The sequence below is a fragment of the Dipodomys spectabilis genome, unplaced genomic scaffold (assembly GCF_019054845.1).
Source record: "Dipodomys spectabilis isolate Male_0828 unplaced genomic scaffold, ASM1905484v1 ptg000163l, whole genome shotgun sequence".
NCBI classification, from domain to species: Eukaryota; Metazoa; Chordata; class Mammalia; order Rodentia; family Heteromyidae; genus Dipodomys; species Dipodomys spectabilis.
The window spans coordinates 4,722,400-4,794,488 of NW_024870840.1; positions in this window are offsets into that span (position 1 = coordinate 4,722,400).

Sequence of the window (72,089 nt, forward strand, 5' to 3'; positions counted from 1 at the left end):
ACTATCATCCACCATGTTGTCAACATGGTGACATTTAGACACAATATCCTTATTTCACACTGACGTAACAGTTTTAGTCTTGCTCTTATCTTGTTCTTCATTGAGTGTCGTTTGTATTGTGCTTAAGCAATTAAAGTTGAATGTTTAAATAAATTAATAATTAAATTCTGAACTATTTATAAAGTCAACTTACTAGAGTTATTTTGTTTAAATTGTAAACAATAAACCTGTAGTGTCAAGCATGTCCTCAAGAAAATAAAAATGAGAAACATTTAATGGGAAAAAAAAAAGATAGTAACAAAATAAAGAGAGAACACATTTCTTTGGTAACTTTCTACAATGGCTATATTTCATCAGGTTCACACTGTTGTGTACATATTATAACTGCAAAATGCCAACATGCCCTGGGAGGGCATCCTGAGAGTAATAGATTATCTTTAGCTATTGTTTCCCATAGAGTGTGTCCCATGAGAAATAAGTCATGTACTTTAACATTTAAAAGGTAAAGCAATTAGTCTTTCTTTCAGGTGCAAACATTCTCAAAATAGTACATTCCAAATTGGTAAGTCAGAGGGGAGTCCTAAATTTGGTCAAGTATAATTCAGAGCATGCAAAGACATATGACTCTCTACCCAGGCCATGTTGCTCTTTCATTATTTTGCTGTGACTTTCCAAGTTTTTTCACACACATTTGTGACCTTGATTTTAGCTATTTGCAACTCTCTCATAAATTTTAATAGTGAATTGATTGGGATGAGAAAAAAAAATAGTTGAACATGTTCTAAATGTCCAACCACTTCTCTTGGCTATATTTTTTAAGATATAAACAATAGTTTGTTTTCAGTACTTTCAACTCTCACTTATAGGATATTCCATCCATATGTTTCTATTTATGTATCACCAAAATATTGATAAAAGGGAACTTGACAAACAGCTGTTTAATCTCTCAGTAATATAGTAAGTCTTTGAATGGTCTATTTTTTGTGTTTAAAATTTTCCAAACAATACATAGGCAGATGACTCAGCACTTTGAAATGGGTAGAGTCATACATTATTGTTTCTTAAAATCACCATGCAGTGCATAGGTGATTTGAATACTGACATTTCTATATTTAAAGGAATAATTTCTTTCCTTTTTTTTCTTTTTTCTTTTGTTTTTGTTTTGTTGTTGTTGTTTTGTTTTTCCTTGCCTGTCATGGGGCTTGAACTTAGGGCCCGGGCACTGTCTCCAAGACTCTTTGTGCTCAAGGCTAGCATTCTACCACTTGAGCCACAGTGCCACTTCCATATTTTTCTGAGTAGTTTTTTGGAGATTAGAATTTCATAGTTGTCTGGAGAAAGATGGCAAAGGAGAAGCTGGGGACTAAACAAACTCTCACATAGAAACCCGTTTTAGTGTTCCAATGAAAAGTCCAAGGCTAGAGAGTCACCCAAGTGTGCCATCCTAATACACAGAGTTTGGCCAGAGAGGAAAAAAAATCAGTAGCCATTCAACAGGTCAAAGGAACCTGACCTTTGGGGCTCAGTTCCACCCAGGGGAAAGTTGCCCTTCCCAGGAAGAGACGGCTCTGCCCATGGAGGAGTGACTTTCTTCACTGGATAAACAAAGCCAGAGGCTGCCCCTAGCCACTGCAGCACAGGCAGGAGATCTAGCTTCTGGAGGGGAAAAAAAACCCAACAACTGGAAACTCAATATACATAAATCTTGAGAATGGCTCAAGGCTGGGCTGTGTGAGTGTCTCAGGACCTAGCCCCTCAGGGAAAAGCTGCTGATTGCTGACAGGCCTCAACCCTACCCACAATCTAGCCCCATCACAGCAACTCTAAGCTATCTCCCTCTTTCGTGATTCTCAAAACAGATTGCCCTCCCACTGAACTAAAGTCCCTGGTAAGGCAGAGATTGATTCTGCTTGCTCAAATAAACTGATTTAAGAAACCAATCAAGCCACAGGAAAACCAAACACCACAAGCAAACCAGAGACTCCAGCAAGAGACTGGTTAGGAAACAGGGGAGACACAAGATTACCCCTCCCCCCAGAAAATTGATTCCAAAAAATTTAAAAATTATTTTCTTTTTTAAATCATTTTTATAGGTTTTTTTTTAATACTCTTTTTGCTCTTTTCCCTTTTGGTCCTTTTTTTTTTCTTAACTTCTGTTCTGTTCATCCCCAGATATATACATCTTTGATTATTAGACCTCATCTTTCATTGTGTGCATAATTACTTCAGATATCTATTACTCTATTCACAAACTCTCAGCCTTAACTCCCTTAATTGTAGTATTATTTATTTATATGTATTTATTTTAAGTTTCATTTTTAATTTTTAAAAAGTTTTCCTTTTTCCATATCTCCCTTTTCCTTTCCTTCTAACCTTTCCCTCTCATTGTAGTTAGGTCTTGGGTATATTCCCTCAGTCCCTTTGCCTTCCCACATTCCTCTAATCTTATTTTCTCCTCACAATTCTCCCTAAACTTATTAATTTCTGGTCTGCTGATTCCTTCTTTGACTTTCTTAGTCCATTGATCCCTAGTTGTTTGTAGTTGAACTAGATTGTATCTGTTGAACTAGATTGTATCTGTTCTCATTTTGACTGTGTCAAACAATCCGTGCAACTACAGGGCTATAGTTGATGCTTGCCTTAAAATAGAGTGGAATTGGTTTTGCTTTCATACCTGAAGAGGGAGAAGAAGCTGGAGAAGCACAAGAAAATTGGCAATCCAGGTATCTTAACTCACACTCATGATAATCAGGCAACAGAGCAGTTAATGAATAATCCAGAGTAGAGTTTCTGAAATGCTCTACAAACACTATTGGCAAACATGCTGAATGAAAAGATTGAAAACCTACAAAGGACTCTGTGTGAACATGATAGGGAAATTCGTGAGCATGATGAAGTGCACCAAAGATTAATACAGGAATTTTGTGAGCATGGAGGTGGCTAATCAAAGAATGATTAGGAATTGAGTGAGTGGGATGAGAATAAAGATTAATAGAGGCACTCATGGAATCCCCAAACAGAAAGCTGGAGGAATCCATGGAGGATACAAAGGGAATGCTGAATGAAGCACAATGGAGGGAAGAGGATACCAATGAAACTATAACCAATCAACTAAGAGATTTGAGAATGAACACTGAAAACCAAATTAAGGAAGTAAAGAAATCCATACAAGATTTAAAACAAAGCTTCAACAAAGAATTTAAAGCCATCAAAGTTGACCAATTAGAAGGAATGGAAATAAAAAACAAAGTAGAAAGTCTTGACAATAGGTTAGACCATGCAGAAGATCGATTCTCTAGGATTGAAGACAGCCTAGATATTATAGAGAAAGAACATACAAGTATTCAAGACAAATTCAAGAAATATGATAGATCCATTCAACATTTAGAAGACACTGTCAGAAGGCCTAATTTAAGGCTAGTGGGTGTTGAGGAGGGTCTAAAGACAGAAGTTAAAGGCCTATGAAACTTATTCAACAGGATCCTAGAAGAGAATTTCTGAAACATACAAAAACATAGGCTTATTCAGATACATTTAGAACTCATTAGAACCTCAAATAGACCACGCTAGAACTAGACATCCCACACTAAAACTGCACATCTGACTGACACATTGTAATCCACTAAGGATCAATTGAAACCAAAGGATCCCTAAAGCTGTCAGGTAGAAAAGATCAATAACCAAAAAGAAAAACCAATCTGAATAACATCAGATTTCTCAACAGAGACAATAAAAGCAATAAGAGCTTGATGTATGCCACACCCTAAAGCCAAACAACTATCAACCAAGAATACTGTACCCAGATAAACTCTCCTTCATAATGGAAGGAAAAATAAAAATCTTCCACAGCAAAGAAAAATTGAAGAAATATATCTCCACTAAACTAGATACAAAAGATACTTGAAGATGTCCTACACAGGGCTGGGGTGGATCAGTGATAGAATGCTTGCCTTGCATACATGAAACCCTGGGTTCGATTCCTCAGCATCACATAAGCAGAAAATACTGGAAGTGGCATTGTGGCTCAAATGGTAGAGCGCTAGCCTTGAGGTGAAGAGCTGAGGGACAGTGCCCAGGACCAGAATTCAGGCCCCATGATCGACAAAAAATGAAAACAGCAACAACAAAAAGATGTCCTACACCTAGGAAACCAACAAGAGCATGATAAAGGCCAAGAAACATCCCCCAAACAGAGAATCCAAGAAGCATAGGACAGCCTCCAAGAAGATGGATAACATGGTATGAACTACCAAACACCTCTCAGCTGTCAGTCATAACAACTCTCAATATTAATGTACTTAACTCTCCAATTAAGCAACAGAGATTGTCTAGCTGGATCAAAAAGGAAGATCCTTCATCTGCTGTCTTCAAGAGGAACACCTTGCCCACAAATATAAACATTCTGAAAGTGAAAGGCTGGAATAAAATCTACCAAGCAAACAGCCCCCATGAACAAGTGGGAATTTCAATCCTAATATCAGATAAAATAGACTTCAAATTAAAATTAGCAAGAAGACATAAAAAAAGTCATTAAATACTATTAAGGGGTCTCTCCTTCAGGAATATATTACAATTCTAAACATTCACCAAATAGCGGAGCACCCAAATTTATGCAAGAAACACTACATTCCCTCAAATCCCACATAGATCCAAAGACATTAATTGTTGGGGATTTTAACATACCACTATCACTGCTGGATAGATCAACCCAGTGAAAATTGAACAGAGAAAACTCGGATATAAACAACTGAATAGATCAACTAGAGTTAACAGATATCGACTAAATATTTCACCCAGCAGCATTAGAATGCACATTCTTCTCAGCAGCACACAGAACATTCTCCAAAATAGACCACATTTTAGGTCACAAAGCAAATTTGTCTAAAATCAGAAACATTGGAATTATGCTGTGCATTCTTTCAGACCACAAGGGAATAAAATTAGAATTCAACACCAAAAACCACCAAAGAAAATCCTGTAACAAATGGAGGCTGAAAAACACATTGTTGAACCACCAGTGGGTCATGGAAGAGATTAGAAAGGAAAGTCAAATGTTCATGATATTTAACAAAAATGAGCACACAAATTATCAGCCGCTCTGGGACACAGCAAAGGCAGTACTCAGAGGCAAGTTTATAGCTCTGAGTTCCTACATCAACAAATTGGAGTGATCTGAAGCCAACAATTTAATGAGGTACCTGAAGCTCCTTGAAAAACAGCAGCAAGGGGCTGGGAAGATGGCTCAGTGGTAGAGTGCTTGCCTTGCATGCATGAGGCCCTGGGTTCGATTCCTCAGCACCACATAAAGCAAAAAGAAAAAAGCCAGAAGTGGCGCTGTGGCTCAAGTGGTAGAGCGCTAGCCTTGAGCTGAAGAGCTGAGGGACAGGGCCCAGGCCCAGAGTTCAGGCCCCATGACCAGACCCAAAAAAAAAAAACAAAAAAAAAAACCAGCAGCAAGCTAAACCTCAATCCAGTAGATGAAAATAAATAATTAAAATGAAATCCAAATTAAATGAATTAGTGTCCAAAAACAACCATAGAAAAAATAAAAAGTTGGTTCTTTGAAAAAATTAACAAAATTGACAGACTCTTAGCAAATTTTATCAGAAAAGAACACACCCTAATAAACATACTCAGATATGAGAATAGAAACATCACCACAGAAACAACCAAGATTTAGAACATAAGGGATTACTTGTCAAGCCTTTATGCTAATAAGTTTGAGCATCTGAAAGAAGTGGATGAATTTCTAGCAAATATTGACATGCACAGGGTAAACCATGATGATTTAAACCAACTTAACAGCAAACATCGAAATCAAAACAGCAGTAAGAGACCTTCCACCCAAGAAAAGCCCAGGCCTGGATGGATTTACAGCTGAATTCTACAAGGCCTCAATGTTTCTCCAACTCTTAAATGAAATTGAAAGTGAAAGTTCACTACTAAACTCTTTCTATGAACTCATCCCCAAACCAGACGGAGACTCATCAAAGAAAGAGAACTATAGACCCATTTCTTTGATGAATATAGATGCAAAACTTCTCAACAAAATTTTGGCCCATTGACTTCAACAACTCATCCAAAAAAATCATACACCATGATCAAAGAAGATTCAAATCAGGCATGCAAATCGGCTCAATATACACAAATAAATTAATATTCATTACAACAACACAAGGATAAAAACCACATGACTATCTCAGTAGATGCAGAACAAGCATTTGACAAGATCTAACACCCCTTTATGATGAAAGCTCTGGAGAAATAGGAATCCATGGAACGTTCCTCAATATAAATGCTGTGTATGACAAACCTACAGCCAGCATCATACTTAATGGAGAAAAGCTAAAGCTGTTTCCTCTAAATTCAGGAATGAGAGAAGGATGTCCACTCTCTCCACTTCTCTTCAATTTAGTATTAGAATGGCTAGCTAGAAAATAAGACAAGATGCGAACACAAAGGGGATACAAATAGGGAAAGATGAAGTAAAACTCTCCCTCTCTGTGGATTGACATGATCTTGTATTTGAAGAACCCCATGGCCTCCACTCCCAAGTTACTCAAGCTGATCTGAAACTTTGGCAAAGTAGCAGGGTATAAAATAAACCCTCAAAAATCAATGGCTTTACTGCATGCCAACAATGAGAAGAGTGCAGCTGAAATCAGGAAAGCAATTCCTTTTGTAATAGCTCCACAAAAAATAAAATACCTAGGAGTTAACTAAAGAAGTGAAGGACCTCTATGATGAAAACTTTAAAAACCTGAAAAAGGAAATTAAAGCAGAACTAAGGAAGTGGAAAAACCTCCCATGCTCTTGGATTAGGATGATTAGCATCATAAAAATGGCAATACTGCCAAAGGCTATCTACAAATTCAGTGTGATAGCCATCAATATCCCAACTCATTCTTCAAGGAAATAGAAGGAGCAATCCAAAAATTCACATGGAACAATAAAAGACCCCGAATAGCAAAACAATCCTTAGCAGAAAGAACAGTAATGGAGGACTATCAATACCAAATCTCAAACTCTACTACAAAGCCATAGTAATCAAAACAGCCTGGTACTGACACAAGAACAGACCTGAGGACCAGTGGAATAGAATTGAAAACCCAGAAATGAACCCACAGACCTATAGTCACCTAACCTTCAATAAGGGAACTGAAAAAATAGAATGGAAGAAAGACAGCCTCTCTAGTAAATGGAGCTGGCAAAATAGGTTAATCACCTGTAGAAAACTAAAGCTAGATCCTTATCTATCCCTCTGCACCAAATCAATTCCAAAGTCAAAGCAGACACTCTGAAAACATTACAGGAAGGAGTAGGAGAAACTCTAGGCTCCTTGGCACAGGCTGAAATTTTTTTTAATAAAGACCCAGAAACACAACAAATCAAAGGAAGGTTGGACAAATGGGATTGCATGAAGTAACAGAGCTTCTGCATGGCAAAGGACATAGCTAGCAAGATCAGTAGAAAGCCCAGGGATTGGGAGAAAACCTTTACTGGCCATACAACAGACAGTGCCTCATAACTAAAATATACAAAGAACTCAAAAAATTAAATCCTCCAACAACAAATCTTCAAAGAAACAACTGCCTGATAAATAAGTGGGCTAAAGACTTAAAGAGAGACTTCTCTGAAGAGGAAATAAGAATGGTGAATAGACACATGAAGAAATGCTCAACTTCTCTAGCCATAAATGCAAATTAAGACAACATTGAGATTCCACCTCACCCCAGTTAGAATGGCTATAATCAAGAAATCTAATAACAACAGATGCTGGAGGGGATGTGGCTGGAAGGGAACCCTACTGCATTGTTGGTGGGAGTGTAAACTTGTTCAACCACTTTGGGAAGCAGTATGGAGGTTCCTCAAAAGACTCCACATAGAGCTCCCCTATGACCCATCAATCCCACTTTTGGGCATTTACCCAAATGATCACAAACAAGACCATAGTAAAACTACCAGCCCAACTATGTTTATTGCAGCATTATTCACCATAGCTAAGATATAGAACCAACCCAAATGAATGGATGAAGAAAATAGAATTCTATGTCTGCATCAGAAAGAATAATACCACCCCATTTGTTAGGAAATGGGAAGACTTGGAAAAAATTATACTAAGTGAAGTAAGCCAGTCCAAAGAAACATAGGTCCCATGGCTTCCCTTATTTGCAATAACTAGTATATGTCTAGGACAAACATAAAAGGTCAAAAGCTATATACATATGAACATATAAGATGATGCTAACCTAAATGAACCCCAAGATAGGGGCGCAGGAAGTTTTATCTTTGTTGCTGTTGTTTTTAATATACTTACACTCTACTATGTGACTTTTTTGTTTCCTTAGTATATTCTTCCCCGTTTTCACTGTATTTGATTCTGATGCCCTGCATCTTGTATTTACATTTTTCTAATTTGGGGAGGGGAAGGGAAATAACAAAATGCTGAAATAAGGATACAGGATGATTCATTGTAACATGAGATGCACACACAAGACACTATGTTGAAAATGAACTTTACAACTTGGCAGGGAGGAGTTGGGGAGGTGGGGCAGGAAGGATTGTAGGGAAAAACAAAGGAGTGAGTAACAATGCTTGATAGGAAATGTACTCATTACCTCACTCATGTAACTGGAACCCCTCTGTACAGTATCTTTAGAATAGAAATATATAATTTTAAAAAAGTTCCATAGACTTTCCTGCCTGTGCTGTCTTTGAGCTGTTATCTGCAAATCTCAGCCTCTTGAGTAGCTATGATTACATGATTACAGGTGTGAGCCACCAGTGCCTGGCTTAAAGGAATAATTTTGAGGGTGATTTCATATGGAAAATTTTATGTTAAGCGAACCACATTCTTTACTCTCATCCAAATAACATTGTCATGTATTTAATATTTTATTAGGATAATCTTTGCTTCAAGAATTGGAAACTACTTTCAAATGGAAAGTAGTTTAAGTACTGGAAGTAGCTTACGTCATTTAAGTAGGTTGAACAGAACAACAGGGATTGTGTTATCTCACATAACAGAAATGAAGATAAAATCAGCTATGGTTGTTAAGAGATTCTATTTTTGGAGCTAGGCAAGATGGCAAAGACTTAGGAGGCAGAGATGGAAGGATTGCAGTCTGAAGTCAACAGAGCAAAACTTAGTTTGACTCTATCTCAAAAACCAAGCTGGATTTATTGGCATAAATGCATAATCCCAGGGACTTGAAGAATTAGGAGTATTCTGTTTCAAGGTCAGCCTGGCAAAAGTGTGAGACCCCTTCTGAGAAACAAAGTTAAAAATGAAGAAAGTTCTACAGGTTTACCTCAAATGGTAGAGCACTAGCCTGCGTCTATGAAATTCATTGTTGATGTCAAGTATATTATTTCATTTGTTTTCTCAGATTTGCTGTTCTCCTTTCTCAGACTGATAACAATGTGGCACTGCTGATTCCTTGAGCCTACCAATGAGAAAAAATGTTTTCTTAACATATACTCTATCACAGCAAACTTCCCCTCAAATCTTTAACAGTAGTAATTACTTGGGTTGCATGCTCTTTTGTGAAAGTAAGAATTGGGAAGGAAAAGAGATCACCTTTAGACCAAATGACTTGTACTGTATTGAAGATACAGCAGGCTTTCTGTAGGCTTATAACTGATTAATGAAGTAAATAAAGGTAAGTACATCTTCAAATAATTCATATTAACTATTCAAGACCTTTTTTTAAAGCCAGATGCTTCATTATGTTAACGAAGTTATTGTTTCCATGTGTGTTTCTTTCTGTGTGCTGGAGTGCATCATCTGGGTTGCACATAAATGTCTTCACATGTAAATTCAGATTAGATACATTTTGTAAAGGATTGATGGAGACACTCAAATTTAATAGTTATAAGTTTAGACCTTAAATCTGATTTAAACTAAATATAGGAAATTAGGAAACATATGAACTAATGGAGGAAATGAATTCTTACCATTCTTTAACAGAAGGATTTATCTTCTGTCTGTATCCATCTTCAGCTTTGGTGGTTTACTTGCATTTCCTGATAATATCAACGTGGGCAATGACCTGTCTGATCCCATTTTCTTCTCACCCATGTGCTTGGCTAACTTAAAGGAAAATTCAAAATATATTATTATTTTAAAATGTGGTCTCTTTGGATTTTATTGGAGCTCTTAGAATACTTTGAATATAAGAATAGTAGTTTGTTTCTTCTAAAATAAAATATATATGAGGTTCATCTCAGTTCTATAATAGAGACTAGTGTGCAAAAAGGAGAGAAAAATATAGAACTTTAAAAGCTGAACAACTACCCCATATATAAAATATAAACATTTGGATAAGTCATTTTTTCTCTCTTTCAAATGTAAAAATTCACAATTATATTCAAGTATATCTGTTTAAAATAAGAATAAACATCATATGTTTTTTACTTCTCTCAATTTAATACGATCTGGAAAAGCTTTCAAGACATTTTTGGAAATCCTTTTAGTAGATGATTTATGCTTTATATTTAAAAAACATAGATTTCTGCTCAGTTGGTTTAAGTAAATTTAAAAAATTCTTCCTAAGAAATGGGGGAAAGTGCTATTGTAAAATTTGTAGTATTAACTCAGTTTCCAAAAAGAATCCAGTATGAATAACATATCATGATATCTGATAATCATACTCATTATGACAGAAAAAGTGTGTGCTTCATAGATCATTAACTTCTATTGTAATTTAAAATAAAAGTAAGGTAAATTTTGCAGTTGTATCTTAGTTTGGGGGGGAGGGGTTGGCCATTTCTTTTAGTATGTGTGTTTGCATGTGTTTGTCTTTATACTTACATGTGTGTTTTACGCAGGAGTATAACAATGGAGACTATAACAATGTAATTATAGTTTATCTAGATTTATTCATATTTAGTTCTTCTCTACTGTTAAATAATAATAATACAAGTAAGTTTTTGAGGACCTGAGCATAGTATCTAGGCATGGTGGGAATGTAGATACAAGAGCAGTATATCATGTTAATGGTGTTGTACAATCATTGAGAAGAAAAAATTATATTTCACTCTACTTTTATTAAAGAGAATCTCCACTATTTTCATCATCTCTTCTCAAAGGTTAAGTCTTAGTTGACAAGCTTGAACATCACAAGCTATGTGATTTCTCTAATATCTTCAATGTAAATTTTATAGAACCTTTTGTGTCAAGCACACAAAGCTACATAGGTATAGAATGACATATTTTATAACCTATCAATGTTTTATAAGTCAACAAAACAAGTTACTAGCTATTGACTTTACCTTTCCTTATACCTTAATGTTTTTCTTGTCGTTGCTCATACCCATTAGGTCTTGCCTGCTATTGATTCACTAACTGGAATATCTTTTAAATTCATCAGTCTTCTCTCCTCCCTACTCTGCCTCACTTCATTACTTATTTAGACTCAAAGAATAATCTTATCTCTGCTTCTGTTTTCTTCTTGGTCATTCATTTCTCATTTGTAATTTCTTAATGCACCTACCTTCTGAGTACTTTCTTCTGTCTTACCAGGAATTCATTGTAAAGCCAATAGTTGGAATAATCTACATAATTTCATCTTCTCATCATCTTTCATTGACCTACAAACTTTATGTCCTACATTTTAGCTGTATCAAACTCTTGATTTATTCCTACATGCTCCTTATTTTCCTGCCATTGTATCTGTTTCTCCTCTATTTTCACTTTACAAAATTCTTTCACAATCTTACATGCTCACTTTAAAGTTACTTCTCAAATAGTTCTTTCTAGCATGGAATAATAGAAACCAATCGGAAACAAGCAGCAGGACGTCTGGGATTTGATTTCAGGGCTGTGCTTCTATTGGATTTAGTCAGATTCTTCATATGTACCATCATCAACTTTAAAGACAAAAGCAGTGTAACACTAAATAAATGTTACTTGTAACAGTAAATAAATACATGTTAATTCAGTTTCATTCTCTGTTGTTGTGGTCTATTCAGAACAAACTAGTTTCTCTAAGGGGTTTAAATAGTTTTCCTTCTTTTTTTGGTCATTGTTATATATGTTTTATGGTCAGTTATTATTTTTATGTCATCAGACTGATTGTGAGGAAAATTTATACCTCATAGTTGTTTAACTTTTCAAACAACAAAGAGCAGTACTTAGTAAATTCTCATTCCATTAAATATAGTTGTAAATTAAATAGTACTAAATGGCTTGTCGAATCAAAATGTCTGGACATATACCATGATATATGTTGTCAGTATATTCAGTGATAATCTTATATTCATTTATCTTTGGATTACAGTGTTTAAATTTCTATGAATTATAATATCTTAAGGCACAAATACTTAGGGCAGTAATATTAAGCTTCTTTTCTCCAAATATCAAATCTTTAAAGTTAAGCATTACAATTTTTATTCTTAAATTAATTGAGATATTAAAAAGTATCTAAGTTGGTAGTATTTAAATTTTATATAGCCTGTAACATAAAGGTAATGGAAAAATCTCATTAAACAAGCTATTTCCTAATAACACAGATTGATTGATTAAAAGTAAAACATATTTACTTCTCTTTACTTGCTAAGTTTTGACATAATTTCTGTACTTTGCTCTATGTATTACTATAATTATAATTGCCCATACTTTTATTTGATTTAATGAAATTGTATATTGCTTGAGTTTATAATTAATTCAGCTTAAAATCATCTCTAACAAAATGTAATATACCATTCAAATATAAACATTTCCCAACATAAGTGAAATTATAGAGTGGCAATAACTATGATTGTTTCTCTTATTAGAGCAAAATAACACAAACCTCAAGAAATGGCACCGCAAATTGCTATTTCTTTTTCCCTTTAGCCCTTCGGGGGACAAATCAAATTCATGAACTAGACTAATTTTACAGTGGGCAGGATCTATCATTTTTAACTGCATGATTGGATTTGGCTGAACATCTACAGTCATATTAGATGCAATTATAACAATAATAAATGCTCTCAGAACTGAAGTTGTGCACATTATTGAATAGTGCTCTAAATTACAACACTGATGATGTTAGTCTTTTATAACATAATCTGCCTTTTCTGATTTTTTGCTCAGATATGAACACCACCAGCAAGATTTTTAAATCAGTTGCAATATAGATTATTCTAACAAATATAGATTATTGTAACATACGCACAGTAAACTTATACTATAGCTTTTTTGGGGTTGGCGGGGGGGGGGGGGGGGGGGGGGGGGGGGGGGGGGGGGGGGGGTCCGGTCGTGGGGCCTGAACTCTGGGCCTGGGTGCTGTTCCTCAGCTCTTCAGCTCAAAGCTAGCACTCTACCTCTTGAGCCACAGCACCACTTCTGGCCTTTTTCTTTTTGCTTATGTGGTGCTGTGGAATGGAACCCAGGGCCTCAGGCATGCAAGGCAAGCGCTCTACCACTGAGCCACCTTCCCAGCCCCGACTATAGCTTATTTTTAAGCTGTCACCAGTGCTCTTCTTTCTTTAGTGTGGGCTGGGTTTGTGAATAGAGAAACTCAACAGCATAGAGAGAAAAACAAAATAAAAGAAAAATGCAGAATTGCTTGACAAGCGCCAGATTTCTGGTGTCATAATCCTATTAGTCATCCCTATAACCTTATATTGGCTCCATCATTTTTAGTTTTAGAATCTTGCTATCCATGTTCCTACAGTTATAATTGCCCATATTTTAAATGACTATCCATCTACTATACACCTATTATGTGAAAAACATTGTAACTAGACTAGAATTCTGTCTTAATGTCTACCCTACATTTATCAGAGATTAAAAGAAAAGCCTGTTGGTTGATAGAGATTCCAGGAAATGTTCATTGAAAAAACTTGTAGAGAAGCAAATGAGAACATCTCAATATAGTTTTTCCTCAATCATTTTTCCTATTGTATGTTTTTTTTCTTTCAGTTTCATTCTGCTTCTGGGAGATTTTATAAGGCTAAGATAGTAATAATTTTATTTTGCATATCTCCCCATGTTGTGTGCAAATTTGAAGAGACTTCTTGAGGAGCCCAGATTTTCCACAATAATTCAGTGTAAGTGTATGAGTATGATGATTCTCCAAGTCGAGGTTAGTGCCTCCAACACCTAAAATAATTATGCATCCCCTCAGATAAACAACAAATTAGCACATACATTGGGTGACATACTACAATTATTTTTGAATCAGTTAAGTATTTATCAGGTACCTACTCTAGGGAAGATATTCCCTTAGAAAATATAACTTTCAATATTAATATTGAGGGCACTTAAGAACTCCACACAGTCTTAATGGGAAGATAGGTTAAAAAAAGATTTGAGTGAGGCAGACTGATTCTAAAATAAAGCTGCAATTGATAAGTAATGAAAGCACAACTAGAAAGTAATCAATTTGTGACACTCCATCATGAGTTGAATTTTAAAGGAAAGAGCTATTCTGCCCTTATTCTAAATTTATGTGGCTATGGTTGCTTGCTAGGATTTCCGATTGCTGGGCAATGTGATGTTTAGAATGTAGGATTGATATTTTCTACTGTTGTGCGGAAAAATACATAAGCTCTCAGCTGAAAGTCTTGAAAGAAGTTTTCACAGGGAATAATAAATGAATATGACTGTGCATGGCTCATTATTTTTAATTTTTGCACGTGGTGAAATATTTGTCCCATTAAAATATGTACTGAAATGAGTGTATACTAGTGAGAGCTGGTGGAAGGATTTTGAGAAGGGGAAAGTCAGCAGAGGGAGGCAAGAACACACTGAGAAAAGAAGCACTACCTTTGTCAGGACCCAGAAAATTAGTGTTACCAGTTACTTTCCACATGTAATAAGGCAACTGAAAGGAAAGATAAACCCAAAAGGCTCTAGGATTTAGGTTTATTTTCTCATGGTATTGCATTTATTTAATCAACATCAAGATTATAATGAAAATTTTATTGATGCTCGATATTTAAATAGAATTGGTTAAATTATTTATGATGAATTTAAAATGGAATTACATTTTGTGTTGTTAATTTTTTGTTGGATACATAAGCCAAGGTATCTGGGAAGTAGAAATATTCTGAGTAGCACGTCTGTATGTTGAGTAAAAACAGAGTGAAGTAAAGTCACATTCTGTGACTCTTTTATTGCTTAAGTACTTTTTAAAATCAGAGATTGATTTTTCACTCTAGTATATATTCAAACTATCTCTTTTTTAAATCAAATTAACTATGATTTCATCTGTAGGGAGATACTTGCCCAGTTATATAAATTAATTGTGCTGAATAAAAGAAGATAAAGCAGTAAAGATACCTCAGTAATTTGTGTCCAAGATTAGTGAGCAATGAACTGACTTTCTGGATCTAATAACATTAGGCTTTTGTAACATAAGATGCATAATATTTATGAGATAGATATTGGTATGCTTACAGGTGAAGAAATTAAGTGCAATGCATTTTAATTTACATACCTTTACATAAAAGGTTTAATTTTTGACATCAAATTTTGTTTTGTATCATAAAAAGTTGATGTGTTAAACTTCCAAAAAGAATTAAGCTGTAAATTTAATTAAAATTTATCTCTAGTGATTTCTAAACATCACCAGCATATTGCAATGTTTCAATAAACAAAAGAAATATTTGCATAGGTTTTATATAGGCAGAGGATTTTGTCTTTTTGGAGACTGTATTGAGATCTTCTCTTACATTAATGCAAAACAGTCTGTGTTCAAAGAGAGACCTACAAATATAAACACTGTTGAACATCTAAGACACAGGAGATCATGGGATAGAGATATCAGAGAAGATATTGGGAGATTAAAGGAAGATTATTTGATTTAGAGTGTGTATTGATGGAGGAAATAGATATTTTATGCAAAATTTATCAATAATGAGAAATTAAATATATAGAAATACAGATGAGAGAGATATTTTAAAAGAAAAGATATTTTGACTTGAAAGATTGTCAGAAGTTTAAGTGGACATACATTTGTAGGGAAATTCTGAACTTAGGCAGTCTTTGAGCTCTAGACTTAACAGCTATAAGACCAAGAGAGAGAAAATTGATTCTTTTTCCAGGCAAAACTTTAGAGTATTTGACAGAGGTCTACTTATTCCCATACAGGGATATCCATTGCTCATGAATGAGAGGTTTTGTATTTCTTACCCCACACCCCAAAAAAATGTCAGAAGGAAGGGACATGCTGTTCATGTGTCAATGGCTCAAATAGGCCAAATCCACCAGTTGTGTGTTTCTTGGGTTTGCTTTCTGATGGTGGCTGATGATGTCTTCAAATTCAAGACTGGAGGATATTGGGATGAGAAACATCATCTCATTTACTAGAAAAACAAACCTATTTCCAGAAAACTCACAAAGAATATTTATGTTTAGGTTGTATTTTCCTGAAAAGTACCATATGGCTCCCTCATAAATTGGGGATCATGGGAAGTACAATCAAGAAAAAGAATTCCAAGTGCTGAGTTATTCAGTAAAGGATACAGCAAATACAACATGTAGAGAATCTGTCCCCATCCCCCAGTGTAGGCCAATCAGATTGTGTTCTGTCAGATCCAGAGGTCCAGTATTACTCTCTAGACTGCTGGGGTAAAGTGAAGATCAAGTCTCACATCTGTCCTCTGATCTCCACAGTCTCACCTCATGATTTAAACAGCTATACAACCAAGCGCTCACACCCTTACCCATGTGATACAGAAGTGAAAAGCGTAAGTTTTGAAGTAAAATTTAGATATGTGATTCTTAAAAAAAAAACATCTTTCACAAGTGGAGTGTATTCTGTAGAGATAGAATTCTCGCTTAAAAAATTGCTTCTCTTTAATATAGCAAAGAATGGATTTGTTCTTTAGGGCCACAGTTTCACAAGTATTGTCATATCAAAAGAACATTTGCAACATTATGTAATTTTTAACAACACAAAGAATAGTCTTTACCACAGCTGAGATTGCACCTTTATGTCTTGTCTATTGGCACCAGAACTTTTAATGAGTTGAACATGACTCTTGTTTGTTTGTTTCTGTCATGGTTTTAAAAAGAGTGTAAATTTCTAGGAGAGCACTAGTTTATGATATGTAATAAAATTTAAATATACACATATGTTAAAGTTGAACAATTTTACTTTTAAAAATTAGGATCCTTTATACTTCCATACCCTCTATGTGGTATCTATTTACTTTCAAAGTTTGGCACTAATTCAACAATTTAATGAGACGTCCAAGAATTTTAAACATTAGAGCATAACAAGGTATTTCAAGATGAATCTTATGATACAGACTCTGAGTAAAATTTACAGATTTACGTGCTCATATGAAGCGAGCAGGATCGAAAAAAGCATGTTAGAGGTAGATGTTAAAATAAAATAGCACAAATGGGGATATTGGCTTGAAGATAGGAAGAAAGGAAGGAAAAGAGAATTGATTGAACATATGTAGAGACAGATGCAGGGCTTGGATTAATTGCAGGTAGAAGAATTTTCTTCCTTTCAAGTCATCGAGGATGTGCAGAGACTTGAATACAAGTAGCCTCAAAACAGGGCTATGAGCAGAGTATATCGATAATGAAAACTTTGAAAATATGGCAGCACCTCGAAGAGAAATCAGTGTGTGTTCACTTTGAAATATATAATTAAGATGACTTCCAATGTTTTGTCCAGTTTGAGTTTGCTCAGAGTAAATGAATAAGTGTATTTATTTCAGCAAAGTTGACAGGTTATTGACTGTTATTTTTCTCTAACATTTGTCTTGTTCCCGTTTGCTCTTCATTTGGCTTTGATGACATAACATTTAAAGTTTTTGATGTGTTTCAAGTTTCTGAGCCTCCATGTTTTATTTTTTTTCTTTTTCATTCAAATCGGATGATCGCTAATGATGTATCTTTAGTTTTACCAAGTTTTCTCTCATCTGCATTCTGCCTTTATGCCCATCTGGTGAATTGCTTTTGCCCAAATTTACTATCTTTGCATGCTTTGCTTGCTTAAGTTTTCTTCCTTTAGTTTCTAGCTCCTTTAAAGTCTTTCTGATAATGCCAACATCTGGGTCATCTCAGCGCTTCTTTCTGTTGATTATCTTTTATAATTTTTGGAATGAGTCATATTTTCCTACTTCATATGGGAAGAAACTTGAGATTTTAAACATTGCTTTGTGGAAACTTTGCATTCAATGCTAGTCCTCTGAAGTTTGCTTATATTTTTATTTCAGCAGGCAATTAAGTTGGATGGAGGCAAATTGCAAAACTTGTCATTAGTGCATTAGCTTTAAACTTTATTCAGGCCTTTTATCTTTAGCTGCATTTTTTTGATTTTCGTCTGTCTATCTAGTTCAAGTTAAGCCAGTGACTTAGGCCTCTGAGCATAGAGGCTGTCCTTCGGATCTCTGAGCTGACACTTTCCAGTACCTATGGCCTTCTTCTTTGTTCTGTATTTTTCTCAGGATAGAAAGACAGCAGCATGGCTGGGAAGGTGGCTCAGTGGTAGAGCGCTTGCCTTGCATGCCTGAAGCCCTGGGTTCGATTCCTCAGTACCACATAAGCAAAAAGAAAAAAGCCAGAAGTGGTGCTGTGGCTCAAGTGGTAGAGCGCTAGCCTTGAGCTGAAGAGCTGAGGGACAGCGCCCAGGCCCAGAGTTCAGGCCCCACGACCGGACCCCTCCCCCCCAAAAAAAGAAAGACAGCAGCATATTGGTGCTTTATACCCTGAAAATATAGTAACTATAACTCATTTCAGAGACATCATTTACAAAATATGTAACTGACCACAGGTTCCTTCTAAGTGTCCACTCCCACTAAAGATATGCTTTCCTTTATTTTAATGAAAGTGTAAACTTCTAAAGGTCTTTATTGGCAGTCATTTTCTTGTACAATTCAACATGTATCCTGTGTATAATAGCACTTCCATTTCTAACCTAACTCAGGAGTTAATTATATGGAAAAATAAAAAATTCAATGATCATTTGATGCTTTTTAAATATTAGGTAAAGGGAAAATAAATACTTCAGTATGACTAGAAATCCATGATATATTGCTGAGCAAAAATATCCATCTTAATAAATAAAACATGTAGATTCAGTAATTTAAAACAGCATCTGCCTATACGTACACACTGATACTTTAAGACATATGATGTTTACTTACACTATTATCTCATAGACCACCAGATGATTCCTCCTCTCTAATTCTCCCTCTACTCCTGTGACAGGTTCTCCCTGTTTCCACCCCTCCCTCTAGTCTTTTCAGTCTCTTACCACAACTCTTGTACTCTCAACTTCTATTAGTCCAACTTTAGACTCCACACATGAGCTATCATCTACTCTTTTATATTAAAAAAGAAAGAGAATAAGAAATTAGTTGCCTGAGAATAACTATTTCAAGTTAAACTAGTTCATTTATTTTATCAGTCTAAAGTGCACTTGTCAGCGATGTCCTCCAATTATAGTACATTCTAGTTCTTTACTAATCCATGTCTCTGGTTACAAAAGCACAAACTAACACTGATTAACATCAGCATAAAGATATTTATAATTGGACATCTGACAGCTCCGGCAAAAAATAGCTGCTTAACACATCTCATGAAGTGTGCATAGCAAAAATGTCTATGAGCCCAGACAGGCCAAACAAACCCCAAAAAACCCAAACCCTCAGGCTTGTATAGAGTATCAGTGATAATGATGATGCCTAACAATACTGGCTGGTTTTACTATCACTAGACATTTTGTCTCTGTTCTGTATGAACTCTCAATTCCATGGCCACTCTTGCTAATTGGCCACATATACTGGGCTACTTCATTGGAATGAAGTCTAAGTATTCTCTGTATGTGTGATACCTGCTTTAGGTCTGAAAATACAGGTGTATATTCAGTTGGCAAAACCTATAAACTGTGCTTAGATTCTTCATACTAGCTTCTCATGAAGAATTTCCTAATTAAAATTCTAATTTTCTAATTAACATTCAAGAAGTTAAAGATTAATTTCTCAATCAAGTGATATGATTTGCAATAATTTATCATAATCAGCCTAATAGGGTGCTTAAATATGTCACACGTATCTATAGTTGCAGCATACATTTATTTGAGCCCTTCCCAAAGAAAACTATTATAGATAAGATTAGTCTTCTTTTTAAAATTGTGTGGAAAGCTCCTGTTGTTAAAATGTCAGGTGATATTAATATTGAAAAGCATTTATAAATGATATTTCAGGTAATTTTTATATTTTATATTAAATTTATATTTATCATTTTATTAAGTATTATACCTTACATGTTTTATATTACAAAATATTGTAAGAGCTATGGGATCCCCACTAATCCTAGCAACTCAGGAGTTATTGAAGCCAGTCAAGGCAGAAAAATCTGAGACTCCATCTCCTATTCACCAGAGAAAAGTCAGGCTATTATATAAGCCATTGAAATAATATCAAAGAGGAAATTGAAGACTTCCTAGAATATAATGAAGATAAACACACAACCTGTTTATGTGAAATACAGAGAAATCAATTCTAAGAGGAAAATTTATGGCGATAAGTGACTGCATTAAAAATCAGAGGGAACTCAAACAATGTATTGATAGATTGCAATATCTTAGAAAAATAAAAATGAGCCAAACTCCAAGTTATTGGATGGAAAGAAATAGAAGCATAAATTAATGAAGTGAACACTACAAAACAACACAAAAGATCAATGAATCAGTCATAAAAAGTCTCCCCACAATGAAGAACTCAGGACCAGATCGATTTATGGATGAATTCCACTAGACTTTCAATGAAGAGCATTAATGTTCTTCAAACTAACCTATATAATAGGAAGGGAAACTTAGAAACATTCTATGAAGTTACTATTGCCTTCATGTCAAAATCTGAATGAAGAAATAGAAACAAAAGTGAATATTAATTTCACAAATTTGAAGATGAATATAGATGTAAAAACTAATAATTTTTCTATATACCAGTAATGTGACTGCCCATGAAGTAGTGAGAAAGACAATTATACTTTAAATAGCCTAAAACATCTAGGAATAAACTTAATCAAAAAAAAAATAAAACACTTCTACAATAAAAGTTAAGATGGAAGAAACTGGAAACAATGGAAGAAAATGTTAGAAGATGGAAAGAACTCCAATGTTCTGTATGAGGATGGAATATTGTTAAAATAGCTATATTTCCAAGAGTGATATTACAGATGCAAGCTCCATCAAAATCTAATGACAGTATTCACATTAATGAGCCTAAAACAATCCTTGAATTTATATGGACCTATGAAATACGTTCAATTGCCAGTGCAATCTTGCATAAAGAGCAATGTTAGAGCTATCACTATACCCAGTTTCAAATTATAATACAGAGATAAAATAGAAACAAACAAAAATGAGCATTTTATCATATTTAGCATATTTTTATCATCTATTTCATTCCATTGGTCTAAATGTATTTTTATTTTTTATTTTATTTTATTTTATTTTTTTGTGTCCAGTCGTGGAGCCTGAACTCTGGGCCTGGGCGCTGTCCCTCAGCTCTTCAGCTCAAGGCTAGCACTCTACCACTTGAGCCACAGCACCACTTCCAGCTTTTTTCTTTTTGCTTATGTGGTGCTGAGGAATCAAACTCAGGGGCTCAGGCATACAAGGCAAGCGCTCTACCACTGAGCCACTTTCCCAGCCCCTAAATGTATTTTTAAAATAAAATGCATTTAGACCAATGGATACATACAGCTATATGATTCTCAACAGAGGTACTAAAAGCACATATTAGAGAAAAGATGTTTTCTAACAAATTATGTTGGGGAAATTGGATATCTGTGTGCACAGAATACTTAAGATTAGATCATTTTATGTCACCGCATACAAAAGTTAACTCATCATGTTTCAAGACCTGAAAATTAAAAATTATTAGAGGATACCATAGAGGACATATTCCAATCATTTTAAAATATAGACATAGACTTTCTGTATGCCTGCAGAAACAAAAACAAAAAATTAACGAATAACACTTTGATCAAATTAAAAAGCAACTGTACCACAAGGTAAACAATTAACGATGACACTGCCTACAGGATGGTAGAATCATTTTGCCAGCTCTCATCTGAATGTCCAAGTGAACTGAACATACAGTCCTCAATTCTATCCAGTATATAAAGGTATGTACAATAATACTGAGATTCCATCTCATCCAAAACAAGAAAGCAATCACAAATGAAACAAAAGCTCCAAATACTGTCTAGAATGTAGAGAAAATGAACCTTTGGAGAGAAATGAGTATGTCAAATAAGAATGTCAAATAAGTAAACATAGAAACTATCGTACATTTCATGGATATCACTCTTGAATCCATGCCCAAGGACTTCAAAGTTAACAGACCATAGAGCTACCTACATAATGAGAATATGCAGGTATCCTTGTGGCTATTCATAATAGCCATGTTACACCATCAGCCTAGGTGTCTTATCAGTGAGTGAATGGTTACAAGTGTGATACACACACACATTCACACATTTACAGTATTTTTCAACTGTAAATGATGGTGAAACCATGCCATTAGCATGTAAATGACTGAATTAGAGTTCAACAAATTAAGCAAAATAAATCAGATTCAGAAAGATAAATATTGCATAATTTCTCTAGCATGTGGAGTGAACATTTAACACAATCAATGAAAGTAGAACAAATATTATTTGCAAAGAGAAAAACACAAGGAAAATGGGGGAAAAGGGATATAGCCTGCCAATATAATAAGCAAGAGAAGACTAGGTTAAAAATAGCAATATATAAATAAGTGAAAATGTCATAATGAACCCAATCATTTTATTATCATTTATTATTTTGTATATTAATAATATGCACTAAGAAAAAATTTAAATCATTAGAATCTCTGTTATATGATGACCACTTGCTGAAGTGTGATGTTCTAATATTGGTTAGATAACATAGTCATTATGATATGGTACAAAAGCAAAGAATTAGAATCAGATAGTTCTAAGGTTCAATTTTCTCCATGCAAAAAAGAAAAATATTAACATGACATATTTTGATAGTGCAGTATGTTAATGTATGTGAAAGCATAGTAACACAATGTAAGTGATTAAAAATATACTTATTTTCTCTTTCACCAAATTAGTTAGCTCAAAAATTTATTTAAGGGGCTGGGAAGGTGGCTCAGTGGTAGAGTGCTTGCCTTGCATGCATGAGGCCCTGGGTTCAATTCCTCAGCATCACTGAAGCAGAAAAAGCTGGAAGTGCGCTGTGGCTCAGGTGGTAGAGCACTAGCCTTGAGCTGAAGAGCTGAGGGAAGGGCCCAGGCCCAGAGTTCAGGCCCCATGACTGACAAAAAAAAATTAAGACTTTATGCCAAATGAGAAAATATATATTATATATAATATACATATTATATATATATTTATTATATATATTACATATATATGTAATTATTCTCTCTATGAAGTGAATTATTGGAAATATAATTATTCCAAATTAAAAGATGAATGTTGTGATTATATCTACAAAACAAATTATAATGTAATTATATTATATCTCTAAAAAAATTAAAGACACACATGTAAAAGTTGTCTTAGTATAAGAAACAAAGCCAAGGAACAAAACAATAGGTATTTTGTGCAGTGACTCTTTGAAAAATGCATGACCTGTTCTCTGGAATGCAGCATGTGGAAAGATCCCATGAAGGTTATTTGGTACCATGCTGCACTTTTTCTCCACATTACATCATTTTTCAAACTGGAAGTCATAACTTTTAGATTACACAAATCCTACAGGGAAACCCAATTAAAATGTGCATCATTAGTGCATTTTAAGTATTTTTTTTTTATCTTTAAGTAGTTATACACTGGAGTTTCTGTTCGACACAGCAGATTATGAGTATGGTGCATCTTGATCTATGTCACCACTTTCAACATTCTCACCCACCCCTTCTAATCCAACACTTCCCTTACTTTTCTTACTTTTGTAGGATATACATTGAATTTTGACTGTATTCTCCTCACTTTTTCTCTTCATTTGTCTACACATCTCTCCTTGATCCCATCACCTGCCTTTCAATCACCTATTTTCTGTTTATTTTTTCATTAATGTTTTTCTAACCATATTGAGCAAAATGAAAAAAATCTTAATTGATAAACTTACACTATTGTATTGCATGAACAAAATATTAGCAAACAATATCTAATTGGATTTATATGAACATATTGATTAATATACAACAGTTATTTATTGTTATACAGAATGATAGTAATATTTTTATGAAAAAGACTAATGGTGAAAATAGTCCTCAGATTTAAGAAGGGCCTAGAAATAGCGGACAGACGAAATTAAGAATAACACAAGTGCTATTCCATTGGAATCCATTTCTAAGGAAGCCACTTGAATAAGCAGAATTATAAAAATTCATTAGTGTTCTAATTTCAGATGGTAACATAAAACAAACATGATGTTCTAAGTTAAAAAGGTTTATAGTGAGCCAGATGGGAGCGGCTCATGCTTGTAATTCTAGCTACTTAGAAAGCTGAGATCAGAGGCTCATGGTTCGGAGCCAACCTGGGCAGAAAAGTCTAGGTGACTCTTATCTCCAATCAACCAGCAAAGAGTCAGAAGTGGAGCTGTTACTCAAATGCTAGCGTGCCAGCCTTAAGTGAAAAATCTATGGGACAGCTCTCTGGCCCTGAATTCAAATTATAGTACTCCACAAAAATTATTCACAATTTGTTTTATCGGTATAGAATTTTCAAAATGGGGGGGGGTAAATAATTCTTAGATATAGCATTTTTTTCATGTTCACAGAAATACATTTTATTTAGTGGAAATGATTCTATGAGACCACTCTATGTTTGTTGCCATTATACTTTTCAAGTCTCTACTAACATACCAAAGAGAAGGCATTATTGATCGCCTTCAATAGATTGTTAAGTTACATAGCTTTCAGTATACTTTCTAACTGGTAGTAATTAATCATCTCCCAGATAACAAGTGTTATTAAACTTTTATGACATATTTTTATTCCTATGCTATATTGCATTGCAATTCACTTAACACTCCTTCCTCTTCTCCCTTGGAGAAGTACATATTCCAGCCTTATGGAATTAACGAGTCTGAATGTAACTTGTTTATGCTGCAAGCTGTGGAAGGGGCGTTGCATGTAGTGCATGAGAGCTTTAGAGCCAGCACGTGGTGCTGCTTCCTTTTCCTCTAACATCTGACCAGAGAGCCTGTTTTGTCAGCCAGGAGGCTTGAGTATAGATCATGAAAGCAGATCCTCCTCACTTACAGTCAGCAAACATATACAATAAGAGGCACACAAACTATGCTTGTTTGTAAACTTCTAGGATTTGATAGTCATTTGTTATGGCAGTTTGTAAAACTCAGTATTCTGATGGATACAACACTCCTTTCACCAGTGGTGAGCTGCTGGAGAAAATCATTGTAATTAAAGAGTACACCATTAGTGTTTATTATTATCATTATCATTACTTATTTATTTCAACCTAACCTCTAAAATTTGGCATATAACAAGTGTTCTGTAAATGACAGTTGACTAAAGAAATCCAATTGGTTATGTAAATACAAGCGTGTATGTATATTCATACACATATGTGGAGATATATGAGTATCACCTCTAAGGAACAAAAGCTTTTCATTTAGTTCAAGAGCTAGGACGTACAAAACTTTATTTTCTAACTGAAAGTTGGTAGTGGCTATTTAAATTCAGAGAATGGAGAAGACATTAGGAATTAAGTTAGGCAAGAAACATTTTTCACTTGAGCTGAAACTGAAAACAAAAGGATCCTGGAAAATCAGGAAGAGGGACAGCATACATGCAAGGAAAGGCTCATAAGCAAAGATGCAAAAGCATAAATAAAGGAAAAAGAAGATGACTTTCATATATTCGCCACTCCATAGGATCAGGGTATCACTGTTGATAAAATTCAAATGAAGACAGGTTATTCATAGTGTGAAATAACCCAGTGCACTGCAAAAAAAAAGGGATAAGGATCTTCTGAGCTTCCTTATTTATGACCTATGCTTCTAGCATGAAATCTCAGCAGATTTTTAAAGGAAGATTTTAGTATCTTGGTGATTGAAACATTAAAGAGCTTTCTAAAATTTGTTCTTTTTAATGGGAGAATTCAACCAACCAACATAGAAACATTTATTGTAAGCTGATTAGCTTGCTGTCTAATAATTTCCTTCTTACACACATACTCACAGTCTTGTTCTGAAATTGTCCTTCACTGATCTCCTATTATGCCATAATTTCCTAAATTACTAAAGTAATAGTCAGTGTTAGCACAATTACATGTGTTTATGGTTCCTCACATGATTATAATAATCAGTTTATCATGCTCCTGAAATATTAATAGTCCAATGATTATCAGCATCTTTCATTACTATTAACTTCACAATGTACCATGTAACCCCAGATAACATGACTCACAAAGATGACAATGAAAAGACTGCTTATCTTTTTTTTTTCCTCTCAGAAAGCTATTTTGGTTGTTTAGAAGGAAAACATATGTATGCTAACATATTGAACTGACTGTTCAAGTTCTCCTAGGGAGGTAATTTTTTCATGCAACAATATGTCTATTATTAGTTCTTATACATTAGCCCTTAGTAAATAGTATTTATTCTGTCTGCATATCTTGACAATGACTTCTCCGGCATTTGCAGCCACCCACTGAGACAATCATTGCCACCATGCAGACACACAACAAACTAAGGTTTTATTACTTTAATTTTCCAAACAAATTATACCATGCTAAATTACAACACATGGAAATAATTCTTAAAAGACAAAGAGAACAGCAGATTTTTCATTTTTATTAAGTGAGCTATCTGTAATTTTAAATAATGGCTTAAGTATTGTCCAAGTGTGAGTGCACACACACACACACACACACACGTTTGTGAATATTTCAAAAAGTATCAAAATTTCTTCACCCCTTTTGAAGATAAATGGAAAAAACTCCGAATTAACCTCAATAAAGTAGACTTATGTTACAGCTGGCAATACCAACTTTTATGTTTTCTCTATTAAAATATTTTTCTTTAGAAATTTTGAATTTAATATGCACATACACACATATACACCAGTTATTTAACTCCAAAGTATAGATGCATATCTATAGATTTTTTACTACTAGAGCTGCAAAATGGTTTGACAAATATCACCAGAATTGTTTTATTAAGTGCTATGGAACAGTGTTGGATTAAGTGGATTAAGATTTTAAATGTACTCTGAGAGTGAACAGTGGGAGATTGCTTTAACATCAAAGAGCTCAAAACAGGAAATGCCCTATTAATGGTTTCTGCATTTCCCCATCATACTTAGAAATAGAGCCAAATTGAGAAGAAAATGGTAAAAGTATAGTGTCCACTTTTAGTGTGGATAAATTTAGGAAAACTTTGTCTTCCCCTTATCATTTCCAGTCAGAATAATTTTCACAGTGTTTTAAGGCGACATGGTTTTGGAAACAAAACAGCAGGAGCCTGTTAGGACACCAATTCAAATGCCACCCAGCTGAGACATAATCTGGTTGTCATTACCAAACTTATTATTTCATGGTGGCTCAGTAAAAAAAAAAATGTCACTTGAAATTACTATATCCTCCAGTTCACACTTCGGTGGACAAATGCCACCATTCAAGCATTATTATCATATGGCCAGTTTGTCCCAAGAGGCTATTGAATACTTCAATACCCACTTCATGTGTCATGAAAGGTTGAAGGAACAAGAGAATGGTCTAGGGCTGTTGTTTGCCCTATGAAAGAAAATGATGAATGCTAATTTTCATGCCCCTGTAGTGTCCATTTTGTGGTCAATTTCACCAAAATTTGGAGCAGCTGGTCCTAATTCTGGCCATCCATGAACTACCCCAGGAGCTCTTAAAAATATAATTGGGATTTAATCTAAAGCTACTGAATAGGAGTTTGCAGGGGTGCAGGGATTATTCTTATCATTATATTTAAATAGGCTTTCTAAATATTTTTACTATAGCTGTCCATCAACTAGCCTTTGAGTTCTGTTGAATTTAAAGTTTGGGTTTTGAAATCAGCCTCAAAACCCAGCTTTGATTCAGTTTAGCTAGATGCTTCTAATCAAGCCCAAGTATTTTTTGGTTTCTTCCATAAAATGGACATAATATCATATTTCAAATGTGAGTACCACAGATGAAACACAATTTTCCTGTAAGAGTTCTTCCTAACATATAGTAGACATGCAGCAGATCATGGCAAGCCGTGAAGGTTTCACTAACATCAATTTACTTTTGTTCTTAGACAAAGACATTGATTTGCTGTTAAACGTTTAGGGTTTGTTTGTTTATTTTTTTTTGAGATAGCAGTAACATTTAGATTTTTTTCCTCTTCATTTATCTTTTCACTGTGGGATGTTCTATTTATCAATTATGGAAATTTCCAGTAATCCATTACTCACAGAATTTTGCAGACTCTGAGGCGACAGTAGAAAGGCAGTGTGTCAGGGGGATTCTTCTTTCTTTTCCTTAAAGGAAAACAACAATCACTAAGTACACAATACTAACGTACTCTCTTTCAATTTCTAGGGAGAACAAAACAGTTAACAAATAACAAATTGTACTCAGACTATGTATTAAAATTACCATAGACAATAGAGTTTGATGGTCTTCACATATTCTTCATGAAGTATATCTTACTTGTATTCCAATAACTATTAATGAGAAGTTGCTCCTAAAAATGATGACATTTCACCATTGCTAGTTGGGTGTTCCCCTCCCCATTTACTAGTAACCTTTAAACAACTCTTACCTGTATGTCAACTCTTACATACTAATAGAATAGTAGACTCACCCAGAAGGATAGTAGTTTAGAAAAGACAGCAATAATGTAGAAGACGGTGTTAGAGGAAGGAATAAAAACAGATTGTAAGATATTTTCAAGGATCTCTCTATCTCTAAGGTCTCTCTCTTCAATGTTCTCTACACTACTAATCTCACTTTACTCATATTGTCTTATTGCTCTACTCCTAAATTCATTTGTACTTGGCTGATCTGATATTATTCCCCCAGAGAGAACAGAGTCTGCTCTCAGCAGTAATAAAATCTTCAGAACTTTTGGGTTCTAAAGATCCTTGTTGGCAACTTGGGGATTTGAGTTTTTTTCATATCTAATTTGGAGGTTACATATGTAGTTCAGCCTCACTTGCTAAGTGATGAATCATTGGTAACTCCTAGGAGTGCTAGGTTTAGAAAGATTTGAGACCAAAATGTGATCTCTACAAGAAATAGCATGCTCCTTGGTTACTCTCGTCATTCTGAGTTACAGGAGAAGAGGAAATGGCACTTAAGCCAGTAATTTCTCTTCCAAATGTTTATCCCTCCCCTGAAAAAATAAGAGGCAGAGAGTTATAGCTACCAAAAGAACAAGTACAATGATTAATTTCCTTTGTTAGGAATGGGAGAGTGTAGGCCTGTTTTCTCAGTGGAAAAAAAAAGGGTGAGGTTTACATCTTTGGGGACTGACACATATAAGGAACAAAGGGAGTTCCAGAACAATTAAAATTCAAGGGATAATAATATAATATTCCCAGGCAGGACCAAATGCATACATGTGTTTATGGATAAAATAGAAGTAAAAACTTGTGGTAATCCACGTATGGAGTCATGTTTCAAATGTCTCCCTGAATGTGACCCAGAAAATGAGCCATGAAATTACATTAATTTCTTTCCCAGGTGGAAGAGAGAATGGGGAATACTTTGCAGAAAGAAGGATAAAGTATGCAAAGGGTTATACTGGATAAATACTGAAAACAAAGAATAAAGTTAAGTGACTGATGAAGTATTTCAAAACTGAGATTCTTATTATTAGAGGACTTTGAGAACCATAATTCTTTCACCTGGTTATTCTGTAGTCTCCAGCACTATTACTTACATTAATAATCCCAGGATCCTCTCTTTCTGACCATTGGTCCCCTTAACTATGAACTCTCTTGGTATTTGGACATGTCCTACTTCTGATGCTTGACAGAGGCTTTGGATGTGGGATAGGAATCCCATTATAGTAGGGATACAAATGCACCAAGCAGGAAACTCAAACTGAATATCGTATGCCATGCTTTCCTAGTAGTCCTACACTTGGAACAAAATTCTAAAACTTGGACTCATATCAGCAAAATATGCTTCCCTGGGATGAATGGCTGAATAGATAATAACAATCATTGTGTATAACATTGTGTCTATGGAAAACTTTCTTTACAACTCCAAACAATTCATTTCCAAAAGCATTTGTATTACACAATTGTATAAGTGGTAAGCTCATTTCCTATTTATCTCTTTTTCCCCTCTTTTACTAAGGCCATTGAATTGGACAGGTGTCAGAGCCTTTTTGCTATGCGCTCAATTTGCCACTTCAGAGAATGAAGAACTGAATTTGGTATCAATGCAATGACTCTTCTACTTGAGCTCTCTCATACGCTAATCATTCCTCACACTAATGCATTCCTCTATCATCTTCATGCTCCTTATGAAGAGAAAAAGCCAGTGAGAAAGTATTAGTTTAGCCAACTGGGAATGCCAGGGTGATTTGGCTACATGTAAACGCTACGAATTGTGACTGCTTACTTTAGTTTTATTAGTGTCCCATGTCCTCAAATATTTTTCTGATGACAAGGTAACCAAAAAAAAAAAAAAAAAGGAATGACTTTTAAGCCATAGTATCTAATCAGTACTATCTAAGTACCTCCTCTGACTTCAGTGTGATTTCACTGATGATTTGGGGGTATCAGAATGTGACTGGCTATGTATCAAAAAAAGAAAAAAACAAAAACAGTTACTAAAATTCCACTCACATAAGATAGTAACAGTCAATGATATAGTTTGTATGTGGCCAGAGTATCCAGATGTGCAGGAAGGATAACATATGTGTTTGTGTAGAACAAGAGAGTGGATGAGGCTTTTGTTCTTAGCTGCATTTGTTTATTTTTTATTACCTTTCAGTAGTTGCACAAAGGAAGTACAATTTAATAAAGACATTTATGAATACAATGCATCTTGATCAATGCCACCCCTTTTATCATTGTCATCCACCTCCCACCACCCATACTTTTCTTAATTTTGTAGTATATACAATGAATTCTTGACTGCATTCCCCCCTTCCTTCCTTCCTTCCTTCCTTCCTTCCTTCCTTCCTTCCTTCCTTCCTTCCTTCCTTCCTTCCTTCCTTCCTTCCTCTCTTCCTTCCTTCCTCTCTTCCTTTCTTCCTCCCTCCCTCCCTCCCTTCCTTCCTCCCTCCCTCCCTCCCTCCCTTCCTTTATCTAACCCTCTCCCTTTGGCTCTACCTTCCACCTCTTGCATATACCTACTTCCTGGTGCTGTTTTCACAGAGATTTCTCAGGAGGAGGAGTAAAAATGGCCAATTGACACATGAAGAAATGCAGAAATGGCTATAAAAGGAAATGCAAATCAAAGCAACAATACAATTTCACCTCACCTCAGTTAGAATGCCCACTATCATGCATTTATTTTTTTAATATGAAATGCAAATATGGTAAAGTATTAGTACATAAAATGTTTCTACTCCTATATTTTGTATATTGAAATATTTTAGTGAGTATCTAAAGTATATCTTAAAAGAAAGTGAGTTAAAGAAAGTGAGTTACAAGAATGCAAATTAAGAAGAAGTACTATTAACTTTCCCCAAACTTTTCGGCAGCAACTATTATATGTGAACTGAGTCACTCCAGTTACTTAACTTAGGTTTAAAAACCCTGTTCAATTTTTGGAGCTAATTTTGGGTTGAATAATCTAACTTTGACGGTGTCTTACTATTTTGACTTCACTTCATCTCCTTTATTAGGTTTCTAATGGTTACCTAAGATAAAATTCTACATTTTAAAAATATGAATTTTGATAATTTCCTTGGTGATTTTGAATTTAGATATTAATCCCTCACCATGAAATATACGTATCAGTGCTCTTTATTCATATTACCTTTTTACATTTTATTAAAATACGGGGACAAGAAAAATAAATTATAACAATTGTATTTCTTTGTCATTTGTAGCTTATTAATATTTAGATTTCATAGAGGTATTTTGAATTTTGTAAAGAAAATTTGGGAGTTCATAGAATATTCAGTGAAACATCTTCTTTCTTGAGTAGGGTATTGAAAAATATTAAACTATAGAGAAATATATCAGAAATGAGCACTTGAGCCACCCGGGTGCTGGTGGCTCACACCTATAATCCTAGCTACTTAGGAGGCTGAGATCTGAGGATCACGGTTCAGGTTCAGCCTCTCAGGAAAGTCCGTGAGACTCTTATCTCCAATAAACCACCAGAAAACCAGAAGTGGTGCTGTCGCCTAAGTGGTAGAGTGATCGCCTTGAGCTGAAGAGCTAAGGCACAGTGCTCAGACCCAGAGTTCAAGTCCCACGACCAGAAGAAAAAAAAAAAAAAAGCACATGAGTTTTGAGAAAAAGAATTAGAGAAGATCATAAAATGAAAAAGCTATGCTAGAGTTCACATTCAAGTAAAGGATTGTCTTTCATTTAACACCTCTAGCCTCCTAATTAGTCAGAAGCACTACAGGGTTAAAAAAATACAATAAAAGGGCTGGGAAGGTGGCTCAATGGTAGAGCACTTGCCTTGCATGCCTGAGGCCCTGGGTTCGATTCCTCAGCACCACATAAGCAAAAAAGAAAAAAGCCGGAAGTGGCACTGTGGCTCAAGTGGTAGAGCGCTAACCTAGAGCTGAGGGACAGCGCCCAGGCCCAGAGTTCAGGCCCCATGACTGGACCCCCCCCCACCCAAAAAAAAATAAATAAAAATAAATTTTAAAAAATACAATAAATGACCCACAATTCAAATACGATTTATTCTGCATCTAGAATTATTTTTCTAGAATTTACCTAATTATATGTTATTTTCATTTTAATAAATGAATGGTATAATAAATGCTCACTTTGAGTTTATATATTTAATGGAATAGTACTTGAATCAAAGTTCTACTGGACTACTATATTATAAGTAACTGATAACTATCATCGTTGATTTACTAAGAGCTTTAATAATTGTACATAAGGCTGCATAAGATGAAGCACAAGAAAAACCTATGAAGAGAAGAATTATGTTTGTGAATGAGATCATTTTAACTCTTCACAGATTGCTAAATGCTTTCATTCCCAGAACTTCTCCGTGCAGGTTGAACATTTATAGTTAATTCTTCCTGCTATTGTGAAAATGACAAATATTAGTAAAAAGCAAAGACTATCATTAAAATCTTACTTGCTTTATTTCTATGTTGGGTGCCTTAATAAGTAAAAGAGAAGGGTCCCAAGATGGAAGGAAAAAACAATTTTAAAAGATATGGTGTACTACATAGATATTATGATTGTCATAGGTTTCTATTGTTTGGTTAAAGTGGCTCAAGAAAATTTAAATGCAGGTAGAAATAAACATTTTTTACTTATAAAAATATGTGGCTTTTAAACCTAGGAAAGAGAATGGTATAATAAATGTATCTATATGGCCCACTAATCTTTTTTCTTCTATATACCTGCTAACATCCACATCACCCCTACTGGATTATTTGGAAACAAATCTTACGCATTCATTTCCTTCACAAAATAAAACATACTTTCCCAAAATAAACTGAGTTCATTGAAGTGATCATTGATTTAAACAGAAGAAATAATAATTTGATACAACACCCCTAGTTGGCCAGGGTTTTGGTTTTTTGGATTTTTTTTTTTTTTGGAAATGTATTTACTTTCAAGCTCCTGGTAGAAATTTACTCTTTCCTGTTGAGCAATACATCTATCTGAAATGTCAAAATTGCATAATCTCTCCCTGAGGTTAACTAAACATTTTCTCACATTTTTATTTGTCTAACCTTAGTCTCAGGGAAAGTGAAAAAACTCTCAGAAAAATAATGATTGAAGCATTCAGTCAATAGACTGATACAAACATAGATAATTTGGGGTCAAAGACTATAGTAAATAGGTTATCATCCTTCGTTTTAATGAAAAGGAACCTATATTTGCCAGGACATCCAGCTTCCTACTGCCTGCCACAACTAGCTCTGTTATGATAGACCAATCCACTAACGCAAGTGGAATTTTTATTCTCACTATTACAAAAAAATTCTCATCTAGGTTATTTCTCCAGTGGATGAATGTCATGGAGTCAGTTCTCAGCTGTGTTACAATACCAACAAAGTATTTTATTTCTTATTTCCACTTTACACATTTTTGTTTTCAGGACAGGGGGACTCATAGAGCAGGAACTCTAACCTCATTCAGAAAGTTTTATGCCTTATTTGATCAAGAAAAGGAGCAGTGGCAAGCTGAGCACTGGCAGGAAATGGAGTTTATATGCATATAATATTTTAACATGTTAAATAATTTTTTCCTGCTGCTCCAATCTGGTATGAAATATAAACATTAAAATATGGAAAGATTGCTTTTTAGAATTTTATTTTAGAGTTTGATCTTTGTAAGTACTGTGTGTGTGTGTGTGTGTTGTGTCCTAAGAAGTTGCTCAGTGGTGTATTACAGGGAAGGGAATATTGCCTGCAGGGTAATTTTAGAAAGGGAGTTCACTCAAATTGAGTTATGTAAGTTGCCTTTGATAGTGAAAGCTAGTAATGCTTCCATAATGTCCTTAGCATGTATTTATCAAATATTTACTCAGCACTTCTTAAAGCAAGAAAAAACACCTGAAGATACTTTCAGTGCCTTTGATAACATTAGATTTCATTGTGTGAATGTTATATTGATGTGAATTCGCATTCCTGAATCATTAAATATTGCCAATAGTTTCATATACATATTTTCATATATATGAGATAGATAGATGGATGGATGGATGGATGGATGGATGGATGGATGGATGGATGGATGGATGAATGGATGGATAAAAGTACTACCACACAACTTCATTTGCTGAGCTGAAGGTAGAGGATTTGAAGATTAGAGAGCCAGAATTCCAAAAATTATTTCCACCATCTACATAAAAAATGCTAGAAGTAAATTTTTGTACAAAATGCTTTTTGCACTTAGAAAACAGAGAGATTTGCAAACTCTGTCTCTCTGTCTTTCTCTCTCTCTCTTACACACACACACACACACACACACACACACACACACACACACATATACACAATTTTTTCTTACAATTCAAGTCACAGTTGGACCATGTTTTTGCCTGTAGAGAGAACAAAGACACAGTTTGAAAGGACATGTTCTCCTGTCTCTGGCATCAGCTTGATCTACCATTCAGACATAAAACATTTTACTAAAAAGAATGACTAGGTAACTTTAAAGAGAGATGAGGTAGTATTACAAACAGTTATTATATGTAAATATAGTGTTCTTAGCTTCTTTAATGGTTTTTAAATTATAGAGCATAAAGCTAGGTCTTTAACATTCCAGTATTTCAGGTGAAATGGTTGACTCTTGAACTTCTATGTGAAGAACTTCAAGTCTCTCATTTAAAAGTAAAGACTTTCAGGGACTTTTGCATCAAGAAACTTTTATCAGTCAGCTGACTGAATGAATTACATGCTTGGGTATGCTTTTTTGTACAATTTAAAAAATCACTTTAGCTTTACGTGTAGAAAATTGCTCTAACTAAAATGTACCTCTTAGAGTTGAAAAACTCTTTCTGCAAAGAGCTCTTTGGATATTTATAACATCATTTGTAGATTATATAAAATTATGCATATAGGCAGAGAGACACAGACATTGGACAAGAAGAATTACATATCTATCCTATCATATACCAAATGATTTCATGGGCTTTCTGTGGCCCATGAGCTATAAGTCCCCCCACCCCTGCCACAGTTAGCTTTTCTGTATGAAGCAAAGGTGAGAAAACACTGCACTAAATTTACATCTTTTCTGAGAAACATGATGCAGTTTTATATTTAGTTGAAAATTATAACAAAAATGTATGCGTACTATTTCTCTTTAAATAGATTGAAAGTTAGATTGTGTTTTATCACTCAAATTTGAAACTTGTCTCTGAACTTAAACTCAAATTTTAAGGCACTGAAAAACTGTAAAGGATCTGTAGGTTTTGTAAGAATGCCTAATATTTTTGTCATTAGAATGATTTAAGGCAAATACCAAAATTGCCATTTGGAAATGGTCCAATAAATTAAGTGATGTCTTTGGTGACCTAAATTGCAATCCTTAAGGCTCAATTGATATTAGTAATAATTGGTTAATTCATTACATATGTGATATATATATATATATATATATATATGATATACATACACACACATATACTTATTGTGGTGTGGCTTGAACTCAGGGTCTTACACTTGCTAAGCAAGTGCTCTACCATTAAGCAATGTCTCAAGCCATTTTATGCTCAGTTATTTTTTTTTTGGTCGGTCGTGGGGCTTGAACTCTGGGCTTGGGCGCTGTCCCTGTGATCTTCAGCTCAAGGTGAGGGCTCTACCGCTTGAGCCACAGCGCCACTTCCGGTTTTCTAGTGGTTTTCCTGCCGGTGCTGGCTTTGCACCATAATCCTCAGATCTCAGCCTCCTGAGTAGCTAGGATTACAGGTGTGAGCCACCGGCGCCCAGCTAGCTCAGTTATTTTTGAGATAAATTCTTAGTTCCTAAACCTGGAATAACAGATGTGTACCACAGGAACTTCTTTCGCTAAGATGAGTCTCATGGACATTTCTGCCAGAGCTGACTTTAAAATTGGATCAATCAGATCTTAGCTTCCCAAATAGATTACATTCATGAATCACCAGTGCCAAGATCTATTTACTGTTATATTGAAGAATTAATCAGTGTGTGTTGTATATCACTTGTGTGCCAGACTCTCTGTTATAAAATTGAAGACACAATGTAAAATATATGTGTCCTCAAGGATATAATAGTTGTAAAATAGATTTACATTTTGTTTGTCAAGGAAACTGATAAGGAAAACTGTCTAACATTTTAATATTTGTTTTGAAAGACTATGTATGGTTTTATACCAATTACAATGTGCCTCAGGATGCCTGGCACATTTTTCCCTTTTTTTCTCACGAGATAGCAGATATTTCTTTTGACAATGTTTCTGTCTTTATTACACCACTGGTAGGATCTTATTCTACCCATTCTCTTAGTATCTAGAATTCTTTCATATTAATATATTCAAATTGTTTAACTCCCACTCTAGAACTTGAGGTTATCGGATGATAATCTCAAGATGTGATAAGTAAGAAACAGTAGAGAAACACCATCTTTGGCATTTATCTTAAAAACAGAGGGCCCAGGATGGGCATGGTAGCCCAAACCTAGAAGAGACTGAGAGGATTGCATTTCAGGACAGACCTGGGAAAACGCATCTCAGTAGCAGAGGCAACACCAACCAGCATGGTATTTTACATCTCTAATCCTAGTTACACAGGAGGCACAAGCAAGAGAACTATTATCTGAGGTTGGCCTTAGATTAAAAAAAAAATACCTAAAGAAAAAAGGGTTAGAGGCATGGCTCACATGGTACAGCCCTTGCCTAAGCGACACAAGGCCCTGAGTTCCAATCCTAGTCGCTCTGATATTTTTTTAATTAGCTAGTGAAGAGTAAATGAGTTGTGCTTATAAACTATAATATGAGCATATAATCCCAGTGGTCATCCAACAGTAAGCATGGGTTTGATGGTGACAGTATCCTCTGCTCTAGATCCAGTCCACTTCACTTTGCAGGTTTCTAAGCTCCTAAATTCTTCCCCCTGGAATATTTCACAATTGCTTTGCACATCTGCTCTTGTGTGTTCGTCTTTTCTGCATCCTGAGTGATTCGGCCAACAGATGAGCATTACTTCAATGAGGGCTCAGACATGTTGCTCCTGAACTGCTCCTTCACTCAAATTCTCTAGAGTCAGGATGAAAAGTAGATTGATTAGAGGTCCAGGTACTGTGATTGTCTACTGTCATATCTCTCTCCCTCCCTCCATTTTCCTTTTCTTTTTCTTCCTTTACCTACTATTCATGGAAGATGAGGGAGGATTTCCCTTTTCTACTCTTATAGTCAGGTAAGTGCTCTTTTTAAGACATAGTATTGCAAACATGAAACTGGAAAAATAATGTTCTTTCAGAACTTAAGGATATTATACAGTCCATCATGAAATAAAAAGCACAGACTATCATTTATATGTTTAAATTATTCATTGCAATGCCAGAAATTTTAATGATTATTTTTCCTCCGTGGTTGATGTTATGTTTCTCCAGATAGGTAGAGAAAATGACAGCTAGTCCTTTTTGTTTGGGGTTTACCTTGTTTCTTTTCTCAATGAGTGTAGAAAAAATTTTCTCACAATTATATTGAGTTTGAACACCTTAAAGAGATTAATAACAAAGAAGAAAAAAACTCCTTCAGGAGTCTTGGCCACAGTTCCAGGAGGTCAAGAAATATATAGAATTTGGCATTATTTTAGACCATATTTAGTTTCAATTAATCTCAACTTCTACCTTGCTGCTTGAAATCTGTTATAGTTTCCCATAAATTTCAGGATGAACATAAAATATAACCAAGAAATGGTAAACCCTTGTGATTCATTCATTCCCTTCTTTAGCTCTTGCCAAACATTTTTGAGCCGCTACTCTATGCAATACCATTTACTGAGTATGTTGCCCATTTAGTTTCTACTTATCTCTTAGGCTTTTATAGCATGATATTTTCTCATAGTCTTCATGAAAAGCACCCTGATCTCAATGCAGTTCTTCGGAAAATCTCAGCTCTGTACTGAGCAAGAATGTTCTTTATCTTTCAATTGTCTAGCTCAGTGCCTTCACAACATATATGATCTTCGATGCCATCTGGGAGATTCAAAAGTACATATTCTAGGTATCCTGTCTCTAGGATGTAGGTTCAGTAGTTTCCTGGTGGGGCTCAAATTTTTCATTATTTGTTATTTATAAGAGATACACAGAGGGAAGGGGTAACATTTTCCAAAAAGAAATGTACTCTGCTTGACTTACATAATTGTAACACCTCTGTACATCTACTTGAAAAGAACAATGAAAAAATTTAAAAATAATAAGAGATACACAGATGATTGAGATATATGAGCTTTTAAAAGACTCCACTAATCAATACCATCCTTTAAGGATTCAATTGGGCAACAGTTTCCATTAGCAGAATTAGTTGACCTCATCACTTTCCTAAAGTAGCCTCTTCTGTAGTCAGTAACAATATTTGTACTTCTTTATTGAATTCAAGTATTCATGTTTTAGTTTAAGTTTTCGGTTTCTTCTAGTCTCTGAGAAACTTAAGTATACTGTTTATTCTTTATTCTCAGTTATGATCAGTGTCAAGTATGCAGAAGACTGGAACAATGTTCATGGATCAGTGTTCATTCAATGCATAAATAAGCCTGATTAATATATAAGGTATATATATATATGCATATATATATATATGTACCTGCATAGATGCATTCAAAATATAATAAAATGTAAATTATTTTTGATGTCTAGACTAATATTAATGACTTTTTAAGCTTTAAATCATGTTGTCTACTGAGAAGTGTCACGTAGTTTCATGTCCTTAGTATTTTTTGAATAATTTATATCAAATTCGATTAAAAGAAAATATCACATATCATCACCCTGTTGTTTCATTTCCCAAGGAATCTTAACACATTAAAAATGTTGTGCTTTACTCCATGCTAAGGAGGGTGACTTTCAATATCCTTCACTAGGGAGAATTATTAGGTTAGCATCCCTAAAGTCCACAATATAATTCAAAACATGTTATTGTGCCATACAAAACAGGCATTGGTTTGCTACCTGGAATATACAAAGAGGCATCAATAACTAAGGAAAAGGCAAACAACCCAAGCCTAATAATAATAAGGCACTTCACCTTAAAAACCATAATGAGCCAGGAGCCAGTACCTTATACATCTAATCCTAGCTACTCAGGAGGCTCAGATCTAAGGATTGTGGTTTGAAGCCAGCCCAGACAGAAAATCCATGAGACTCTTATCTCTAGTTAACCACTCAAAAACTAGAAGAGTCTCAAATGGTAGAGCACAAGCCTTGAGCACAAAGAGGCTCAGGGACGGTGCCCAGGCCCTGAGTTCAAGCCCCACAACTGACAAAAAAACAAACAAAATAATGAAAGCTGGATGCCAGTGGCTCATACCTGTAATCCTAGCTACTAAGGAGATTGAGATCTAAAGATCCAGGTTCAAAGCCAGTCCAGACAGGAAAGTCCAGGAGAATCTTACCTCCAATTAATCACCCCCCCAAATAAAATCTGGAAATGGAGCTGTGGCTCAAGTATCTAGAGAGCTAGTGTTGAGCTCAGGAACAGCTCAGAAGCCCTACGTTCAAGCCCTAGGACTGACGCATGCCCACGCATGTGTGCGTGTTTACACACACACACACACACACACACACACACACACACACACACACACACACACACATAATGGTACCTGAAGGAAAGTGGAAGTTGTTTCAGTCATTTTGAGGAATCCCTAGAATGCCTAAATATTGAACATTTGAATGTTGCTATTCCACCAGTCAGCACAATACTTCCATCGCTTGCCAGAATTTGAAGATCCACAGAAGATGATGTAAACGATATACTTAAGCCAGTGTTATTTATAATAGCAAGTTTTGAAATGCTACCAATAAAAGAATGGATAAATAATAGGAAACATATTATGCAAGATGGGACATCAAACATTACAAGAAGTGGCTAGTGCTACCCTGCCAATGTGTGCACACCTGATAGGCATGTTAACTTAGAAAAAATGTATAGAATTTTATATGAAGTACATGTAAAAATCATAATCACTGTATATCCACAAAAATCATTTTTCAGTAGAGAATATCAACCTGATTCTATTTTGATGTATATTAGAAACATAAGCTAAACATTCTTTAGTAAATTAGCTATCCTTAATATTATTTTTCAGCAGCATACAAAAGAAGGCTGTTTTATAAAGAAATACTTCAAAAAGATGTTTACTCTCATAAATTAATAGAAATGATAGTTTCCTGAGTAATGTAAACATATCTCCAAAACCTAGATCCCTTAATGTCAAACTATTTTTCTCTCTTCCTTCCTTCACTTGTTCTTTCTTTCTTTCCTATTTCCTTCCCTCTTTCTTTCTTCCCTTTCCCTTCTTTTCCTTTCCTTCTTTCTTGTGCAAGTCCTGGGGCTTGAGCTCAGGGCCTGGGCACTGTCCCTGAGCCTTTTTGCTCAAGGCTAGCACTTTACTAATTGAGCCATAGCAGCACCTCCAATTATTTTGGTGATTAATCAAAGGTAAGAGTCTCATGGACTTTTCTGCATAGGCTGGCTTTGAGTCTGCATTGTCAGGTCTCAACCACCTGAGTAACTAGGATTAAAGATGTAAGCTCCCCATGCCCAGCTTCAAATTTTTTCTTAAATATATAACAATCATATGTTACTAAATGTAATATAATGCAATGAAACCTATAGCTGAGGTCACTGCTGTATAATGAATCGTGTTCTCCAAAGTCTACATTTGAGACTTAGTGCTCAGTGAAACAATCTGAAGACAAGGCATATAGGGGCATAGCTAAGGTTAAATAAGTTTATGAGTGTAAGGTCCTAATCTGAGAACTGTCCTCATGAGAACAGGAAGAGACTCTGGCACAGAAACATGGCCAGGTAGGACACAGAGGAAAAGTTGATATCGTAAGTCAGCTAGGAAGATCAACCAGAAAGCAGCTATGAAACCATTTTAACCTTGGACATCCCCCTTCATACTTCTCGGGGTAAATCAATTTTTGTTTTAGCCACCCAGTGTGTAGTATTCTGCTATCCTCACCTTCACTGTCACAGTAAACTCAATACAAGCTTTACTATAGATGAGTATTTCCATGAACAGTCCTGGAGACTTACATGAAGAAGAACTAAGATAAAAATCTCTTTTCCTATATTTTCTGCTTCATTTTGTGTTATTTTCATACATGAGAAGATGACTTATTGGGTAACTAAGGCTTATTCTTCCTACTCTTGACTGTTTTTTATATATATTATTTTATATAGTATATACATTACATATTATACATCATATTATATTAATCTTATATATTATGATAAAGACTTTATTTGAGTTCATGTTTTTGTTTAGATTTGATTAATGCTTATGTTTGCAAAGCAAAAGTCATAACTAAACCAAATTGTACTGAAAGCTACTCAGGTTGTCTATACAAGCCATATATAGTTAGTTACAGGCACAGTTACAGGCAGATGTTCTGAGAAGAATTCTATTCTATGATTTCTTCACTGTGTAGATATCCTAGAGTTCACCTAATGCAAACTACTGTGGATAAACAGCAGTGCCAGATATACTCAAAAGGGTTCACCACAATACACACAGCCTGCTGTTGACTAAAACATCTTTCTGTGGTACATGACTACATCATTTTATACTGTATATAAAACAAACAACAATTTTTATTCAGGCTGAAGTTTGATCAGCACTAATCTGAGAAAGGAACCAACTAAGTATCTGTGCAGATGTTCAAGTAATCAAACCATTCTGCATTTAGGATAGTCCTCAAACTACGAAAGATTACAAGGATGGGTGGAGAATTTCCACATGTTCCAGTTTGCCTGGGCAGTTAATTCTATGCTCGTTTATGCTTATCTGATATGTTTTAAAAGTATCACTGTTTTTATAATGAGATACTAGGTGCTTCCTACTGAAATATAGTTTCTGAAGATATCTTCAGAGTACTCTTATAATTTAAACCTTCCAAAATGTGATTTCTACATTTTATTATTAGCATTTCCTTATTGTAGTTATGTCCAAATATGTCTTAGAGAACTTCATTTCCTTGAAAATGAACTAAGTATAAAATCTGATACCAAGAGAGCATAGCCATGGAAATAATTTACATAACACCCAAATACCCCTGCAGACTGCCAGTCACTTGCCTCTTGTGATCATAAATTCTATGGCATCTTCTAGAGGTCTATATGAATAAGAAAATGTAGTACGTGTTTAATTTTGTCTGGTATTTTTTTAAAAATTCAGTTAGCCACTTTAAATAACTACCCTTGCATCGTTTTTACCAGATTCACTGAAGAAAAGGTCACATTGTCAGTCAGAAAACAAACCAACAAATTATTTCCTTTATGTCTTACAGCATGATTTCATATAGATATTTTAAGATAGAATAGTTTCTTTAAAGACTTTGCCAGCTCAATCAGACCCTGGCCCCTCTCACAGCCTGTTTCTGTTACATGTTTTGTTTTTACCTTGGGTATAGGTCATGGTTTCTCCTGAGTCTTTGTTTTGTTGAAAATTGGCCACTGCAGACAACTATTACAGCAGCTCTGGAAGCTGATTCCTCCTGCCTAAATAAACCCTGGCTGGTGTTGGTTGCTAATGTGCTTAGTGATTTGGCTGGATTGTTTTAATAAAGCCTGGCAGGTCACCTTCCTGTGCCTGTGCACTGTCATCCAGGAGTGACCATGGGTTAGCAGAGCTCCCTTTGACTCTCCTGCTATTTTCCCTGTCTCCGTTAGGTTCTCAGCCGCACACTCAGCTGTTAGGTTTCACTAATTGCCAGCTGATTGCAGCATTGTCTTTGGCAATGCCTTGAGGTACAAATTGTTCCAGTCTATGATCCAATTAAATTCAAGTCCCTTTGCAGAGGTAGTTTTTAAAGTCATTCTTTCATGTTTGTTCTGAAAGCACCACAGCTCATTTTGGTTACTTCCTTCACTTGTTCACTCCCAGAAACTAGCCCACATGTTAATTTATTGCTCTCTATTTTGCCAGTCTTCTGTTAATTGTTTACTGAAAATTCTCTGTCACCATCCAGATTCCCATTGTTTTCCACAGTGTCTGTCCATGTATTGGAATTTTCCCATAAAGTCAATTGTCTTGAGGAGGGAGAATTTGGAACTCTTTGGTCTAATGTCTCTGAGATGATGCCCAGATGCCAGGAGGTGGCAGAGGTGGAGGATGCAGCAGAGTGACTGTTCAGTTTCCTTTTTTCTTTTCATTCTAGTTGTACAGAATATCTACCCCATAAACAAGATAGGACAAGAACTATATTTATTAATACATTAACATCCATCATCCTTAAGCTTCCTAGTTAGAACTTCATCTACAAAGGCTGAGAATGAGTAAGTTCTCAACCTTTGAGCAAAACATGCTTAGAATTGTCCTAAGAACTTGGGAGACTGAAAGGCTGTGGGTGTTTTGTTTTTTATTCCTCTTGAGAAAATACTATCCTCTGGATAGATTTAGGGAGACATAAACGCTCATCATTTGACCACATCTGCACAGATGAAGTTCCTATTGAGCTCAAGGGTCTATGAGAAAAAATGGATCCAAATGTTCGTTGTTCTTATTAACATCTAGTAGATTCTTTTCAAAATGTTATTCATTTACTATCTGCCTTTAGGACAATTTCTGGTGAGGTAGGTTTTTCTTGTTTTTAAATAAGTTCTTTATGACAATGGTTATTTCACTGAGGAGTGGGTAGATGATGCTGTTCACTCTGTAGTTCAAGACACCAAGTTTTAGTTTTTGACCATTATATGTAAAGCTGCTAAGACCTTTTGTAAATGGGTAAACATGTTAAGACTGAATGGTAGGCCATATGTGGGTGTATCTTTGTAACACGGTACCAAACTATTTTCTAAGACATTTTCACCATTTTTAATACCCTTTAGGAATATATAAAATATACTTTACAGCCTCTAACAACATTTAATATGGGATGTCATTTTACTCTTGGAACTTCTACCAGGCGTAGAGTAATATATCTTTGTAGCTTTAATCTGAATTTCTCTAATGAATTATGTTATTTCATGTTTTCACTTGCCATTTGTATATTTTTGGTGAAGTATCTGTTATTTAAAAAATGTTTCTATATCTTTGTATTAATCAGTTTTTAGCGTTGAAGATACTTTACAAAAAGTGTTGAGTGTTTTGAATTAGTTAACAAATTAGTTTTACAGTATGAGTACTTGAATGGATACATAGTTAAAAGTTTTATGTTTAAATTTTATTTAAAACTTTTTTATCTTTTACAGGCTGCGTTTAGCTCTAGTACTTTAAAATTAGATTTACACACATTTGCATAAAAATCCAAGTATTAAAGTGTATACAGAATGGTTTGTGATGGAAAGTAACTCTTCCCTTTGTTCCTAATCCTCTCCATTTTCAGGCTTTTTCTGAAAAAGGTAAAATCTTTATGACTTTAGTAGGTGAGAGATACTCTCTACTTGGACATGAGAGATTTAGATGTAGCATTATTCTTGATTTATCTTTTGATCATATATACTCATTTCTACCCTAATCATGAAATTTGACCAAATTATAAAACATATTCACAAGTATTGACAATTAAATTCCTTTTGATTAACAATAGAAAATATTTAGAAATGAAATTTCTGCCTTGACTTGCCAATCTCTTATACTCTTAAGTAGTTTCCCTTGTCTCAAATTCTATCAGTTTTATCTTAATGTTTTGTTAATAATTGGTAACATATTAAGCTTCTAATAAAATGAACATAAATAGCCTCCTCTTTTTTACTCTACCAACTTTCCAAAGTAATGTCTTTTCTAGTTTGGTAGACATTAGATGTAGTATTAGATGTTTATGACTATGTCTATTTTCCATTATTGGGAAAAGAAAGGAAACATAAGGCATATGCACAGCTTTTACTATGTCACAATAAAAAACCTTCCAGTTTCGTAACAATTCATTCTGTTGTTTGGGACACATTTCTACAAAAGTCTTCCTTGGAGCTCTCTTGAGGGCTTTGTTCCTTCCAAGTAATCAGTGGCTTCACAAAGTGTCTAGCTGGTTCCCTGGCCTTTACCATTTTGTTGAGTTTTATGCTACTATTTGGATTCAAGGTCTTCATCTTTCTTGGTTAACTTATTTTATTGGGGTACTTCATCAAATAATAAAGGGTGAATGGCAGCTACAGCAATGTGCACAATTTCAGTTATGACTAAAATAAAATCCAAACTCAAATTGGCTAAAACATAAAATGAGATTCATTAGTTCAAGAGAATCCAGAGCACCATAGTTGTATTCATGGTTTTCGTAGTATCACAGTTCCCTCTCTCTTGTCTGTGTTGCTCTGGAATTCGGGCTCTTTAAAGCCATTTGTCTTTGTTTAATGGGCCCTGAAGGATCTGACGTATAGTTGTCTGGGCTTAAGTCCAGCAAGTTTATCTGCTACATTACTTGGTACCCCCACTGAATAAAACTCACTGAGCAGGTCTCTCATGGAAAAGCAGTCCTGTCAAGATTTCTGTCCCAATCAGCATGCTCAAATACACAGACAATTGAAAACCACATGGCATGTTTAAACCATTCATAGAGTTGGGAGTTGTGTATAGCATTAGCCCAACTCCCTGAATGGATCTTTGAGAAAGAGGAATTCTCAGAAGAAAAGTCTCTGTCCTGCCACGGGCTAGTGTTTCATGCCTGTTAGCCTAGCTACTAAGGAGACTGGGATCTGAGGATTGAGGTTCAGAGCTTGTCCAGGCAGACAAATCCACAAGATTCTCATCTTCAATTGCCAGCATAAAGTCAAAAGTGGAGATGTGGCTCTAGTGGTACAGTGCCTGCCTGGAACAAAAGACTAGTAAAAACACTAGGCCCTGCATTCAAGCCTCAGTACCAGTACACACACACAAAGAGATGGAAAGAAAATCTGTGTTAATATTCATTTCTTTTGTTTCTTCCTTCTTCCCTCCCTCCCTCTCTCTCTCCCTTCCCTCCCTCTCTCCCTTCCCTCATTCCTTCCTTCCTTCCTTCCTTCCTTCCTTCCTTCCTTCCTTCCTTCCTTCCTTCCTTCCTTCCTTCCTTCCTTCCACCTTTCTACCTACCAACCTTTCTACCTACCAACCTACCTACCTAGCTACCTACCTGTCTCTGTTTCAGTACTCTCCAAGGCTCAAGACTTTGAAGCGTAATGGCCAATGTAATGACATTTAAAGGCAAGACCATTAACAAGTGCTTAGCCTAATGTGGTGTGATCCTCTTGTAAGCGGGATTAAGGATCTCAGAAAAGGGACTTCATACAACACAGTTCTAGGCCCACTTGTCCTTTGACCATCTATCATATAAGGATGTTTCCTCTCCTTCCTTTTGGAGAAAGTAGTATCTAGGTACCATCCTGGAATAGAAGAAATGCCTTCATCCAACAACTGAACCTTTCTATGTCTTAATTTTGGACCTCTCGTCCTCCAGAACTATGAGAAAATAAGTCTCTATTCTTCATAAATTACCCAATTCAGACATTCTATTATAGTAGCATAGAACAGAATGAGGCAGTGAAGAGTATTTACCACTTGCAAATGACAATACCACAAGGAAAATGCTGTAGTGAATCAGTATTCCAGGGAAAGAGATCTAGAAAACACCTAGCTACAGTTTTCATTTACAGTTAAAAACAAGAAGAGTTCAGAATATACAAGATATTTACCCTTGGTCACTTAGACTTTTACCTCCTTACTTGGATTCTGACTATAAAACACAATACCTGAAGTCAGCCAACAAGAAAAGGAGTGAAATGGGTTAATAAATGCCTTCTTTGTTCCTTTTCTTCATTCCTAAATGTTTAACATAATTTTAGTAAATTGGGAAACATGCCTAGATGTCATGATGGCTTCTTCAGCTATATAAATCTGGATGACATAACGTGCTGAATATAACAAAATAGTTCCATCAAATTCTCCCCATGTCATACAATTTATATTGAGAGACGATTTTAAAGAATTTCCCCAAATTACTTACCTAGTCAGAGGAAAATATAACCTACATTAATTTCATAAGCCTGAAAATTCATTATTCAGGCTGAATGCACAACTTCTTCTATATCTTGTATGCAACTGACTTTCTATTCTTATCTTTAATGCTCATTAATAAGAAAAATGGAGAAAGACAGGGTTTGAAAAAGCATACTATTTTATTTTGGATAATTTTGGTAATATATGTGCCAATTCAGCTTCATTAAGAAGAAATTGTTCCTGTAATACTCCATGTTTAAATATTTCAGCTAGCAATTAAGCTTGGAATTTCAGCCTGTGTTTAAGGACCAAGACAGCTTGACACATTAAATAGATATCTTCAAGAATGTATTCTTCTTTCTGTGTTTATCATGTGAATATAGAATTTTTTCTAATGTTCATCTTAAATATATCTACAAAATAAAAACAAAAGAAATTAGCTATAGAGATAGAAAATCTTTATAATTAGTTCAGTATATAGCCCAAATACAATGATTGTCCAATTATAACAGTCTATATGTGTATAATGGTGATAATAGTAACTGCCATTAGGCAGAACTATATTTCATTAATTTTTTTCTTCTCAGGACAATCTTATTAGAAGATCAAATAGCTATTAGGAAATAACTGAATTCTTCAGTAATCATCTGAAGGATTACTAATAATCACTATTTCTATGATACATGGCTTTTGAATGAAATTTATAAAAAGAGTACCAAAATTTTCTTTTTATTTATATAAAATTAGTTTTTCAGATATTTCTAACCTAATATGTTTCTATTATGTCCTTTTAAAAACAACTGTAGAAATATTCTATCTCTGCTATAAAAAATACTCTTTTATTGGAGTAAATGATTGGATTCTTATACTTGTTGGAAAATAAATTTGAATTACATATAAAGTTATTTTGGATGTTTTAAGAAATATTTTGCCCTCGTTCTGGATTGCTTATTTAAATGGCTATGGTGATTTACCTATTACACATCCAGTCAAGTATGTTTCATGAACACTGCTTCACTTCTAATCATTTTATGAAAAACTTCTCTATGCACTTATATGCCAATCTTTGTGATTAACATTTTCACAACAAAAGATAGCTGATGCCAAGATTTCAGATTAATACTATATTTATCTTTGCAGCAATAGAATATACTAAATGATGTTGAAGTTTTAGCATGAAGGACAAATTCTGTAGAACCAGTTGAAAGTTGTTTAACTCAAGCAATATGTCTGAAAAAAATGAATAACAAGTTGATGCTTTGCCATTGCTAATCACTTTTAATTTTGTACCAGCAAGATTATATCAGTTTTCAAGTAAATTATTATTTTTGGATATAGGATATAATATATATATATATATATATATATATATATATATATATGTAATTTAGGCTGCTTTGAGCATGTACAGAATGATCTGTTAACCAATCTCAGTTTTCATAATGTAGGGAAAAATAAAAAGATAATGTGTTTTGAGCAAAAAGAACTCCAGTCAGGCTTTAAATTTGGGGAGTTGGACTGAAAATTTGGGGTGTTGTGTTTTAATTGTTTCTGTTTAAGCAGTTTTAGGACAGCTTTTTTTTGTATTAACACAACACTGAAGAATCAGGAAGAAAACTGTATTTGATATTGGTATAATTTGGGGAGTGGAAGGGATAAAAACAAATTGTTTCAATAGGGATACAGGTTGACTCATTGCAATAATGTGATATACAAGACGCTATGTTGAAAAATGAACTTTACAATTTAGGTGGGGCAGGCAGGGGATGTAGTTGTGGAGATGGGAAGGAAGGGATGGGAGGGGAAAAACAAAGGAGGAGGCAATGATGCTTGGTAAGAAATATACTCATTGCCTTGCTCATGTAAAGTATTTTCACAATAAAACTTATTAAAAAGAAAAAAGAAAACTTGAGTGTGCTTAGTCTGTTGAGAGAAGGAACGAGAGAGAAGATGAGGAACAAAACTGGGGACAAATAGCATAGTAAATGTAAACTCAGTAGGTAAATAGAACTTTGTTCATTTTATTGAGGAAAGACTTAGTCCAGCCTCTATCCTCTCGTTGAACAAAGACTGAAAATCTCATTTTTGCCCTCGTAGACTTGTCCCACAAAAAGAAGAATCAGTAAAGAACTGATGTGGGCAATTTCAACAATAATACACCCAGGAAGTCAGGAAAAACAAAAACACTGTCTCTTCTTGTGTTACCTCATTAGGGCTGTAAAATTATGATTTATGACTTAGCTATGGTCTAGTTCATAGACAACGTGTATGTGGGCTTGATAGGACTTAATGAATTCGGGGATAATTAATCATTCCAAATTTACATTTATATCCTGTAAAAAATTAATTCAGTAAGGAAGAAAGTTTTTCTATAAAGACTCTGGATTTTTTTTAATTTCTCTGGGCTCAATAAATTTCTGTATATTGTATGTGCATGGTTCTCGCCAGAGACAATCTCAATGGAAAGCGCTGGATTCTTCAATACTGTATACACTAAAAACCTTGTGTCCAAGAAGTCCTCTATCATGGTGGACTGAATCAATATTATTCTAACTTATCCTCAGAATGAATTATAGTTAAAAGATTTCTTGACAGCTGTCAAATGTTTGCATCTATATTAAAACATATAGTTATGGTAAGCTCTTGTATATGTAAGTATAAACCTCTATTTGTCTCCAGGAGTATAATATAGCATTTCTTTATGCATATTCAAATATTACCTAAGACATTAGAAACTTACATTTTTCTCTCAGTCTTTCTTCACATATTAAAACATTGAAAATTTAGAGCATATTGATAAACAGTGATTTCCTTCTACATGTGTTTCTCTTGTCTAATATACATATATATATATGTACATAAATAGACTGGACAGATACATAAAAACTACTACTAGTTTTCCAACTAGGAGCTATAATAGCTTCTTCATGAATCATGAGTTAAGTGATATGCTTTATGCTAGGAAGTATGAAAGCAAGAGGTTCATGACTTATTAGGACTGCGTTCCTTTGCTCGTTAATTTGTCATCTAGCAGTCAAGAAAGACCTGCAAAGTGCTAACAACATACAACCAGACCTGAATGGAAAGAACACTGCTGGAGGAATATCAATACCAAACTTCAAACTCTACTATAAAGCCATAGTAATCAAAACAGCTTGGTATTGGCATAAGAACAGACCTCAGGACCAATGGAATAGAATTGAAAACCCAGAAATGAACCTACAGACCTATAGCCATCTAATCTTCGATAAGGGAGCTAAAACAATAGAATGGAAGAAAGACGACCTCTTCAGTAAATGGTGCTGGCAAAATTGGTTAACTACATGTAGAAAACTTAAGCTAGATCCTTATATATCACCCTGCACCAGAATCAACTCCAAATGGATCAAAGACCTTGAAGTCAAAGCAGACACTCTGAAAACATTACAGGATGGAATAGGAGAAACCCTAGGTCTCCTTGGCTCAGGCTGAAATTTTCTGAATAGAGACCCGGAAACACAACAAATCAAAGAAAGGTTGGACAAATGGGATTGCATAAAGTTGCAGAGCTTCTGCAGGGCAAATGACATAGCTAGCAAGATCAATAGAAAGCCCACGGATTGGGAGAAGATCTTTACTAGCCATACAACGGACAAGGGTCTCATATCTAAAATATACTTGGAACTCAAAAAATTAAACCCCCCAACAACAAATCCTCAAAGAAACAACTGCCCAATAAATAAGTGGGCGAAAGACTTAAAGAGAAACTTCTCTGAAGAAGAAAGAAGGATGGCCAATAGACACATGAAGAAATGTTCAACATCCCTAGCCATAAAAGAAATGCAAATCAAAACAACATTGAGATATCACCTCACTCCAGTTAGAATGGCAAAAATCAAGAACTCTAACAACAACAGATGCTGGAGGGGATGTGGACAGAAAGGAACCTTACTTCATTGTTGGTGGGAATGTAAACTTGTTCAACCACTTTGGAAAGCAGTATGGAGGTTCCTCAAAAGACTTCACATAGAGCTTCCCTATGACCCAGCAATCCCACTTTTGGGCATTTACCCTAATGTTTACAAACAAGACCACACTAAAGCTACCAGCACAACTATGTTTATTGCAGCATTATTTACCATAGCTAAGATATGAAACCAACCCAGATGCCCCTCAGTAGATGAATGGATCAAGAAAATGTGGTATATATACACAATGGAATTCTATGCCTCCATCAGAAAGAATGACATTGCCCCATTTGTTAGGAAATGGAAAAACTTGGAAAAAATTATATTAAGTGAAGTAAGCCAGGCCCAAAGAAACGTAGGTCCCATGGTTTCCCTTATTTGTAATATTTAGTATATATATGAGTCAAGCGGAAAAGGTCAGATAATGTGATGTCAGGAAAATGAACCCTTAGATATGTATTTTAATGTTTTTTTTTTCTTTCATGCATGTGTTTCTAACACATTTATAAGATTATCTCTTTGTTGCTTTGTATGTTTCTCCCCCACAGTATAACCCCTGCTTTCACTATATTTGATGTCAGTATAACTTGTGGAGGAGATGGGGAAAAACCAGTTGTTTAAGGATACAGGTGGACCTGTTGCAACAATGAGAAGTACAAGTTGTCATGTCCAAAACGAGCTTTACAACGTTGGTGCCGGGGGGGGGGGGGGGGGGGGGGGGGGGGGGGGGAAGGGGGGGTAGGGGGGGAAGGAGAAGGATTGGGATTGGGGGGGAGGGGGGAGGCTGGGAAGGGATGTGAAGGGTAAACAAAGGAGGAGGCTGCAATGCTTGGTAAGAAATGAATGTATTATCCTGCCCATGTAACTGTAACTCCTCTGTACAGTATGTTCACAAATAAAATTAAATTAAATTAAAAAAAAAAACATACAACCAGATAAGATGTCCCATGGACAGCTTAAGTAAGTGCTCAGAAATGACTTATTAGTCCTCACACCTAAATTGACACTTTTACTATCCTTTCCATAGATTTCCAAGTATTTTTTTCTTTCAAGTTGATCTTTTGTGAACAAAGACTCTTATTTACTTATGAACAATAAGATAAAGAAGGATGCATTTGATAAACAATGTGTGCTTATATTTTTAGGTAAACAGTGTTTTCCTTCTTTTCCTCATGAAAAAAATTATGAACACACCTAAGATGGGAGATCTGACAAGTCTATATGAGTCTAAGCTCCTGTTAAAAATTTTGCGTAAGTCACTAGACATAAAGGTATTGAAATTCTTAGTTCAATGACATTCATAAATATTGTGTACCTTGTAAAGAGAGGCACTTATCACCCAAATCTTGGTTCAGCCATGTTTCACTATAATTACTCAGGAAGTAAAATATTGGAACATTAATTCTGGGACTTTTCTCTCTTTAATTGTCCATATCACAGAATGAGCACTAATTTATCTAGCTGGTTGAGTTATGAAACAGGCTGCTGAAAGTATGCTAGTGATGTCTCTCTCTCTCTCTCTCTCTCTCTCTCTCTCTCTCAATCTCTCTCAAGCTCCAATTTTCCTTAATTGATTCTTCCTCTAGAGCTGTCTTTCACTAGTAAGTATAAGGCCGCTCTTTTCCTAAACTCAAGATCCAATTATATAAATTTGTTATATTTTTATTTTTTGCCCAAAGTAAATTTACAGGTTCAGTTGCAAGAAGCCTAGTTTGGCTTTGAGTGTGGGCTATGCTTCACATGCTTTCCAGGTTATTATTATTTCTGAGTCTCTATCATAGCTAATTCTGATTCAGAAAGGAGTCATTAATAATCTTGAACACCAATACATGTTTTTCTTTGCAAACACCTGTAATGAATAAGAGAGTAGATACAATGGTTAATGTATTGTTGTCTAAGAGTCTATCATGTTAATAGGGATAAGATTATTGCCAAAATTAATACTCAGTTACAATATGAGACAGCGATGGCTGTTCTTACATTTTAGAATAGTCTGTCTTAATCAGAATGCTGGTTAAGATAGGGACTTCTAGTTGCCTGTCCTCATTTCCAATCTCTCTTAAAACATTGTCAAAAATGAAATTCATATTGCTCAGCACCCATTTACCTAGATGGTATTGAAGTGAGTCTATGCTGACCAATGGAGGGTGAAGCGGTTCACAGAAGCCTACTTGGAGAGCTAGTTTAAAAGAGAGAATGTATCTGTCTTCACTCTGTTCCGCATCCTGTCTAACTGGAGGTGTTTGGAACACTAGTCACACCCTAGTTTCAGGGAAACAGGAAGCTGGAAACAGCCTGGGTAAAGTCCTCAGAGCTGGACTTTTAAAATTGCCTTTTTAAAGGCATGGTTTTTAATATATTTTTTTTTAATTTTTATTGTCAATGATATACAGAGGGGTAATAGTGACGACCCGTACTGAGTACATTTCTTTTTGAAGTGTCACTCCCTCCCTTATTTTCTCCCTGCCCCCACCATTGTACAATTCATTTCCAAAATTGTGTCTAGTGAGTCTCACTAAAGCACGATATTTGTATCTCTGTCACGCCCCCAACTCACCTTTAAACTCTCAGTGAAGGAATGAAGGAAAACCCTGTAGAGGTTGGCTCCTTCCGCGGTGCCTTTGTAAAAACTGCGAGATGGGAGGTTGTGTGGCAGGGAGAGCTTGAGCTAGGAAGTCAGGTGACCAGGCAGCATTTGAGCCAGTGGAAGCCATCTTGTTTGGTGGGAGTGGAGAGTTTGTGTAAAGCACTAACGTCTGGAGAACCTGGAAGCCAGACTGAAAAATAATAGGTAATCAAGAAAATGTAGACTGTGAACAAGCATTTGGACCAGAGAGATGCAATCATTTGCTCTTTGAGAATATATGTGTATATATGGAGGTAATGAATGAGTAGACCAGAAAAGGGAGAAGCAGCTGAAGCGCAAGAAATACTTACAGAGTGATAGACTGGGACTGGCTGTGGGGTTGGAACATGGAGAGACAGGCAACACTGTGTGGAATTACCAGTTATCTCAAGCGTTGACCACACCCTTATTTCTCTAGTCATCATATTCGCCCACTCTGGAAGACTTTTCAGTTTTGTGCTAGCATGCCACTGGAACCCCAAGTTACTTTGGTGGAAGAGTATTATTCACTGTTTTTTTCTTTCTCTCTCTCTTTCAAAATCTAGGTCCTTCTTAGCATTGCTAAATATCTGGCACTGCTCACAATTCAATGGCCTGGCACATAAACTCTCCTAGAAATTTTGGGCACTTTTCTTTTTTCAGACTCCATATTAGTGAATTTCTCTGGAAAAAGCAGAAACAATAGTTTCTATCTCTGTGTGTGCATATGTGTTTGAGTGTGTGTGTATGACTATGTGTGTGCTTGTGGGCTCACACACCTGCTGAAGTTAAGGAATTGTTTCATAGTCTTGTATAAAAAAATCTGGCAAATTTGTAATTTACAGGGAAGGGCTTGTAGCTATAAAACAAGGAAAATAATGGAGTCAGAGCCTAAGCCTAAGCCAGTCTAGAGTTTGAATTCCCTCTTCCTCACACAATCCTAGTATTTTATCTTAAGGCCTCCAACTGATCAATAAGGTCTGCCACATTAGGAAGAAGAATGTACTTTTTAAATTAAATTCTACTGTTTTAAATGCGAATGTTATTTAAAAAATTGGTTCACAGAGACATGCACACTGCTGTTTGACCAAATAGCCTACACATATTGGCATTCCTGCTCACCATCACAAACATCTTCAATAAATATGCTTCACTTAACCTTCAAAGTTAAGCCTTGCTCAATATTTACTTATTCTTTTTTTTTTTTTTGCTTGATTTTGTTACCAAGAAATGCTTACCTTTTATTTGGCAGCTTCATATTGATGATTAACAAGTCATGAATTGATGTCACTCAAATTCATTTCTTTATTTTCGATATTAAAAGGAGGGATGACAATATCAACATGTTTCTTGAGTGGAAAACAAGAATAGCTGACAGAACCCACACTGAATGGCTTGGAATAGATAAGTGGAGAACTGAATTAAAACTGAATCAGAATATTACTGGAAAAAGGCATATTGAAATAGACATATATGAAGAAAATTGTTCCAAAATTTAAGGAAATTTAAAGGGGGAAAATATCTATCAAGTCCTGGAAGAATTGAACTCACTAGCTAGCCTAGGTTGATGTGCTATGACTTCAAGTGTGTGGATCTTCCAAGTCCAATGTTTTTTGTTTATCAAAATACTTACCAAAGCAGAGATGTCTAGAACGATGCTAAGGAAGTTTGTTACCATATTGCTTGTGTAATGCAACAGGCTAATAAAGTCTATGATGCTCAGCCTACTTATGTTTCTCTTTTCCATTTTTAGGATGAAAATGTGGTAATGTTATTTCCTATACCAGTAGCATTTTAATTTTCATCATACTTCTTGATTGCTCTATGTCTTTTAGGATCATAGAATTTTTGGGTAGTACTAGAGTCCTAACTTTTAATGAGCCTCAGATCCAGGCATTTTTCTGTAGGTTATTTTTCAGATAAGGTCTCACCGTTTTTGTCCATACTAGTCTTAGGTGATGATCCTCCTACCTATGGCTGCCTGTGTGGCTGGAATCAAAATAACATTTTGACCAGACTAACCTCAAATTGTGTTCCTCTTCATTTCTGCTTCTTACATAGTTGGGAGTACAGATATGAATTATTTTATAACCAGCCCTTGGTTAACTATATTTCTTGTGTTACTTTGTTTCCAGAAAGAAAGAAGATAAAAGTCAGGGAAGATAAAATAACTAATCCAAAGTTTTTCTAGTCCTAGAGATATGTAGCAGATAAAAATGGCATGTAATATGGGGAGAGAAAGCAGAAACATCTCTCATCCAGGAGACTTTAATGTATCTTTAATGTATCAACCTGTGCTGATTTGTGCTTTTTCTTAGACAATGACATACAGTAAGGATTGTATCACTTGGGCACTCTACAACAGAGTTTCTTAATCTTGAGGTCATCATATTTGGGGATGGATCATTCTTTCTCAAGGGGTAGAGGCTCTATTCTGACATTGGCCCAGGTTTATCAGAAGTATTGGCTTCTACCAATTAATTATGGGTAGCAACACTTGGAATATGTTAGATATTCAGATAGCTGGCTTCTTCCAATTAATGATGAGTAACAACACTTGGGATATGTTAGATATTCAGATAGGATCTCTACTTACTGCCAAATACCCACGGCCAGTGGAAAATATAAACTCTCTTTCCACTTCCAGTGAAAAACTGTTTCCCTACAAGTTCTCAGATGCAGTGCAGAGCAATAATTCTCTGTGTGACTCGGTTTAAGGGGTGTGTGTGTGTGTGTGTGTGTGTGTGTGTGTGTGTGTGTAATTAATAGAATGTATTTTTGCCTTGCTTTGTTAAAAAAAATGTCTAGGTCTGTCATATTAATGGGTTTACCGAATTTCAAAGAACATCTGTGATAACATTCATGTGTCCATCTTTAGTTTAAACAAAACATGTAGTTAGAAGGAACAAATTAAAAGATTTGGGGATTTTGTGAATAATCTCTAGTGGTTTTCATCAATGGCTCTCAGAAAATAATCCGAGTAACATTGTACACTGTTTCTACTGCCATCTAATGGAAGATTTTAGTATTGCAAGGATTTTTGGGGGGGAACTCAAGACTGTATTTGGTGAGTCTTATTTATATATATATATATATATATATATATATATACATTTATACATATATATACATTTTATTATAAAGATACTTACAGAGGGGTTACAGTTATATGAGTAAGGTAAAGAATACATTTGCTGTTGAGCACTGTTACCCCTTCCTTTGTTTTTCCCATCATCCCTTTCCTCCTCCAACTCCTCCTTCCCTGACCCCCAAAGTTGTTATTTTGTTATTTCCCTTCCCCTCCCCAAATTAGAAAATTGTATATACAACTTCTCTAGCCATGAAAGAGATGCAAATCAAAGCAACATTGACACCCCAGTTAGAATGGCTATAATCAAGAAATCTAATAACAGATGCTGGAGGGGATGTGGCCAAAAGGGAACCCTACTGCATTGTTGGTGGGAGTGTAAACTTGTTCAACAATTTTGGAAAGCAGTGTGGCGGTTCCTCAAAACACTCCACATAGAGCTCCCCTATGACCCAGCAGTCCCACTTTTGGGCATTTACTCAAATGATCATAAACAGGCCATACTAAAGTTACCAGCACAACTGTTTATCACAGCATTATTCACCATAGTTAAGATATAGAACCAAACCAGATGCCCCTCAGTAGATGAATGGATCAAGAAAATGTGACACACACACACACACACACACACACACACACACACACACAGTGGAATTTTATGCATCTATCAGAAAGAATGATACTACCCCATTTGTTACGAAATGGAAAGACTTGGAAAAAATATATTAAGTGAAGTAAGCCAAGCCCAAAGAAACATAGGTCTCATGGTTTCCCTTATTTGCAATAACTAGTATAGGTCTAGGACAAGTAGAAAAGGTCAAAAGCTATGGACATATGACCATATAAGATGTTGCTAAGTGGGGCTGGGAAGGTGGCTCAATGGTAGAGTGCTTGCCTTGCATGCATGAGGTCCTGGGTTTGATTCCTCAACACCAAATATGCAGAAAAAGCCGGAAGTGGTGCTGTGGCTCAAGTGGTAGAGCACTAGCCTTGCACTGAAGAGCTCAGGGACCCTAGATAAGGCTCTTGAACTGTATTATTAACTTCTCTGTACTTCCCAATAACCTCTTTAGAGGGAAAATAGCCTGTGATACTGAAAAATCACTGTCTTCCATGTCAATGCTTTCCTTTGGAAGCCCAAGAAAAATCTAGATTCTGTGTTTCAATTCTTTCAAAATAATTTGAAACTCATCAAAGACTATAAGGCACACTGAAACAGAATCAATTTGCCTTTTGGAAAATCTATAGATTTTCACTGGAAATTGCTAACTGGATGATTTTCTAGCCCTTTAATATTGCAAGCAGATGATCATGCATATCCATTACCCCAGGCCAGGTAAAAATACTTGTCTGGAAATCTAAGATAGAAATTCATACGTAGAATGAGCTCCCTGGGTGTACCGTGTGTGCACCACTTACCTGCTTTGCCTTCTCTGCTCAAGTCACCACCTCCATGTGCTTTTCTAAAGCTATGGCTTACCTTTGTCTTAGCCCCATCTCAACCTTCCCCTATTCTTCTGGGAACTGACTCTTGAGACCATGACTAAACACAAGTGTAGGCTGCTCCTCCTTTGATTCAGTTTGAGCCCTGTGCTGGCCTAGCATGTTCTCACAGACTGGCAACCACAGACAGCCCAGCCAACCTTCACTTAGAGGGAGCATCACTGACCAAGAGCCCAGTTGTTATTGCTGAGTTTGGGTCAAGGTCACATTTCTAGTCAGCAAGGGAGTATGACAGGACTAAGGAAGATCCATCGGAGCAGATGTGGCATTCTGATTTTCCTCAGTGGCTCCTCTGCTTTGCTGGACATTTCTTGGACTCCTCAGCAGGCTAGGAAATGTTCATTCCCTTCACACTATTGCTCTATTTCCCTCCTCCCTCCTCACTCAGTTCTTTTAATCATGCTGTATGTAATCTGAGTGCTTCTCACACTTCCACACTTTCTACTTATGTTCTCTCACAGGAATTTCCTGTAAGAAAATGGGCACGTCTCATCATATCCTAGTGCAGGATTAATTCTGCCTCTCAGAGGACCAAGTGTAACATATGCAAACCCCTGTGCATAGCAGTAACTATGTACTCAATTATTTCATATTGCACTTGTACATTTCCTGGCTGGTTTTATTCTTACAAAGATTGTGGTCTTTGTATCACTGGGGATTGATTGTTCTTTTTTTTTCCCCTAGCCTTTGCACAATATTTAGGAAGCATTCAATACGTATTTGTCAAATGAAAGACTAAATCTCTCACTTTCCTGAGCTTTCAATCCTACAGAGGAACATGACTAAATCCATTTTAAAAATTGAGTTACTCAAAGGCAATCTGGTTGCTATAGGATACAGAAAGCTACTATGATCGCTCTCTATTTTTTCAGCTTGTAATTTTAGATCTGAAAGTAAAAAAAAATAAACATATTAATGCTCATGCAAAAGGCACATGTGTGTGTGCTCGTGTGTGGGAAAAGGATTGATAAGAGATTAAAGAAAGAAAGCATCACATTGGTTGGGAAAATGATATCGATTTCATTAGTGATGATATTTCATTCAATAATTCGTATACTTTCAACCAGATAACAAAACAAGTACATAATAATCCAGAAAAAAATGGCAAAAATCTTGAACACAAGGAAAGATCAGAGTTATTTTTTTACCTGCTATAAAGTATTAATCAAGGATGGTAGACTAATGAGTTATTTAAAAAACCTTTTCACTCATTTTCTGTGTACTACTCACTCATACTGGCTTCTTGCTTTCTTGAGAACATTAAGCATGCTTCCACTTTAGGACCCTTTCCTTGCCTAGCTGTCAGTGTTAATAATATTTTATTTTCTTCCAGTGTTTATTCAGATGTCACTTTGAAAGGCATGGTGAATCTTTTCCAAAACAGTATCTAAGAATTCAAGCCCATATTTGCATCATCTGACATTAGCTTCATTGCTAGGTGTTCCATGTGCTGAATTCATGTAATATTGTTTGTTTTTTTAAGTCTCCCCACTAAAATAGCTCAATAAATTGTGAATCTTTGACTACTTTTCCCCCAATTATATGTTACTGGATTTCTAAGTAGTATATGCGAGGAACTCAAAAACTAACTTCTGAATGAATTCTTAGTAAGAAACTACTGAAGCATCCAAAGGTGGATGGAAATATTACGTTTGCTGCTTGAAAAGCAATGGCTATTAAATATTGCATTTGTCTAAAATGGCAAGAATGAATCACTTGGAGTGGAAGTGATGGAGAGAGGCATGGACAATAGGTATGCAACCATTACAAGCTGACCCAGGCTAAAAGTGCCTGCAGTAATGGTCATGGTTCTCAAAAAATTTCACCTTGCATCAGTAGCATCAGCATTAAGTGGGACTTTGTTAGAAAAGCAAATCCTTGCCTCTACCTCACCCCTACTTATTCAAAAACTACTGAACTTCCACAACCACTGAACTAATAATATAGATAAGTCAGTGTGGGTGGCAGATGAAATGAGAGTCATTGCTGAAAATTATTTATTACTTGGGGACTTCTGGCAGATGAAAAAAATAGTAGTTCTGTTACAAATAGGTAAGTGAAGAAAAATAATTTTAAAGGAACACTCATCTTCTAAGTCATATTGCTGTTGTTTATCTGACTATTCCCTCTCTGTTTATCTTTGTACTTGTATACAGGTATGGTATTTTTTATAGTAATAATACTCGATGTTGTATGCATTTTTCTGATTAAAACCATTTTATTTGATGAACACATTGAAAGCCAAGTAGAGAAATTGTGAAGATCAGATTATTGCTTATCATAAATTTGAAAAGATTCTTAATATTTAGTGATATTTAAAATGATCTACATCCTGTTAAAAACCATCATAATTTCAAGACCTTCATATGATTTGTGATAGCACGGTTTCCTAGATCTTATTTTTTTAATGTCTAAACTAATCAATGCAATGTAACATGTAGGTGATGCTATTTTTTATGATGATATTGTGTCAAGAATCACAAATAAAATAGAGAATATTTTAAACAAATATTTAATGGTGGGGAAAACAATTCAAATAGGAAAATTAGTTGCATTTTCCATATGGACTAAAGGTAAAGGGAAGAAAACCATAAAATTTTCCATCAATACTTTCCTCAAGTTTGAGGATATTCTTATCAAAAATATTTCTAGAAATTAGTGGAGTTTCACAGATCCAATATTGTTTGGCATACTCCTGGGGAAACCTACAGGAAAATGAGTTTTTCTGTATTTTTTGAATTTAATTGGTATTTCCTCTATGATTCTCTTTAACCTTAATCAATACTTCAAACTTCAGTAAAACCTTGTCTCATCTTGATTTGCTATTTCTATAGATGTGCATAATCACAGTTATTTTAGAGAACATTTCTTTTCCAAATGCTCATGCTGCTAAATTACTGTGGAAATAATTTAATTCAAAGAGCAGTTGCTCTTAGAAAAGGCAGAGTGCTCAGCTGGCACTTAGTCAAAAGCTACTGTCATATTTGATGCCTTTAGGCGCCACTAAAATCTTAGTCTTGTCCCATACATTAATGGATACTGGATGCAAAATAAATATAGGATTATTTGAGGAGTTCCTGATGGGAATTTTTAAGTAGAACGAAAAGTATCCTAGGTTTCATTTCCTCATCAACAGTTTCCAAATGAATGAGATGGTTGAGCATGATTTTTATATCTTTATTGTCAAGCAGAACCATTACTGCTTTTGTAATATTAGCTTTCCTTTTTTATAATGAGTTTTCACAGTGAATTATTTTTTTAAAGAGAACAATTCTGTTTTATTGGTTTATTGGTTTATTTAACATGTGATTTTGGAATCCCAGAAAATCGCATTCTTAGGATTCCTTATTTCTTGTTTTCTTCTTCCCCTTCTGCTCTCCATAGGAACAAGTGTTCTCAGAAGAAAGTTTTGCTTGGTCTAACTAAGCCTTCTCCAAGAAAACCTTTGTCATTTTTTTTTCAAAAACTTTTTCTTATGCAAAGAACAAGCTTTATTAAATTTCAGTCCTTTATATACCAAATGGTGTGTGTGTGGGGGGGGAACCCATCACATCCTTGCCACCTGGGATGTGTAGACAACGTGCTCCCCATGAGCACTGCCATCCGCTTCAAGGACAATTTGCAACCATTCTATTTTCTTATGCCTGTTTAATCTCAGGCAAAAGCTTTAATTATATGTATATTGTCTCAGTAATGAGGAAGGAGATCTAAGAACAGAATAGTGAAGATCATTCTTGTCAGAAAAATCATCAGCCTGGTTGCTAAGAAACAATCAGATTTTATTGAAGGCAGCAAATGAAATGGACTTTGAAATCTTCAGGACAATTGAAAACAAAGAAACCTTCACGGACCTAGAAATGAACATGTCCCAGTGGATCCAATAGGTGTGAATATGACAAGATCCTTGCTGTTTGTAAACTCGAGTGATTACAGCATTTACTTTTATTTTCTTTTCAGAAAAATTGCCTAGCCAGGCCCCAGTGGCTCACACCTGTAAATCCTAGCTACTCACGAGGCTGAGATCTGATGATGTCAGTTCAAAGCCAGCCTACACAGGAAAGTCCACAAGACTCTATCTCCAATTTATCACCAAAAGACCAGGATTTAATCTGCAGAATCATATATGGGTTGCTAAACTATCCAGTGATGTCAGTGCCTGTATGATGGTCACTTTAGGGATTAATTTTGCCTAACATCAAGAAGGTAATACAGGGAAAAGGACTGACTCAGATGGAAGTAATGATCAGTCAGAATTCGATCTCTTGGTTACTTAATTACATTGATCTGTGTGATAAAAACAGAATCCCATGACTATTTCTTTAGAAAGAAAATGTTGTGAAGAGGAAATACAAATTTCCAGAAGGCTATGAATATGAATATGAATTATAGTAAAATTAAAATCAATATTTTTCCCTGTATAAACAGAAACATTACCTATTGATCAAAGCCTTCTTTGGCCTTGCTGTAATAATGCACAGCTGTGTATATTCCTCATGATGTACACACTGAGGATAAAGATAACTGACCAAAAAGCTTCTTGTTTGCAGGAATTCTAGAGCCATTTGGGAAATTCAGGAATGTACTCTGGTCTGTGCTAGTTTGGCATATTTCTGGGTTCTTTGTATGTCATGGATAGAGTAAGCTGATATCTATGGCTTTCAAGTTAAAATAAGAATCAGCTGGTTTTACCTTTTTGTCTCGGAGAGGAAGACATTTGTGCTTCCTGACAGGTGAGAACTGCTCTTCTATCATTCCAACATTCACATTTGCAGTTGGGGCTTTGTGACAAGTAAGTATCCTGACTATTCTGATGTCATAATTTATGAGATTTTTGTAACATGTTCTTTTTTACATTGTGGCTTGATATTTGATGTGACTGATCTTCATTATTAACATTAGGAACTTCTTACCAAGAAAACTAACAATTTAGAAAGAACAAGAATATATAAGTAATTTAGACATATATTGTTTTAATAAAATTGAAAGACAAAACTATAAGAGAAAAATTATAAACCACTCTAAAATATAGAGGAAAATAATTTATATAATTGCTTCTTTTGATAAAACTTGAGGTGCCAATTAAACTAGAAAACATGTAACATGGACTTTGTTCCAAATGGGTAACAAATAGTAATTCATTTAAATATTATAATATCTATATGTGTTGCTATTCTCATTTTCCAAATTCTACTGAGATAATGATAGCATTTATTTGCTCAAGATCACAGACTAGTTTAGTAGTGTATATTGGATTGAAATCTAGACAGCTCATAGGTTAATACTGCTTCTCCTTTAAAGAACATGATTATGGAGATCAGACCAAAGCACTTTATACTAGTTGCAAGTCTGTTTCAATCACAAAAACAAAACTAAATAAAATACTAGTTAAAAAGAGCATGTACATTCTAAATGTTAAAACTAAAACAATATAAATCAAATGTAAACTAAAATGGAGTCAGGAAATTATTATTATAGTTTCATTAAGCAAAAATATTCGAAACAACTAAAGAACATTGTGGTTCATATTTCAAAATAATAACATGCAAAATCCACAACAAAGAAAAAAACTGTTAGACTTTTTCAGTTTAAATAATGTCTTTGGGTAACATTAACTATAATTATCCAGAAATAAAAGGATTAAACAGAAAGAACAGTAATATTGGACATTAGTTCACCATAAAAATTGACAAAATTTGCAATAACTATTATATGTCTAGGACAAGCAGAAAAGGTCAAAAGCTACGTACATATGACCATATAAGATGATGTTAAGTGAAATGAACCCCAAGAGGTTTTATCTTTCTTGCTGTTATTTTTAATGTATTTATAAAGTACTATTGCCCGGTGCCGGTGGCTCATGCCTGTAATCATAGTACTGGGGATCAAAGCCAGCCCAGGCAGAAAACTCCATGAGACTCTTATCTCCAATTAACCACTAGAAAACCGGAAGTGGTGCTGTAGCTCAAGCAGGAGAATGCTCGCCTTGAGCTAAAGAGCGCAAGGACAGCGCCCAAGCCCAGAGTTCAAGCCCCACGACTGACAAAAAAAAACGGAAACAAATAATGTACTATGAGATTTGTTTTCTTTTGTATGTTCTTCCCCCATGGTATAACCCCTGTTTTCACTATTTGATTCCAGTGTCCTGCATCTTGTAAGTACATTTTTCTAATTTGGGTAGGAGAATGGAAATAAAATGCTGAATTAAGGATACAGGTTGACCCATTGTAATAATAAGACACTATGTTGAAAATGAACTTTACAACTTCTGGAGGGGGGAGGGAGCAGTCGGGGGTGGTGGAGAGGGAAGGGATGGTAGGGGAAAAACAAAAGAGGAGGTAACAATGCTGGATAGGAAATGTACTCATTACCTTACTCATGTAACTGTAACCCCACTGTACAGTATCCTTATAATAAAAATATATATACAAAAATTGGCAAGAATTAGTAATATAAAACATAGCATCAGTTTTAATTCATAAATTTCCTTAGTGTTCTGGGCTTTCGAGAGGAGAATGTGAGAGTTGAGCAGCTCCAATCCTCTGCTTGTCTTACCACATATTTCATTGAAATCCTGGTTATACATTTCAGCTTTATAGACTGTAAATCAGTCTCCTCCAATTTAACTCTAACATAGAAGTTAAACTCCATTTGTGAATCTGTTCTGGGAAATAAAGGTAGCTAAGGTACTTGTCTCAACACTATGTTATATGACTAGGCATTCACTGACTCGTGGTCACTTTTTAATTTTGTAGGATATTTGTAGAGAGAGATAGATCAAAATTCCTTAGAACTGTACTGAAGGCACATCAGGTGAGAATTCCAGGAGAATCTTTTAATCTATATTCATAGAACTACTATTGTCTATTAAACCAGTCTCCCTACGGATGAATGTTTGCTTTGGTTTGTTTTATGACTCTTTGTGTACAAATAATACCATATTCAATAATTTTGAAAATATATTACTTTCTATGTTAGCCAAGATATCTATATTATGAGTACCCTTCTAAGTTCTGGAATTATATAGGTTATCAGGATTTCATAATTCATTTGAAAGAAAATTATGGGAAGTATTTTTTGTTCACGAAAAGATTTTCCCTTCAGTGTTTATATTTTTACAGTTTCTATTATGGCCTGGCTAATGAGAAATCAAATCCAAATTTTAGAACATAGATAGATTGATAGGTGGATAGATAAAGTCACATACACAGGTACATACATGCATTAATATGTTCATATATATGCATATACATATAATACATAAGCAAAGAGATTCATTGTTGTACCCAAAAGCCTATAGAATGGAAAAATAACAATACAAATTGATTATCTCTGTGGCAGACATTAGCAGGCCACTTTTCCAAAACCACTTCCTGTTCTAACTGAATATGAAAAATAAAGCACATGTTTCAACCTCCCTTTTGCCCAGCAGCATGTCATGTTTGAATGGAAGAGTGATGTGTTACTTGCATGCCTTGTTCGTAAAGTCCTCCCCAATGTATTTTCTATGTTTTGTCTCCTCATCAGTGCTCAGAGTATGGCCTTAAGATGAGTAGCAATATCATAGTTGCAAATGCAAATTCTAGCTCTCTGTTATATCTATTCATCTAAACATTTCCAGAGTAGAACACGTCATTTTGCTTTTGTTTTAATGTACTCACTGGGTTATTCTGTCACATACTAGTTTGCTGAATGCAAAGGGTCCCTAAAAGCAACCATTGCACAATATAGAAGGTACTTGCATTTCTGAATGCCACATCAGATTTCTCTTTCATCAGGAAAACATTTCTTGGTCTTTAACCCTGACAACAGATTATGAATTATTTCTAGCAAAACAAGACTATGACAAGAACAGGAATGTAGTAGGCATACAGATTATCATTATTTATTGATGGAGATGGCTAATTTCCAGTGGCTGACTAAAATATTCCTCTTGCTTGGTTATTTGCCAGTATGGAGGTTTAAACCTGGGACATTGGGGAATATAGGCAAGAATGCTACCAGTGAACTATATCCCAAAACTTCCAGTGCTCCTTCATGATTTCACAGAACAGTTTCAGATGTGAATAGATGGACAGCCACTTAGAAGAAAGTAAAGGCTAGATCTCTGAAGACTATTTGATCCGACAGATTAACAACCCAGGACTTCTGTGTCTTGAAAAACTTCTTTGGTAGTTTTATTTTTATTTTATTAAAAATAGCTTCTGTAGAAATAGAAACCTACTCTTGGCGCTACATACTAGTAAACTCAAGTAAGCGGTAGAGAGCTCTTGTGGACACGGAATAATGTCAGTCCTGCCTCTCATAGAACTTTGGGTAGGGGGCTGTTACTTCTTATAAAAGGTTTTTGATAGAAAATAAGGATTTTAATAAATAGAAATAGCAGTCCACCATAGATCAATATAAATTTGTTAGTTATATTTTTCTCATCTACACTTTGAAACAAAGTTCAGGTGTCCTGTAAAGACCAATTTATGTTATGAAAAACAAGATAGACTTCAGGAAATATAAATGTCAACTAAATTATTTAAATAACTAGCATTTTGGGGGTAATTGTGAGTTTTTTTTTTCCTTTCTAGGTATCATTAATTATTTTCTGACTATCTTACAAAATAAATGCATTTGTGTGTGTGTGTGTGAGCAAAAAAGCTCAAAGACAGTACCCAGGCCCTGAGTTCAAGCCCCAGGACTGTCACACAAACACCCACACCCGTGTGTGTGTGTGTGTGTGTGTGTGTGTGTGTGTGTGTGTGTGTGTGTATGAAAGCTATGTATATACATATATATGCATGACTTTCATATGTTATTGAATCAGTTGAGGACTGATTTTAATGTATAATTAATTATTGGATTCAAATTATGTTAGGTCAGTAACTATACTGCTCATGAGACTTTGGGTAGAATACATCACTCAGAGTTATGGCCATTTCACAGAACCTTGTATATTCAGTCTTCCTTTGTACGATAATGTACTAATCACATTTAGTAAGTGACTCAACCTATTTCTGTCTTATTATGAGCTAGGTGTAGTGAAATACACCACCTTCACTTAAAAGTAATTATAGTTAATCTTTTTTATTCAAAGCATAAGGGGAAAGGCCATTGCCATGGAGTTGAGAACATTTAAAATAAAAATGAACAACTGAACTCTATTGAGCAAAGAACTGCTGAATATTCATTGGAAGGTGCATTGCTTGGCTTGGTTGCCAGAAAATAATTCTTAAACATTAATCAATTACTATTAGCTTGTTAATCTAAAGCAGTCTAATATGCTCTACTTTAATTTATATAATTACATTAATTAATGCTACATCTATATGGAACTATGTGAGCTAAATATGCAATATAAGTATTCAAAAAGTATCTCTGAAAGACTTTAGGAATTCAGGACAAGTACTTTTATAATGGAATGTAAAATTATGTATATACACATGCACATATATACATATATGAGTGTGTATGTTTGGGGAGGGGGTGTTTGTGTGGCAGTCCTGGGGCTTGAACTCAGGGCCTGGGGTTTCTTGTGCTCAAGAGTAGCACTCTACTACTTGAGCTATAGCTCTGCTTCTAGTTTTTCAATGGTTAATTGGAGATTAGAGTCTCACAGACTCCTGTCTGAGCTGGCTTCAAACCACAATCCTCAGATCTCAACCTCCTGTGTAGCTAGGATTACACAAGCATCCAGCAGTGAAATATTTTTCATTAAATATCATTAAAATATTTATCATTAAATGCAATAAGACAAAAGTGCAAAGGAAAGAAAACCTCAAGTACTGTTTTAAACCTCATATGTTTTAAGTGAGTGAAACAAATTTTTAAAAATCTTTTATTATTTTACATATTTTCATAAGGTTGATTTAAGGAAACAATACTCCAGAGAAGGTCTGCAGTGAAATTATGAATGTTCTTTGCATACATTTTCAAGCATGTAGTCTCCTTAGATTCCAACGAGATAAAACTCAACCTGAAAACATTTCTTTCTACTCTGCATTTACTACCATTGACCAGAGGTTTCAACAGGAAAGTTGTCCTCCTAATATTGAATTTAGAAGCAAATGCCAAATTAAAAAGATTCTTTCTCTTCTTCCCCAATACATTATACTCTAGATGTCTTTCAACTCTTTGAAAATTTCACACTGTAATATTTTAGATATTTTTATAAAAAAAAAACAAAAGACCTCCAATGCTTCTACACCTAAAGAACTTGCTTTTTTCAGACATATACTAGTTATTGCAAATAAGGGAAACCATAGGACCTATGTTTCTTTGGGCCTGGCTTACTTCACTTAATATAATTTTTTCCAAGTCTTTCCATTTCCTAACAAATGGGGCAATGTCATTCTTTCTGATGGAGAGATAGAATTCCATTATGTATATATAACACATTTTCTTGATCCATTCATCTACTGAAGGGCATCTGGGTTGGTTCCATAGCTTAGCTATGGTAAATAATGCTTCAATAAACATAGTATATGTCTGAGACAAGCAGAAACGGTCAGATAAGTTGATGTTAGACGAATTGACCCAAGATAAGGATTCAAATGGTTTTTCTTTCTTGCGATTATTTCTAACATATTTTATAAGATATTTCTTTGTTGCTTTGTATGTCCCTTCCCCACGGTCTAACCCCCGTTTTCACTGTATTTGATGTTTTTATACTTTGTGGAGGGGAAGGGAAAAAGCAAATTGTTTAAATAGGGATACAGGTGGACCCATTGCAGCAATGAGATGTACAAGACATTATGTTGAAAAACAAACTTTATAACTTGGGGGGGGGGATGAGGAGAGGGGCACGTGGTGGGGGGAGGATGGGAAGGGATGGGAAGGGGAAACAAAGGAGGAGGCAACAATGCTTGATAAGAAATGTACTCATTACCTTGCCCATGTAATTGTAACCCCTCTGTATGATATTTTCACAATAAAAAATGATGCTTATTGAAACAAAACAAACAAACAAAAAAAGAACTTGCTTTGTCATCTTTTGGAAGCACATAGTATCAAAACAGAAAACATAAGAAATTGAGTCTCTATTGTTTTTGCCACATGATTTGCATTTTACAGAGACATATTAGCAAAAATTATTCATTACACAAAATTATAGGTTGATTTAATTAATAGCAGAAAGCCTATTTGTCAGATAAACAGACATGAAATACAATGAAGTAGAAGAATTTGCAATTTGGGGTAGCATGTTAAAAGTCTTGGGTTCAATATCCAGAATCTCAAAAAAAACTTCATAAACTAAGTTCAGCAAAATGTATTGAAGGGAGTAAGATCCACAAAGGAATCCAGCCATGACACTATGTGAAAGAAGAAAAAAATTACAGGTAGTTAAATGAAGAAAAATCTAGTTTCTTAGTTGTCAGTCATTTTAGAAAAAAAAATCTCATTTGTTGTTTATTGTTTATTTCTGGTAATTTTATGAATTTCACATGTGTCTTTGCTTGTACTTCAACAGTGCTGTGAAGGTCGAATTTTTATCACTATAGTTCTTTATTATAACCACGTCTTACATTTTTGTAGGAATTTACATTACGTTCCATTTGCATGACAGTCCTGCGTACAATCCTTGTACAGGCAGGAAGCCTGAGAAAATGATTGATTTGCATTCGAAATGTTCATTTTTTCATGCTGTTGTAAGGTAAATTATCCCAGAAGCCACATGTTGGAAGATGGAATATTGGAGTCTTTATTATACAGTTAGCAGGCTGCAGGCAGCCAGTTTTAACAAAAGCCTGCAGCCCCCAAATACACATAATGGGGTTAGAAAATGGGGTTAGAGTGGAAAGAAAGAATAAAAACAATACCAACAAACTAATTCAGCTGAATTGGGATGCCGTGATGACCGGAGACAAGCCAGGAGACAAGACACGGGACATGATGACGATGACCCATGTGGCATGACATAATGGCACCTGTCCTGGTCTGGGCCTAAATAAAGTCTGTGCAGGAGGCAGGTCCACAGGAAATTCCCAGTGCCAGGCACTGGACAGACAGATTCAGTAACCTATCAGCAAAGTGCCTGCCCCTGTGTCCAGGGATCTTGGAACGCCCATCACCTCTGAGGCATGTGATGAGGGAAGGCATTACCTTCCCTCAGCATGAAGACAAGATGCCAGACCCTACCGTCCACCATGTGGCCTATTAATATGGTGCCGGCCAGACCTGACCTCCTTACTTTAATGTTGGTAAAATTCTTTTTAGTTTCATCCAGATGAATGTCTGGATGAAGCTACAGCTCAGGCCATACAAATAATAAATCCTAAAGGAATGACAGGATTGTAACTCTTGTCTAACTTCTTGTTCCAGGCTTATACTTGTAATTTGATGCTGCCATGTATACAAAGCTAAGGAAGAAGTTGTTGCTTGAGATGTAGTAAAGAAGTCTGGACTAAAAAATATATTAAAGATTATACTTCCAGTTATTCTGATCTAACTTATGTCATAAAGATATCATTTGATTGATATGACATTTTTAGTTTTCTCTGTTATTTCCTTACTAGATAGATGAATTTTTTGAGATTCCTTTGCTTTGAAAAAACAAACAAAACTGTGGCTTGAAATTTCCCTTGGTTCCTTCAAGTATAAATTACTTTCTATAAGCAAAATATAGAGTTACTCATAAGGACATAAAAAATTTCTCTGAAATTATCACATCATTCTAATGTTTGTTGAGGTATTTGATAGAGGTAGGGAGGGTCATGACAGTATGTGAATGCAATTCATAATTTTACTTTATTTGGCTTAAAGAGATCTATAAAACATTGTTGGTTCACTGCTAACATTTCAGTTTGGGAACTTAATATAAAATGTTGATATTAGATTTCTCATGAAGACTACAGATCTATTCATTGTCTACTTCATTTTAAAAGACATTGCCACATTTCTCCCTGCCCAATGCCTTACTGTTAACCTGGAAACCTTTTCCTTATTCATATTTTCTGCCAGTCATTTAAAGGCCAGTGGTTTGCCTGCCAAGGATCCTGTTTAGAAAATCATGCTAGTCCAAATTAAATGCAGTAAGTTTCTTAAAGTTTTTCTGGTGTTGTTTAAACACACACATGTACCTATATAAATGTGTAGCCTCAGGATAAAGTTATGATTTTACACTAAACAGTATAAAAAGAAAATTATTTTGTTTCATGGAATCATACCCTTTAAAGAAAATTTATGAAAGGAAGAATTAAAGCTTTTGTCTAGTAAAACAAGCATAACATTTTCATAAATTCTAGAACTTTTCTCTTAAAATTATTT